Below are 65,949 nucleotides of genomic sequence, written 5' to 3'. Positions count from 1 at the left end.
ATAAGATACAAAGAATGGGCACACTGAAACATATCAAAGATGTAAGGTTTTAGCTAAGTCTTTTGTAAAGCTCAACTAAGTTCATTAGAGAGAAGGAGCTGAGAAAGCTAGTAAGAGCCGAGCAAATTTCTAGTTAATACCGAGTAAACTTTAGATGCTGAGTAAACTTCAGATACCGAGTACACTTCAGATGCCGAGTAAACTTCAGATGCCAAGTAAACTTCAGATGCCGAGCAAGTTCAGATGCCGAGTGACATAGAGTTTATCAAGTGTCGAGCAGAACCAAGTGTCGAGCAAGTATAGATGCCGAGTAACACAAAGGTGTCGAGCACCAGTAACTCAATAATGCCGAGTTGCTGCATTATTTTGGAAATCAAAGATTCGCCAGATCTAAGCCGACAAAGTTGTTATCTAGAAATTTGTGAATTAAAAAGAAGATAAGAATGATGAGCTGGTGGCACAGAACACCATGTAGAACATTTTTAAGGATACAACTGGCGAAGTTTCTAGAAGAGAACAAGATATGGGGTAGATACATTGTATCCTACCTAATCCATTTTGAAACTCTAAAATTGGAGAGGGAGAATTGAGCGGCAAAGGAAAATCAATTTTCTATTTAAGAAGACATAAGTTAATGAAAAAAGAGAGAGAAAGAGGTGGTCAAGCATAAAAGCATGAAGTACTGAAGAAGGTACTAAGGAGAAGAAAGAACAGGAACTCTGTTTGGATAGACGACCACAAGGATGATTGCATTGGCAGAATGAGTAAGAAGACTCAAGGAGACGAAGCTTGAGAGGAAGACAAGCAGTCAGAGCTGGAGTGATTGAAGCCAAGCATAAGTATTGAACTGAAAGTGTGATTTGAAATCTGCAAAGTATGTTGTAAGTTATATCAAATCAAAAGACCATTATCGTTACTTTCTAGCAATTGTAACAGTAAGTTTAAACCCTATGGACTTAGGTTGGTTTAATAGCCATAAGATAAATCCTTTAACAGGGTGACATTCCAAGTGAATGTTCTAAAGGCCTTTAACCAGGCCCATTCCTAACAGTTTGGTGAAATCCTCTAACAGGGTCACATTTAACAGTGTGTTGTAAGCCTTTAACAGGGCAGGCCTTTAACAGGGCATCACTTAAGAAGAGTGAGAATCAAGTAACATGTTAGTGGTGGTTTTTCTCAAATTGGGTTTCCACGTAAATCATTGTGTCATGTGTTGATCTTGCATGTTTTATCTTTGCATGTTGATTTACTGTAACTTGCTTATATGATTGATTTAAATTTGGATGGATGAAAAGTGTATGGATTCATTAAAAGTAGTAAAAAGGTATTAATAGGGCATTTGGACCTTGGATAACTGATTCACCCACCCCCCCCCCCCCCCCCCCTCTCAGTTATTCTAAAGAATTCTAAAAATTGGTATCAGAGTCTGACTGCTAAGTTAGGGTTAGGGTTAGGGTTAAGGTTTGAATCAAGGTTAAGGTTAGAGTTAGGGTTAGGGTTTGAGTCAAGATTAAAATTAAGGTTAGGGTTAGGGTTAAAGTCCAATTATGGTAGAGTCATATCTAGGGTTAGAGTTATGCTCATGGTTAAGGTTAGGGTTAGAGTTATGCTTATAGTTAGGGTTAGGGTTAGGGTTAGAGTCCAATTATGGTAGAGTTAGAATTAGGGTTAGAGTTAGGGGTAGAGTTATGTTTATGGTTAAGGTTAGGGTTAGAGTTATCATTATGGTTATGGTTAGGGTTATAGTGGGGATAGGGTTAGGGTTAGGGTTAGGGTTTGAGTCAAATATTTTTTTAAATTTAATATAAGGAGTTTAATTTAAATAAAAAATATTTTATTTTTGGGATATTGTAATTTAAAATGTTATAGTCATACTTAGATATATGGTTAGAGTTAGAATTAGGGTTACAAATATAGTTAGGATTAGAGTTAGAGTTAGGGTTAGGGTAAGGGTAAGAATTAGGGTGGGGGTTACAATTAGGGTTACAAATACATATAGGGTTAGGGCTAGGGTTAGAAAAATACTTAGGGTTAGAGTTAGTGTTAGAATTAGAGTTAAAGTTAGAGTTAGGGTTAGGGTTATATTTAGGGTAAGGTTAGGGTTAGAGTTAGGGTTCGAGTTAGGGTAAGGGTTAGTGTTAGGGTTATGGTTAGCATTAGGGTTAGGGTTACAATTAGAGTTAGAGTTAAAATTAGAGGTAGTGATAGTGTTAGTGTTAGTATAAGAGTTAGAGTTAGGGTTAGAATTGGGGATAGAATTAGGGTTAGGGTTAGGGTTAGAATTAGAGTAATACTTAGGGCTCAAGTTAGAGTTAAAGTTAGAGATAGAGTTGGGGTTAGGGTTAGATTTAGGGTTAGGGTTATATTTAGGGTTAGGGTTAGAGTTACCTAGTTAGATTTAGGGTTAAGGTTAGAGTTAGGGTTTGGATTAGGATTAAATTAGGGTTAGGGTTAGAGTTAGAGTTATATATAGTGTTAAGGTTAGGATTAGGGGTAGGTTTAGAGTTAGAGTCAGGGTTAGGGTTAATGTTAGGGTTAGGGGTACAATTATAGTTAGAGTTAGAGGTATAGTTAGGGTTAGAATTAAGGATAGGGTTAGAATTAGAGATAAAGTTAGAGTTAGAGTAAGGGTAAGAGATAGAGATAGATTTAGGGTTAGAATTAGTGTTAGGATTAGAATTAGCATTAGAATTAGAGATAGAGTTAGGGTTAGAAATAGTGTTAGGGTTAGGATTAGGGTTAGGGTGAGAATTAGAGTTATTGTTAGGGTTAGAGTTAGGATTACAGTTATAGATAGGGTTAAAATTAGGTTAAGGTTAGAGCTAGAATTGGGATTAGGGTTAGAATAAAGATTAGAGTTAGGGATATATAGGTTAGGGATAGGGGTAGAATTAGAGCTCTAATTAGAGTTAGAGTTAGGATTAGGGTTAGGGTTAGAATTAGGGTTACAAATATAATTAGGGTTAGAGATTGAGTTAAAGTTAGGGTTAGGGTAAGGGTAAGAATTAGAGTTAGGGCTAGAATTAAAGTTACAAATAAAGTTAGGGTTAGAATTAGGGTTAGGGTTAGGGTTAGATTTAGAGTAAGGGTTTGAGCTAGAGTTAGAGTTAGAGTTAGAAATAGAGTTAGAAGAAGGGTTGGAGATAGAGTTAGGGTAAGAATTAGTGTTAGGGTTAGCACAAGGGTTATAGTTAGAGTTAGGGTTGGAATTAGGGTTGGTTATAATTAGTGTTAGTGTTAGGGTTAGTGTTAGTGTTACAATTAGGGCTAGAATTGAGGCTAGAATTAGGGTTAGGGTTAGGGTTAGGGTTAGAATTAGAGTTAGAGTTAGGGATCAAGTTAGAGTTACAATTAACGTTGGAGATAGAGCTGGAGTTAGGGTAAGATTTAGGGTTAGAGTTAGGGTTAGATTTAGGGTTAGGATTAGGGTTGGGGTTAGGATTAGAATTAGTGTTAGGGTTAGAGTTAGAATTACATAGTGTTAGGGATAGTATTAGCTTTATATATAGTGTTAGGGTTAGGATGAGGGGTAGGGTTAGGGTTAGGGTTGGGGTTGGGGTTGGGGTTAGGGTCAGAGATGGAGTTAGAGTTAGGGTTAGAGTTGAAATATGGATTAAAATTAGGGTTAGATTTAGGGTTAGAATTAGCATTAGAGTTAGAATAATAGTTAGGATTAGGGTTATAGTAAGGCTAAGGGTTAGGGTTAGAATTAGGTATAGAGTTATGGTTATAAAGGGTTAAGGTTTGGGTTAGGGGTAGAATTAGAGTTAGAGTCAAGGTTAGGGTTAAGGTTAGGGTTAGAGTTAGAGTCAGAGTCAGAGTTAGAGTTAGGATTTGTGTTATTATTGTGGTTAAGGTTATTTCTAGGTTATTAATCATATTATAGCTTATGTTAGTGCTATTATTACAGTTTACCTTAGTGTTAGGGTAATTGTCAGGTTAATTTTTTGTGGGTTAGTTCTATTATAGTGCCCATGATTAATGATATTGTGATACAAGTTATTAACCTTTTTAATAATGTAATCTCTCTCTCTCTCTCTCTCTCTCTCTCTCTCTCTCCGTCCCTCCGTCCCTTCGTCCCTCTCTCTCAAGTTATTAACCTTTTTAATAATGTAATCTCTCCCTCCCTCCCTCCCTCCCTCTCTCTTTCTACTCTCTAACTACACCTAGTAATATCTCTCCCTATCTAAATGCACCCTCTAACCTCTCTCTATCTCTAGTATCTAGATACGCCCCCTAATCCCTCTCTCTAATCTCTAGATGCACCCCCTTATCTCTCTCATCTTGCTCTCTAGATACACCTCCTAATCTCTCTCTCTATCTCTCCCTCTCTCTCTCTCTCCCTGCTCTCTAGATACACATCCTACTCTCTCTCTCTCTCTCTCTCTCTCTCTCTCTCTCTCTCTCTCTATATATATATATATATATATATTTATTTATTTATTTATTTATATTTATTTATTTATTTTTATTTTTATTTATTTACTTTTCTAAATTTTCCACTTATAAAAAATATGATATTATTTCTAGTTTCTAGTACATATAGGGTTAGGTTAAGGTATATAATTTACTAAATGCTTAGTAAAATCATATATAGAGTAAGAGTTAGAGTTAGGATCCAAGGCTTACAATTTCATTTATAGGACACTCGATGTTATGGTTAGCGTTAATAAGTAGTTAAATGTTGCACTAAAATAAGGGACATGGTTAAGGGAAGTATGAGATTTAGGTGTAGCATTGCAGTATTTGGAGTACAACTATGGTCAAATTTGGGATATATGTTATACAAATGACTCAAATAGTGGAAAACTTTTAATTCATGAAAGGGAAATTATAAGTCCCAACACAACTATTTAGATGATGTAAAAAGTGTGAAAGAAAATATAAGAATCAATTTTATGGAAATCATTTCTCCATGATAATGTGAGAACATTATATATTGTTGATTTTTTAATAATGCTAATGCAATTTTTATTGCAATGATTAAGAATTGCAATCAATAACAATAAATATACTTTCATTAAGGACATTTATTTAGACTTATGATTTTCTTTCTTAATTAACATATTTAGTAGCTACATCCATTAAAGAAATATTTTGTATAATAATAAATTTATTTTTTCTTGTTCTCTTCTTCATGAAAGTTACATAGAACAATGGGAAAACAAAACTGCTAATACAACTAATTAGAAGTAAAATTCTGAAATTGGAGATGAGAATGAACCATATACAAAAAAATAAAAATCTTTGTAATGGTGTAAATACATGTCACATTCTTTAATGGTTAGGATTCTTTTGTGACCTTTGTTTGAACAATGATCATGAAAGACTTCTTTCATCATTGAGGGAAACCCATTCACTTATGTAGATGTGTCACACATGAATTTTTATGCATCTTTCATATGCATTACTTCCATTTCCTCAACATAATCAATTGGAAATATTGCGTTCTCCACAACTTTAATTATAGTTGTGCACATCTCTTAAATGATTTGTAGGCATTTGTCAAACTCGATCTCAAAGAAATCATTTGAGGTTATTGAAGTAGTCAAGCTAATATCAAATAATGTTTGATTCTCTGTTCGAGGCATCCATAACTCAAATAGTAACCTGCAAACTTATAAACAAAAATCAACATATAGAAATTATCAGAATAAAAAAGTATTCATAATTAACACAAATTCTTTCAAATGAATAATTTTTAAAATAACATAAATAAAAATCAAAACTATTTCAAATGAAATAGTTAGATTGTAATGCTTGAAATATGGTGGAATTGTCTTCCACTTTTCAAACATTACAAATATAAATATTAATAAAAATATTATATATACTATGAAAAATATTTAAATAAAACACATAATTAATCTAATTAAATAATAATAAAATATAAACTAAGTATATGATTTGTTTATTTTAAATTAATCATTAAATTTAATAAAATACAATTTTTTTTTATAAGGTGACCTTTCCATCCACATTAATGATAACATTTAATTATGAAACATGAAAAATATAAATATTTTGAAACATGCAAATATAAAACTATTATGAAACATACAAACCAAAAGCATTTTGAAATATGCAAATCTAAAACTAATATGAAACATGCAAATATTATTCTAAATTGAAACATGCACATTAAAAATGTGCAATTGAAATGTATTATCAAATATCTAAATCAAATAGATTTTGATTCAATTTGAATTCTAAATCTAAATAAAAAATGCATGGCTAAGCTATATGAAACTTATTGAAATTGAAATCTAAATCAAAGGAGAATATTATAACTAATTTTGAAATTAAATCTACATTTAAATCTAAATACATAACTAAATCTAAATCTAAATGCAAAACTAAATTAAAAATAAAAATCTTACATGCAAAAAATTACTCCAAAACTTTAATACACTCCTCTTCAAAAACTCTAATCCGCTCCAAAAATCTCCACCTCTTCCTCCCTGTAAAAACACAAAATGAAAATGAAATATGGAACATTTGTTTTATAACCTATGAGAGACTCCTCATATGCCCCAATAGATGTCTTTTGACATTCCACAAATTTGTTTCAAATTCCCCTACTCCCCACAAAAAAAAGCATGAGTATGCATGCAAAAATAAATTTAACAAAAAGAAAATATTTTATATTTAAAAATTTAATGAAATTATTTTGGCCCTATTTTTTTGGGTTCTATTTTTTCGGGTCCTATTTTTTGGCCCTATTATTTTAGCATTCATTTGGCTTCATATTATTTTGGCTAACTATTATTTTGAGAATTTTTTATATTTTATAATCTAATAATGATAAAATATATACTAAATATATAATTCATGTACTTTAAATAAATCATTAACTTTAATAAAATATAAATTGTATTGATATGGTGACATTGTCATCCACATAAATGATAAAATCATACTTAGAAACATGAAAATATAAATACTTTGAAACATGCAAATGCAAAACTATTATGAAACATTCAAACCTAAAAACATGCAAAATAAAACTATTTTGTAATATGCAAATCTAAAACTAATATTAAAAATGCAAATCTAAAACTAATTTGAAATATGCACTTTTGAAATATGAAATGAAAAGTATTATAAAATATATAACTCAAAAGATTTTGAATGCAAATCTAAATCTAAATCAAACATGCAAGACTAAACTATTAAATGCAAGCGCAAACAATTTCGAATATAATTCTAAATCTAAATGGAACTAATTAAAATTGAAATCTAAATCAAAGTAGAATATTATAACTAATTTTGAATCTAAATCTACATCTACATCTAAATCTAAATGAAAAATAGAAATCTCACCAGCAAAAAAATTACTCCAAAACTTCAATCTACTCCTGTTCAAAAACTCCAATCTAATCTTTCAATAATCTCCACCTCTTACTTCCTACAGAAACATAAAATGAAAATGAAATGAGGAGCCTTTGTTTTATAGCTTGTGAGAGACTCTTCATCTCCCCCAATAGACGTCTCTTCACATTCCACAAATCTATTTCAAATTCCCCCACTCCCCACAAAAAATAAGCATGAATCTACATGCAAAATTATATTTAATAAAAAAATAAATCATATTGAAATTGTTTCGCCACTATTTTTTCGGGCCCTATTTTTTATGGGCATATTTTTTGGACCCTCTTTTTTCAGCTCCTACTTTTTCAGGCCCTATTATTTCGGCCTCCATTTGGCATCCTATTATTTCGACCAGCTATTATTTTGGGAATATTTTTTATTTTATGATTTAATAATTTAATGTTTAATTTAGAAGTTTGTAACTCTTGCCTTTTCTTTTTTATTGACAAGGAATCTTGGCATATTCTGGTGCTAGACATTTGTGCTGCCATTGTATAGAATGCCTCTTGGCGTAAACATTTGTGCTGCCATTGTATAGAACGCCTCTTGGCGTAATAATAAAGTCACTCTAATATTATAAAGTGCAAACATAAAGTTACTTTATAATTTAAAGTCACTTTATGACATAAATAAGTTAAGTGACTAAAAGACGAAATAGTCTTTTATCCCACATTGCCAAGTTGTTCGTACCTCTCCTCATTCGAAATTATAAAGGAAAGAATTTGCATTGGGATTATTACAACAAATATATGTTATTTTACGAATCCTAAAGGTTGCTTAAATGTGACTGGATATTTCCTAAGGATGAAACCCCTTAAGGAAAATAGTGGGTCTGGACACAAACCTAGTACTCACATTGCATTTTCAAAGTTGAGAGTTGAATTGATACATTGGTGTACCAGCGGTTGGAGTCTCCATAGTAGGTAGAAGCAATAGAGATTCGAAGATCATACTAGATAGTGGTAACATACAGGTAGCAGATTCAAACAGGTTGGAGTTCACAGCAGAAAGAAGATTGGGCATGAGAAATCAGTCTAGAAAAGTGGCACGTACAGGACATGGTCTGGTCATTTGGAGTTTGAACATCAAATAGAGTGGACAGCCATTACATAGCTGAGATAGAGTTGGCGTGAGTCTAGTTCTAGGTCATACAAAGGTCTTTCACAGCCTACGTTCCTCCCAACAGTGAATCAACAGTAGTATATGTGTGTGACAGTGGGCAACAACTGACCGACACCTAGCTATTCTACAAGGTACACCTCACACAAGGTCACCTTTAGTGAAGCAATAATAGTTAAGAGTTAACGGTGAGATAGTAGGCAAATTGAAGAAGATTACTGTAATCACCTAAAATGGTCATCTAGACTATTAGCCCCCTTTTCAACATTTTGGCTAAATTAATTTAATCACTTACCTAAGCCAAATTGCTAATAATCAATTTATTTGATTATAACCTATAGTTTGACTATGCTATCCTAAGTTCATTATTTGATTAAAAGAACATGTCCCCTTTTAATTAAATAAAGCGCCCCATTCTTCAAACCCACTTAAAGTGCACACATAAAGTCCTTTTTCTATTTTACAATTAAAAGAAAACGCTTGTGAGACTTTTGTCTTATATGACAAGTCAACTTATATTCTATTGGTTGACTTGTGTGTGCACATGGATCACACCTATTTTCGAATTCCACTGTTGATCATCCACCATCTTCATCTTGATCTCTACCGTCCGTACAACTTTAAAAGGGAGAGAGTTTTCCCCCTCAAATGATCCATCCATCTTTTGAATATTGTTATGCTGCAGGTTTTCTAACAGGTTTCTTGGGCGCTTTGTGGAAACTTCTCACTCCTTGTCTACATTCTCTCATTCCATCATATTAGCATAAGATCATATGGCATTCTTAGCATAGTTGCATGTTAGTTTAGCTTTCATTCTTGTAATAATCTCACATAGTTTAAATAACGGTATTGTAACACTCTCATTCATATTCTAGCATAGCTGCATCTTGCATTTCCATTCTAGTTTAGTCTTCCATCTTGCATTGCATCTTTGAGGAACTCCTTGAGACATTTTCATTCTTGCATCTCGTTTTTGGAACCTCCCATTGCATGGTTTACTAGCAAGAAGAGTATCTCTAAGGCTCATCTAAGAACCTTCTTATTCTTGAAATATACTCTTTTGCACTCCGTGGATAGGGAGCTCTAAGTCGGCATTCGAATATTCCAAACTCATGGAATCGTTTGGATAGAAGGGTTTAGAGTGGGACACTTTTGAGTGTACAATTACGAGAGTCATATGTTGGTCTAACAGGGACTCCATACGGAAGCTGCAAGGATAGTCCATTCCCCAACTGTTGGTAAATCTGCATTCATTGAAATCGGGTTTGTAATTCCTCCTCCAAACCGCACTTGCAGTATTGTTTGTCTATGTAAATCCTCAAATATTGAAGCCTAGTCAATGGTGTCTTAAACAATAGATGATAATTTGTTGTTATTGTCATGAATTAGCATTTCAGATTGTTGTTATTATATCAACATTAATGTACGATCTAGAAGTCACTATTTCATTTATAATACAACTACTCCATGGCATTCGTTTTGAAAATCAATAAAGTGATGTTATAGTAGTGCTTGCTTAAGACTCCTTGATTGCACGCCAACTGTTTGACGAAATTTTGCCAGTCCAAGTTTGTCTTTCTGTGATTAGAACAAGTAGAGATTATTATAGTGGTAAATCAGTGAAGTCACTATTTCATGGATAATATAACTATTCTTTGGCACCTGGGTTGTAAATCAGTGAAGTGATATTAAAATAGTGCTTGTTTAAAATCCATTGATTACGCACCAACTATTTGACAAAAAGTCAATCAGTTCAAATTAGAGTTTTATTGATTGAACCAAGAAGGGGTCGTTACAAAATTTTTCCAAAATTCTCAAAAATTTTGACTTTTGACAATTTGGACATGGCAATTTCTTGTATTTTTCAAAAATTTCAATTTTCCCAAATTTTTTATTTTCCCATTTTTTCAAATTTTCCAAGTTTTCCAAGTTTTTCTCATTTGGATTCTGAAATTCTCACCATTCAAAATTTTCACAACGTTTTGGATATTTTTATACTACCCTTTCCATTATCCGAGATTTTTCTGAAATTTTTGACGTCTTATTTTCCAAAATTTTCCAATTCTTCCAAGTCCTTATTTTTCATATTTTGAAAAAAAATCCACATTTCTGATTTTTTTTTTTTTGAACTTCTCAACTTGGATTTCAAAGTTTTCTCACTTTTGGACTTTTCATGACATTTTGGATTTTCAATATTTTACTGCCATGCATTCTTGGGATTTTCCAAAAATTTCAAATTTGGGATTTTTTTCCAAATTTTTGAAATTTTCACAACTTTTCCCATTTGTAAATTTTCATCTTTCCTTCCTAAAGATTGGGCCTTTTCTCACCTTGACTTCCAAACCCAAAAATAAAATAAAAATTAATTTTTTACGCATTTGAAAAATTTGGGAGGATTGGGAGACTTTTAAAATTTCAAACAAAAAATTCTTTGCACGCTTCCTTTGGACCCAAAAAATTATTTTAGCGGGATTTATTCACACCGTTTGGAGGAATCCACAACACGTACAAAAGTGCGCTACAAAAAAGGTAGAGAGCAAGGTTTGGAAGTTGTGAAGGAATTTACCCACAATGAAGGACTCCACCATTTCACCAAATATGCAGTTGAGTTTTAAGGAGGGTTGGAGATTTTATCCATGAAGGACGAAATCCTTGGCGAGGGTAAACATGCGCTCCCAAAATCTTGGAGACTGCAATTTCAAGGCAGCTAGGGATTTTGTTTGAAACAAAGGCAATCCTTGACCATGTCAAAAGTGCGCTCCAAGTTTTGAGGAGAGCGGCATTTAGAGTATGTTGAGGATTTTATTTCCATTGACCAGTCCATAACCTTCGTTGAAATGCACTCCAAAAAGTGTGGGGATTCCAAGGTGGACTTCTATGTTTGGCATCCTTTGTTCTGTCGCACACAAACAAGTAGGGGTCCTAAGCAAGGGTGATGAGTGAGGATAGGTCATAGGCTCAAGAAACATTGGTTCAATGAAGGTTTCATCCCTTCATTGAGGAAAGAGAAGGCAATACCCTTATCCTTGTATGCCAATGCTTACAATCAAGTAATGGATATTAAAAGTGAAACTAAGACACTGTGAGAGTTAGTGATGATGACAGTATAGAGGACAATGGCAGCGACAATGAATCATAAACCGTACAAGCCCTTGAACAAGATTTGTTGCGCTTGATGAGGGAACTTAAGTTTGGGAAAGACAACTCTAAGGAAAACAAAGAAATATGATACACTTAATGTGAGGTAGGTAGCACAAATTTTTCTTAAATAAGTTATTTTGCAAGATCTATCAAGTATTATCACATTCCATCTATTGTCCTGTATTTTGTCACCACAAAATGGAGGTAATAGTACAAAAAAACATTAACTAAGTTTTGCATCTCTCTGAGATAATTTACTATTTAATTGGCCAACATTGATCAACCAATCATTCTCAATTCACATAATGAATCTTTTTACTGAAGGCTTTCGTCAAGTTTATTTTGTTTTTTTTTAAATTTTGTTAGCCTATGCTTGATGTTTGAGGCCTTCAACGTCCTTTTTTGTGTTTTTGAGCACTTGTTAAATTGGTTTAAGTCTATTTGTTCCTTCAATCTCTTGCTTTCGGTTTTGCCTTCGATTTGGTATATCTTAGGGTTTAATCAGACTTGTTAGTCAAAAGATATATACCATTTAAGTGCCCAAAAAGTGGACTCTCCAAGCTCAATTGCATATTTAAAAAATGGATGTTATATTCTAATGTTAAATTGCACTTTTTGAAAAATATAACATTAATTCACTTCATGTTATGTTCTTAAGTTACTTTATGACTTAAATTTATCACTTTAAGTCATTATAGTGCACTTCATGTTATATTTTGATGTTGAGTTGTTTTCTAATTTTTCAACTATAGTACACTATATAGTCTAATTTAATGTTGAGATATACTTTAATGTTTTGTTTAAAATATCCAAGTAAAATGTTACTTTTAAATAAATATTTACGCATAATATGTAAACTATATGGCGTAAATATTCTATTTGACCCCTTTAACTGATATTTTCTTAAAAATCAATTAGACATGCTAAATAGGAAATTTAAGTTAAGCAACTCAATAACATGTCTTTTTTGAAATATCTAACATGCAAATGCATCTAGAGAATGCAACTTTCTTCCTGCGTGCAAATGCAAATGACCAAAATATACAAATGCATCACTAGAGTGTGATTTTTGCTTGTCCAACCCAAATGCATGAAAGTCCAAGCATATTTTAAAACATGCAAAACACACCTGGAGAGTGCGACTTGCATTTGAAAGCAAAAATAAGATGTGCTATTGCACTTGGAGAGTGACTTTTCTCTTGAAGAGATATGTTTGACTTAGGCAAATGAAAAAGCATAAAATAAAACATGTGTTTACATGTGAAGAGTCTGATTTGCATGTAAAGGCCCTTCAAAAGCGCAATTTGCATGCCAAACTCACTTTGCATATGCATTTGATTCATGTGTTTGGCTTCCTAGAGTCTGATTTTGCTCATAAGTCAAAAGCGTTGGAGTTAGAAGACAAAATAAAACATGTAAATGCATCCCAAGAGTGTGATTTGCTTCTTGGATGCATATATACAGCATTTCAAAAGCATGTTTCACCGATACATGCAAAAACCTCACATGTTAAAGGGTTGGGAGAGTGCATTTTGCATCAAAATTCACAAATGCAAGCACTTCTAACTCGTGTTTGCATCTAAAGTGTGTTTTAGCTTTTGAATGCAAGTAAATATTCCTAGAGTCCACCTTTTTCTTCCTTAATGCCAAAAATGATTCATGAGTATGACTTTCTAGGGCGTGATTTGCATTCAAAATGTCCAAATACATGCATTCTCCAAAAACGTTTTGCATGTAGATGCCTTTGGCAATCATGTTTTGGCATTTTGAAGCAAAAATCCAATGCTATTGGGCCTTCTAAGTCTGATTCACACCGAGAACATTAAAAGGAAGAAGGTTGCAACAACATCTTGATTTTTCATGTTCATGCATTTTCCCCTGGAGACCGCAATTCGCATTGAAAACTTTGAATTTTTCAAAGGCTCTTGGTTGTTGCACTTGGAGAAACCAATTTTGGAGAAGACTTGTTCATCCAAACTTCTCTTTCCTCCATTTTTGGCTCATTGAGCTCCAAGTAAGTAGAAGGATTCAACTCTATTTGCATTTCTTACTTGTTTTGCTACAATATTGCATTTTTTGGCTCATTTTTGTCCATTTGTTCAAATGCAGCCCTTGTCTTTTGCATTTTTGTCTTTAAATAAATTTGAAATCCTATTATTGCAAATGGAAAAAAAAAACTTCCAAACTCCAAAAACGGAAATTGCATGTAGAAAGAGATTTTAAAGTTTGTCGTGTTTGAGTCAAAAGCAAGAGGTAAGTTTTGATTTAGTCTAAGCTTTTCTTTCTTGTTTGTTGCTTGTATTAATTTGTTTTTAAAAGAAACTTGAGGATTCTTACCCAAGAATGCAAGTGCATATACATGCTTTCAGCTTCCATGCCAATCCACACTATGTCCATTTTCGAAACTCTATTCTCCAACACATGCAATTACATCCTCTGAACCCAATTGCATGTTTTACATCATGTAAAATGAGGAGTTTTTACCACATGCAAATTTGGGTAAAAACTCATATTTTAAAGCACCCAAACTCTCGTCTTACACATATCCAAATGCTTCAAACTTGCATTCTTGGTCACCCAAAGCAAAAGCCTCATTTTGCCCCCATGCAATCCACCATCTTAAACCCAATTTTGGCCATTTTTGTCCAAAATATTAGCTGTTTCGTACATTCCCATCCTTCAAAAATGTTCAATAAGTATTTAATCCATGCTTCGAACACCTATCTCTCACGGAGCCTCATTGTAACTCGAATCCTAAAGTTTTCAAGGATCCGATCTCATTGGAAATGTTTTCATCTTCATGTAGCAACACACTCTTCAAGATATGTCAAAATTTCCTCAAAGAACAGAGAGATCCCATCAAGAAGACGTGCTTCGAATCCAAGGAAGCAATAATTCATTTGGTCTCCACTTTCCCAGTGGTTGGCCTAGAACCTGAGTTCGTGTGGGAATGCACTAAAGCACTTTGATTTGTAAAAAAAGAGAAAGTGATGAATCATTTGAAGATGTTGACGAAATAGTTGTTCTGGGTTTACATCTAGACATCATTGAGAAGGTTTTTCAAAGTGTCAAAAACTCTAGAATGTATGAATCTGACAAATAAGAATTCACAACTGTAGACTGAGGAAAAAATTGATTACATGGAGTTTTCAAATAATAAATGGCAATTCATCAAAGAGTGTAGTAGTGCAGAATACAAGGACTTCCAATCTGGTGATCATCCACGTTTCCGTCACCCAAGTACAAAGGCTTTTGTTGACAATCTACAAGATTGATTCAGCAGTGCCAACTTTTTCATCATATTGTTATAGTTGCAGAAGATGAATTGCATGTAATCCAATTGCATATCCTCATGACATGTAATTCAATAATTCTTCTAACCTAGTTTTACTGGGTCAAAGTAGTTGAGTTGCTCCACTTTTTCCTCATTTCTCTCACTTCTTTTCCTATATTAGAAGTGTGCCCTCATTGTAAATAATCATCTTTATTTAGGATGAAAGAAAACTCTAATAAAATTGTGCAAGCATAACTTTGATTATGTAGCACTATTTTGAAGAAAAGTGAATACAAAGAAACGATTGGAGCTGAAAGTTTGATTGGGAGCAACTGTGATAGTGCAAATTAAAAGCTTGGACTATAATTTGTATCTATTATATTTGATTCATGTTGTTATTGTGAGTTTAATAATAGAGCATAGCAAGTTAAGAAGCAATTGGAGTCAAAGCTCTGACTGGGAGTGATTGTGGTGATACATAGACTAGAAGCTTTGACTATAGCTTGTATTGCCGTCTCAATTCACAAAAAATAGTCAGAATTCCCTACTTCTGGGAGTCTTTGTACCCCAATGGTCAAGGTTTTTCTTTGAAAATAGATTAAAAAAGGACTTAGAGCCAAACTGATATGCTTTCAATCAGCCTTTGAGTTGGTGTTGGTTTATCAGTATCACTATTTCCAACTATTAGAGAGAAGTGTAGTTAGAAATTTCATCTTACCCGCTACTTGCTCTGCGAGTAAGCAAATTCTTTCCTGAAAGATAAGAGGAAAGACTATTGGTGACACCCCTTACAAAATCTCTCAACTTCTTGCTTACCTTGAGTTGATCCAAGGAATGGTGAGAAGGGGGAGCCTTCCCTTAAAGGTAGGAGAGACTTTGTCTCATACATTGTGGCTGGTCTACCTATGTTGCGATTGGATTTGAAAAAACTTTCAGTTGCAAGATATCCCCCCAACACCATCAAGGAATGCTCATACAATCAAGAAATAAGAAGCTCACAAATGTTGTTTGCAGAAGGGGAACATGTTGGCTGTGGAGGAACCAAATGAAGAAGTGTTGGCAAATACTAGGCTACAACAGAAAAAGGCAATATACCCAAAGCCCCATATAGAAAAAGAAAGACTCCAGGAGGCCAAAGTTTATGTGGAGTGCATAATGGTGAAGGAAAGGAGAGCCTCAAATGAATTTTCTAGTACTCTGCTACAGTTGGAGTCTAAAAATAATGTAGTGATGTAGGTGTTACAAACAACAATACCTATGAAGGTGATAGATCTTCTACAAACCATGTCATGATTAAAAATGGCAATTACAAATATAGTTGATGATACAATTATCCAAGAGCAATATCAGCAATAAAAGGAACCCAGTAAAGGAACCACTACATAAAAGGGCACAGCTAGTGACCCCATGTTGATGGCAATAAGCATTAGGAGGAAGCCATCCATCATTGAGATGGAGATCATTTGAAGAAAATTAACAAACACCATTGTTGATTAAGGCTTGAGAGTCAATGTGTTGCCTGAAGAAAAATTGGGAGCATTTCGAGAAGTTGACACTCTAGCTACCAATATTTCACCTAGTAAGTGTTGACCAACATGGCATTCAGCCATTGGCAACATTTTTAACACATAAGTTGACAAACAACACACAATAATTCTTCATCAACTTCATAGTCATCTACTGGAAAAAATGATGTATAATGCTCTCCTCAAGTGTGTGTGGATGATCTCCATCAAGGCAAATCAAAACTAGAAGCAAAAGACTTTTTCCATTCAAAGAGGACAGAATTACATCATCAACCTAAGAAATCAGGTAGTGCATGAGGAATTGGCATCCTCCAACTTGAAATGCAATAAGGGAGACTTTTGGGATGGATGAACAAAGGAAGAAAGATAAACCAAACCATGAAGGGGTGCTAGAATTGGAGGATTTCTCCGAAGATGGAATCAACTCCCTTAATGGCTTGTTTCACAAGCATATGGAACACTATGATGCCTTTCAGCAGAGATGTAACATATTGCAAATCAAGGAGAGATGAAGCCACTGAAGGGGATTTAGCACCATAAATATGAAGAGTATGACTAGTGGCATGAGTGGATGAGCCCCCTAAGCACCGTTTTGAACAAGAAAGACTATAAAATTAAAATACAAAGAGCTTGGTGTGGAGAAGCTAAATTTGGGGATGAAGACAATCCTAAGATAATTTTGGTAGGGGATGATTGCAGCCTCATACTCAAGCAACAACATTCAATTTTGAGTACAAAGTGATCTTTGTGTAGACCTATAAGGACCTGAAGGGGATACCACCAAAGTTGTGTGTACACACAATCCCCCTTGTACCAAAATTATACCCAATGATCCATCATCACAATGAGAGAGCTAAGAATATACATCCTTAGCTGTCTCATCATGATGATGGATCATTGAGTATGATCCAAAATATTGGTGCTAATAAATGCACACAATCTTACCCAAAAGCATGAATATAAGAACTACATTACAAAGGTACATGAGGAGATTGAGAAAATGTTCGAAGCTAGCATAATATTCAAAGTAGAAACAAGTAAGGGGCCATGCCCATTGCCATATTACCTATGGAGGCAAACTAGATAAGAATTTGTATAGGACTTTCAATGCCTCAACGTAATGATAATCAAAGATCTCTTTCCATTTACATTCAACAACAACACTAGAGGTTGCAAGCCATGAGATATACTCCTCCATGGATGGATTTTGGAGGTATAACTATATTAGTATTGTGAAAGAAGACAAACTAAAAACAACCTTTGTGTTGGAAGACAAAATGTACACCTACAACAAAATGCCATTTGGCTTGTGCAACACCTGGGCCACCTTCCAATGTAGAATACTACATAGTTTTGATAAGATGTTGGTGGGGGATTTCAAAGCATTCCTAGATGATTGGTCAATATACATCAGGTAGAAACCCACCTTATTGCAGTTCAAGAATGCAAGGAGAGGTATCAAAGGGAAAGGTTCGCATTGAACCCCAAGAACACATTCATGGTGCCAAAAGGAAGACTATTTGACCACATAGTCTATAAGAAGAGTTGAAGACGGACCCTGACAATGTAGGGGTCACCAAGCAAAGGCCCTAGATAACATAATAGGATTTAAGTCATTCCTCAAGCGTGTTGGCTTCTACTATAAGTTCATTAAGAGCTTCACCCGAATTTCCTACCACCTAGACATGCTAACAAGGACAACCTTTCATATGGGAAGATGAGAAACATAAAGCAGCTGAAGAATTAAAGTCAAGATTGGTGCATGTATCTATCCTCGCATATCCAAACTAGAACAAGGAAATTCATATGCATGTTGATGCATCTAATTATACATTAGAGTTATGCTAGCACAAGTGGGCATACAAGGGTTGGACCATCCAGTATTCTTTGTTAGATGCCTACTTTCAAAAGCGAAAAGGAATTATAGCATTACAGAGAGGGAGGCATTGGGGATAGTGTACTCAATGCACAAAATCTTCCATCACCTTTTGGCAACACCATTTACATTCTATGTGGACCACCAGGCCTCAAAGTACCTGGTGAACAAACTCATTATTTAATGGCAAGTGAACCGATGGTTACTCCTACAAGAATTAGCATTCAAAGTCATCATGAGACCAAGGAGAAACCATGTAACTTTTGATCAGTTATTCCAAATCATGTTGGAAGAGTTGCCTGAAGGGGGTGAATGAAGACTTTCTCAATGCACACTTCATCTAGATTGCAATACTCACACCATGGTATTTGGGCATTGGGAAATACTTTTCCACCTCAACCTTCCCAAGGGAGATGTCACCAAGTGAAAGGAGGAAGTTGGCACTAAAAATCAAAATTTTACAACTTGTCAATGAGTTCCTCTACAAGATGAACCTTGCCTCAATACTATACTGATATGTTATGCAAGAGGAAACATCGAACTTTCTTTAGCAATCCCACAAAGGCTTGGCTTGTAGCCACATAGGACCCAAAGCCACTGCACGCAAGGTGTTGCTAGGACTATGGCAGCCTACATTCGACATTGACACACATGAGTGGGTAGGAGGATGAAACCTACCAAAGAGTCAAGAAACCACTCAAGTTTGACTTCATGCCAGTCTTCCCCTCACAACCTCAAGAGTTATTTGAGAGGTGGGAGTGAGACTTTGTCAAACATTTGAAGGTGTAAGTCAAGCACACAAATATAGATATATTATGGCAGCAATGAAGCACCTCACCAAGTGGCTAGAGACAAGGGCATTACCAAACTATATTTTCATTGGTACAGCAAGACTTATCTACGAGTAGATTGTCACAAGGTAAAAAATCCCAAATTAGATCAGTAAACGTGTCATTTAATTGATAACAACAGAGATTAAAATCTCCAACACCCTTTCAATTTTGTACCCATGAGCGAATGGTCAAGCAAAATCTACAAAATACTTGTCTCTATAATATATAAATCTTGTTGGGTCAAAGACTAGTATTGGAGGAAAGACTAATGGTAGTACTCAGGGCATACCGTACAACATAAAAAGTAACAACTACACATAGCTCCTTCTAGCTAATGTAGGGGCAAAAAGCTATGGTACCTACCAACTACATTGTTCCCAATCTACGCATTGTCATTTAGAACTATCTAGTGATGTTGAAAGCTTGAATGAACACCCTCCTAACCTTAACTAATTGGACAAATAGAGAATAATGGATAGAGAATAATGGCACAATGGGCCATAGAAGTTATGCAATATCATTATTAAAATTTAAAAGTTATAGCACCACAAACACCTTCGATGAATGAACTTTTGGTCACGACAGTTGGATTTAGCTATAAGAGCCATAACAAGATCAAGCCTGGGAAGTTCAAAGTTCCTTGATAGGGGCACTATAAAGTGAGAGAAGTGGGTCACAATAAAGCAATCGAACTTGCAACAATTGACAAGAAACCAATCTAGGTACCTATAAATGGATCCAAATAAAAAAATCCTCTCTAAAGGGACCAACAACAGCAATACACATGTTGGGGTATGCCACTCAAGGAGGATGGACTGTCAAACAAGATGAAGTGCTTGAAGAGGACCCATTAATCCAAAGACAACCCTACAAGCCAAACAAAGATTGGGTTCCCTACAGTGAGGAAAGAAAGCTTGGAAAGGAAGCATGTGGAGGGCATTGCAGTCCCTTGCATTCACAAATACCTCACTAATGCATTATTTAATACACCTGCACTTTGGATAAGAATTGGTGGACATTGTGTATGGAAAAAATTGTACAAAGGTTGTGACTAGGATACATGGCCTATAATATCGATGAGGAAACAAAAAAGAAAAGGGAGGAAAATACCAAGGAACAAGTGGCAAAGGAAGAAGCATTGGATGAAGACTAGGAAGAAGAGATTGACTTGGAAGTGCACAAGAAGACATTGCGTCTCCAACTCAAAATGGTAATCAATGTGAACGACATGTTAATTGCAAAGTGGCCTTGGCACAATGAGGAACTCATCAAGAATTGTATTGAACAATACAAGGAATCTCTACCATTGCCAACCACCAACTCACTATGGAAGGTCATCCCAAACCTGACAATTCAGCTTGAAATCAATAGCAATGGGGAGGACGTGACTTGGTATGGTTAGTGTGATGGCCTTTTATAGAAGCTGCAACATTGATGGAAGATATAAAGGCATTAGGTCTGCACCCCTAATAGACAAAATATTTGACTTGGAATATCAGGACATGCTATGAAAATGATTGCTATAAAAAGTTGTTAGAAACGTGTTGTGGCAACATGCTTCTAAAAATAAGGTGAGAAGTCATGATGAACCCAAAGGAATAAAAAGAAAAATAGAGAATGAAGACAACGAATGAAGCAAAAAGCCAAAAAGTGAAGCAGCCAAGGTGGTAAATTAAAAATGTGAAAATTTTAAGATATTAAAAGTGAAGCATTATTTTATAAGGATGAGAGATGAAAAAATAAATATAAAAATTTAAATATGGGTAGAACAAAGAAAGATGGCACATTGGTAAAATATTGCAATTTAAAAATACTTTGAAAAAAACAAGGTAAAGTATTAATGCCAAAATTAAAAAAATAAATTCATTTTGCAAAAAAAATGAAGTTGGAAATAAAAACACCACCAAAAGCACAGTGACATGCTATAGAAGGGATCTGGCATCCATTTGAAAAGACCATTGGCAGAAATAATGCTGGAAATTTGAGAGTACTTAGAAGTTAGAACCACATACAGCTCCAAATGCATCCACAGTGGGATGCAGGGGCAGGGGGTGTGCATTAGCTAAGGTGGACAAATTCAGAAGTGGGTGTCGGTGCCTCTAGGAGGTTGGTGCCTGCAAACATTCTAAAACAAGAATTATATGAGAGCATTAATTTGTCATGCTTTTTCACATTAGGGTTTCCACGTAAGTAGTGTGTTATTGTGTTATAAATAAGAAAATTATGCTTGGCATGGTATTACAGAAAAAAAATAATAAACTTCACTAAAAGCTACACAAAATATTGCCTGTAAAAAATAAAATAAAAGATAACAACTTAGAAAACATGATTGCCTAGAATTATCTAGCAGATATGAAAAACATCCTACATAAACAGATCAACCTTTTGTAGGGTACAAGGAAATGTGGAAAATTGGAAAAATAGGTGCCTATAAGTACATTCAAAAACCTAGAAATGATATGAGAAAGAAAATAGCATGTGAGACTCAAATAGGATTTGAGGCAGATATAAGAACAGGGACAGAGATAGGAACCGGAACAAAGGATGGCAACATAAGGTGTGTAGCTTCCCCATAGAACAAAGTAACTAATTTTTAAGCCTTACGTCTCCTAGCAGCAAATAGAATAGATAAAATTTAGATTCTCTAATTCGCATTTCTTAATGCTAGGTATGCTTGAAATACATCTATAATGACAACAATTACTCATAAATTCCAATATCTGAGAAACCAGGTTTATCAAGTATATGAAAAAGCTTTCAGAAAGCAAAGGAAGCAATCTGTTCCATTGAAACCATTTTGAAAATAACTCACCTCTACTTCTGTTGAAGTATATGATGGATCAACATTTTCTATCAGTATCACTGATCCTTGTTCATAACCCCTTTGAAGATGCCCATCTCAGGGCTGAAACAAGAAATATTATTGATTCTTAATTGCAATGCACTTGCTTCCATCTAGCCATAAAATTTCATCTAATATGTTTCAAATCCAAGAGTGCCAATATTCGTAAGGGTGGACAATACTCAGATGTCTCTTAGAAAAATTGTTACTCTCCTGAAAAAACAGTCAATGCATATACATTGTCAGTGCATAACTTACATGGAAAACAAAAAAAACTAAAATTAATAATATTGAAGAGAAACTCACCAATTCTGGCACCTTTGTAACCTCAATTATCTTACATGCAGAAATATTTTCCTTCTTCACAATTGTGTTCTCAAATGACAAAGAAATCAAATCTTCAAAAGCCAAAGGAGAATCATCACCCAGCTTTGACATGATAGACATATGTTCTGAATTTAAAAATTATTTCTTGAAATTTGCCCACTTTGGTAGAGTTAATCATTTTCTTTATGAGACCCCTACCATCTCTTTTGTTCTGAGTTACTTTAAATGGTTCTTTGTCATGCATTGCACTGTCTGACTGCAATACCAGATTTGTTGATTTTTTAGAAGCTTCTGAAACATTTTCCATTGGACTGGTTTTCTTGTCATTTCCTTCAGTTTGTCCATTTTCTTTACCAAGTCTTCCACTTTCTTTACTAAGTCATCCATTTCCCTGACTGAGTCCTCACTTAGGTTAACTATCAGCTCCAAAGTCTTTGTGGATTTCTTTTCTATTTCAATTGATTCCTCTTTAGGTGAATCAATCTTATTAGATTTTCCTTCCTCTGTCTGCTGATTTTCTTTGATCTTTTGACATGTGTGTGAGATTTCAATTGTTGCAAGCCTGGTATTTAACTCTTGAAATTTTTGCCCTTCAGAAGCTCTTGGTGAACCATCAATAAATTTGACTTTACTTTAGGGTGTAGTTTCAGAATCTAAATTTTCATTTTCAACTGTGTCCTTGGCAACTGATGGTGCTCCCATAGAAAATCCATTCACTATATCGTAGCTGCCAACAATGTTGGGTGTGCATTTCAATCTTTTATAGGCTTTTGTTTCCTCATTGACATGGTCCATTTTGGGAGTTTCTGTCCAATTAGATACCATGTCATCAACTCTTGCATTCACTCTGACGCCATCTCCATCAATTATTATATCTTGGTTATTTGACAGCATCACTGCATCTGCTTTCTCATGAAAATCTTCTTTCAGAACATCTGCCATTGCAATGTCTTTATGTGCATCCAATACAGGAGCCCTATTGGATTGAGTATCAGTACAATAAATTCTTTCACCTTCACTTCTTTGATGTTCCTCAGATAGACCAGTAGCAGAATTACTTTTCTGTGAACCTTGAGAGTTAAAAATCGCCTCAACTGCAACAACAAAAAGTTGAATTATATTACAAGCAGGATTTTTGACTAACGTCAAGAATAGGCATTTTTTGAGCACATATGAATGAGAAATTCAGAACTTCACCTCCAAAGTCCTTTATTATAAGATCCATATCTTCTGAAATTGTATAATTGTCTACGTCAAATCTGCGATAGAAGTAGTAATGTGAAGCTTCTAACTCTTCCTCTGAAGGCTGTGGATTTCGCTTATCCGCAGATGTGCAAAGAACCTTGCATTTCCCTACAATGACATTCTTCAGTACATAAAATATTAGACATTATGAATTTCAGATTATTTATACTAAGTAAAGAAAAGAATCCATGACATGAAAAGCTAATTAGAATCCAGATAAGATCAGCAATACAATCAATTTCCAAGCACTGCTTATTGAAAACAAGAATAGAGCAAAAGAAGACAATTCCATTAGTGTAGACAACTACTTGTGTCCACAGTATTAGGTTCACTCAGATTATTCCTATAAATCATGGTTTCCTTTAATTCTCGACACTAGTATTTTCAAGAAGCGGCATGCATTATATTAATATATTAAGCATAACAGCTGGTAAGGACAAAACAAACTAAGCTTTTTGTACTAGTCTGGTACAGGTAAGGGAAGGTACGTATGAGAACATAATATAATGTACTAATGTTGTACAGGATGATGTTACAGCAATTCGTAAAGCATCCTTATACAGATATTAAAAAGGTATGTCTGATGGACCGCACCTTTTCTGTACCAGTTACAGTAGTTCGTTACATAATAAAGTGATTCATTAAAGATGTTGAAGTTCCCGAATCATTGGTTGAACATACCTAAACCAAGTCTATAGACCAATTTCAGAGACTTGGAAAGTTTGGCCAAGTCTAGCAAGAAGATTTTTAAAAACTAACATTTTTCAGAAAAAGAATTATGTGCACTTTTCTTGAAGTATCAATTCTGTGCTGAGATTCTGACAATCCAAATCTTAATCGAAATAAACAATCAGTTTGCTGAGTCCTAATCGATAACTATGACAAAAATAACCATAAAAGGAGTGATCATTCAACACCTATTGTCAAGATTTATCAATGTTATTCAAGTTGGGAGCTTTTTATTTCATATTGGCATTGGACTAGGGTGTTTCAGTAGTGTTTTCTCTAGGGTCAGCATTTACTTCAGCTTATTTGTCTTGCAAGCATTCTATGAGAACAATTGTTCAATCACAATGCTCTTTGCTTATGTACTAACAGTGTAAGCTTCAGATGGTTATACTGCTGAAAAGCTTTCTGTATCTAGCATTTACATTGTAACACGGTAACAATACTACTACTAAGTTGATTTTCTTTATTGCTAGCATGTACCCACTATATAAGTGATTTGTATACATTCAAGATATGTTCCTTATTCACAGTTTGAACACACCTCCAGCATATACAAAACATACACTGCTTTAAGTAGCTCACAGATAAAAATTGATCAAGCTCAGATCATATACAGAACAACTTTGTCACCTATGCAGTGCTCACTCCACAGATATAAGACATTCTCTAGTCACAGAAATTACAACTTCCTTAACACTGATGTCTCACACGATATTCTAGAATCATTACCATGTGATGCTTTACCAACCCACAGTATGGATCAACCATTGCCAATTGCTGGATATGAGATAATAGACACACAAAAATGATCATAAACTGATCATACACAGCATGCCTGACGAGATAAAACAAAATTGTAGATACCGTGAACTTGTGAAGCCTAAAGCCTGAAGCCGACACTGTAATAGCTCGCTCTGCTATGATAATGTCACACATGCTTTCTACTGCACACATTATATATCATCGATCACAATCTGAATTTAAAACAATAATAAGAAAAGATCATACGGTCTGTAGCAGACACCATGATGCCAAGAGATACAGCCATAAAAACATTCCAAAGGCCCAATTACTGTTCTCTTCCCTACACAATAATGATTTCATTTATTTTTCTTTATATGAACATAGAAACATAGTCTGCTCCATCTGAGCTTGAAACCGTCAGAAGACAATAGATCACTGCTCGGGGAACACCAAACACACTATGGCAGTTTTGCAACATGCCACTTAGAATTCCAAAAGATACAAAAGCCACACTATCCCCATCACACCCATCATCAATGACTGGGAAGAATGTGTCAGTTAAATAATCCATATTAATATCACCGCAGCCGTGAACATTACAAGGAAGAGCTGAATCAACCAAATGAAGGAAGAGGGTTGGGAGGAAAAGAAATGCCCCCGACAGTAGTAAGGAGTCACATTGACCCAAATCAGCAATCCCAAGGCATGAGAATAACCGCCACAAATAATAGAGCTTCTGCTAAAATCAACAATAGAAGGAAAAGATCATCATCGATGACCTCAACAGATACGAGGATACAGAACTGCAGAGGCTTGATAGATGACAGACATAGCAGCATAAACATTTCAGATAACATAGAATTGAAAGCACAGTTGACCATCAGTAAATTCAACCAGAAAGGTATGAATGATAGCTCCTGAACCTACCAACATTAACAACTTTGTCTTCTCTATCATGTTCTCGTACTGTGATGTGATGTTTACAAACATTAAATAATATTCCACGTGTGAATGAGGAAAATTTAGCTCAAATCAAGTGACTTGAATGATATGGTAAAGCACTATTGGGGTGAAATTCAAAACAATCACTTGCAGGATGGTTAATTCTTGAATATTTGAGAGCTACTGCCTTTAAAAGTGTAGAGCATTGTTGAGTACTTTAGAACTTATAGGGCGAGGTCATCAATATCTATAATTGATTTTGGTGAGTTTTTTTAAAGTATACTATTAGTAGCTTTGTTATACTATTATCATGAGAGATGGATTCATGTTGAATCACTACTCATGAAACATGGGTCATCGAGTTTGACTCAAAAATCACACAGTTAAATCCTGATATTCATATCACAATTTGTTATACTAGTTTATTTTTGCTCAGACAACCTTTATGAAGATTCTATTTTCTCATAAAGTGTATAATATTTTTGGTTTTTCTCATAACTAAATTGTTGTTGCTAAAGATATGAAGTTTAATAACCGTTCATATACTAGTTATGAAAAAACTGACTGTTTTGTATTTGACGGAGAAGCTGTAAAATTTACAACACATCGGAAAAGACAACATCAAGATGAGTTGCTTAAATCTTTGAGAATTAACAAATAAATGGAGCTCAGAAAACCACAAGAATAATGCACAAAAGCAGAGAATTGTTTTGTCAAACTTCTCTACACTACATACCAAAATGAAATTATTTAGTTGTTTTTAGCTTACCAGTGTATTTATTACATTGGTGACACATTTTCCTTTCCCAGATGCCAGGAATATTTCCTTATATGTAGGCTTACTTTCATCTTCCAGCCATTTTGGAATTTCAATTGGACGAAAGAACCATAGGACCTTCATTTTGTTTCTATTTTCCACTCGATCCTCCCAGACTTCTAATATCTTTCCAATATATGGTTCTGGATCTCCTTCTTTGTAAAGGTATATAGAGTCGTAGCAGGAATATTCTGTACCTCCAAACGAGAATGATTCATAGTATACTATATTATTCTCCTGTATGGCGCTAGCTTTTCGCCCCCAGCAAAATTCATCCTCAATTAGTTTAAGTTCCTGATCCTTGCAGTATACTGGTGCTGCCAATCCTCCTCTAGGAGAAGAAGCTCTATCTTGCATGTTTACTAAGAGGGTAGTATTTTTGTAAACTTGTAAGCTACAAGAAAACATAACAGAAATAAGTGCACAAAACAAAAGGGCAAGGTAATCCATATGAAAGAAATAGAATTTAAAAAAGAATACATAAATCATGCCAAATAAAAATTGATCTTAAAATTTGACAAAAGAGCTAAAGATGGAGATCAAATTGGTATAGTAATCTTCAGTTTCAAGAAATATGGTATAACAGAAGCTAAGGATAGAATTCCATTCTAGTATGCATTTATTTCAAAAGTCTGTATTGACTGTACTTTCTTCTCCTTTTACAATATTGAGATTCGAGAATACAAATACACTCAAATGGTTGCGCCTGCAATGTTTACAGGAAAGTCTTCAGATATATGATATATCCTTAATCAAGAGACTCGTGAAGTAAATTGTTAACTGCATTAAGCAGAATAAAAAATTAACAGGGTAACTTAAGGAACCAGTAGAGATCAAATAAATCAATAGAAAAGTGATAAACTTGGTACGCATGAGAAGGTTGTTTCGAACCCTCGTCTTCAAGGCTTCCTAAAACAAAATTTCATTGCAGCTGCTAGAAGGAACCCTAGTGAGGCTGAAGGCAGGGCAGTTCCTCAGAGTAACACATGGCAATCTCATTCAAGGAGCTCTTTCTTCTTGGACCACAATTCCAATAACAAAGCAGGATTGGAAGCAACAGTTTCTAGGCTTGATTTGGCTTTGGGCTTTGGATGTGAAAATCTTGTAACGTAAGGTGTTTCTTTGAGTGTGATTACTGGTCTCCAGAGAATTGTAAGTTGGACAATTATCTTCATTACATGGTCAATCTACGAAAGAAGTTTAGCAACATAACCTTCATCCATTGTTTTTATGAGGGAATTAAAGTAATCAATTTTTTCAAAGCCGTGATCTTGATTAAGCTCCTTTCTTGTTTTTTGTTACCATTTGCAGCAGCATGGAATCCAATTTGGAGATTTTTCTTCGTGATGATAATACCAACATTAGATTCTTATTATGTGCCCTCATTTTTTCCTAACCACAATTAAATTGTCCTTTCTACTCTGGCATCTCAGCACTTATTCAATGAAAATGTTGATAGTGTTTGCTTCTCCATAATCTTAATTTATTGGTTTTATTTAGCAACCTTGCAGTACTTGTGTGCACACATCATGTCATGCCATCTTAATGTAGAAATTTTTTTGAATAATTTAGTTACAAATGAATATAGCAGAAAACACCATTTTATATTGGAATTGTTACTTCTTTTTACAGACTGGAAGCTTTGCTTCAAGTCTAGAAGCAATATTAGGTTACAAAATAATTTATTTTGAAACTTCAACCTTGAATTCTACAGATGGTTCTACAAATGAATGAAATGCTGATAAGAAGCTGGCTAGAATTTTAGGACAGTCTTGCTGCTACAACCTGATGAAGATCTTTTTTTGACAAGGATTCTGCAGCCTGAAAATGTTTCTTTTGTGCTGTAGATTGCAGCCTCACCTTAAAATCCAAGAAGTCATTTTTGGTTGTATTGTTGCCTGGAAGGTGCTGAAACTAATTGTATCCAAAGTTCCAAACTACTATGCTGAGGTGCTGAAACTAACTGTAACTGAACTGCTGTACTGAAATAAAGTGTTGTTAAAGTTAATTGCTAAATAATTGCTATGCTGGGACTAGGTAAGTGCTGATGCTGACCTGCAAACTACGAAAACACCGAAACTGCTAAACTCGACTATTCAGAAATCTTTAAACTGTATACTTCTCAAAACTAGAACCACCAACTAGAAGGCCGAGGGTTTTGTCCAGTCTCTATACAAAATGAACAGGAGTTTCTATCCTTGTTACTATTGAAAAGGCATTATCAAACAAGTTAGCTTTTAGCTTAATTAGCAGAGTCCTATTCACACTACACGTAAATATCAATTGAAGAATATTTAGACTTTCATCTCACCTCATATAGATCCAACAAGTGTCCCGACTCCCAACACTTGTCCACAGAGTTCTCAATTTGTTTTATACTAGGGATAGACAGAGTTTGACTTCTACCTTCTCACATCTTCATCCTTGCCTTCACAAGAAAAGTTAATTTGTACAATTTATTAGAGTGCAATTATTATATTCGCATATTGCTCATTTGTGGATTGTTTCGAGTTTGCAAGTAGATTTTGGTTTCTCTACCATGGTATCAAAGCAAGTTGCAGCTATTCTCCATTTCTCTCTTGAATTTCTGAGGTTCATTTCCATCAAGATTCAAATGCTGTGTTGTCCCCTATCTAAGAGGTTGAATTCAATAAATAAATATAATATTAAAATGTAGAGTTAAATAAATGAATAATAATAGAATTACAAATTAGATATAATGTATAGATTAGAAAAATATAATTTTAAACAAATATCAACATAAAATGATAACTTTATAATGGATACATCAAATAGATATACAAATTAGAAATTTTACTAATATATATATATATATGTGCCATTAAAAGATTATAATAATAATAAATATTGAATATACCTTTTGATTAAATAAATATCATTTGACATATTATATATATGTACATTCATTATCTTAATATATTTATATACAGTTTATTTTACTTAACCATATAAGATATGATGAAAGGTCACATTCATTCATTTGAAGCGATACGAATAAGATGGCCATGGAAGGGGAGGACGTGAGATAAATAAAGACTCCATTGGAAGGAATACGAGCTATGGATAAATGATATCACCAGTGGAAGGAAAGTGTACGCAGGGGATGAATATGGATAGAGGAAGACATTTCCATTCAAGCAACCAAACATGGAGAATAGGAGAACATGGCGTCAGATATTACAGGACAGCAAGCAGCACTAATATGAATCAGAGGGAGTCTATTCAGTTCGTTGAATCACAATATCAAGCAGATTACTAGCATAAGTCATTCACACCTTCAGATGATCAGAAAATAAAATACCCGGTAGCCAACAGAACAGTGAGAAGTGAACAAAGACAATTACAAAGCAAAGAAATCACAGGATATACTCCGCATTCATAAACAACATGGAATACAAAGTCATTAACGATATTGACAACAGTTAATAAGGGACGATAACCACAAGGAGTGGTATTGCACAGCGAACGGAGAACAGTGTGGATGAAGAGCAAATCTCAATATACAACAAAGACATTGCCACGTGAGGCACAGATATAAGTAGTCAGTGCAAGTATTAGGCAAGATAGTAGCAGGAGACATCCACCCATGACAACGGTGGGAATGAATCATAGCCGATAATCAATGAATAAGATAAAACTTTAAAAGTGAATTTAGTTACAGATAAGCATAATTTATATTATATATCAATGTGGCATATACATTTGGAGTCTGCTCTAAAATCAGTAGTGAATAAGTAAGATAGAAAGATATTAAAGAGAGATTACGGGAGAAAGAAGAGATAGGAAGGGAATAATAAGAAATCAGGTGAAAATAAATCGATAAAATCTATAAGCTATCAGATCTTTACACACCACAGAAAACATTAAGTTCCTATCAGTTTCAGACCAGATTTGAATCATTCCATTCTAATTCCTCAAAATTGGGTGAAGTTGAAGACTCATTTATTTGATATCCAACATATGAATATAACAGATAACTATAAGAGGAAACCATTTTGAATATCCGAAGAGACCAAAATTATATTGAGTATAGAATTATCTATAAAAGCCAACTCATTAAGGTTAGCTTATTGACTTCATCTGAGATAGTAAGGAGCATAGATTTTAGTTAGTGACATATCCTTCGCATTAGATCATCAATTCAGGAGTTAGTAGTGAAACCAAGATTGTAAATAGTAATAAAAAGGAATTCTAGATAATTGTCCCTTAGTTCTAGGGTACATCTTGTAATGTCCCTTGGTATGATGGCTGAAAAATCTAAGAAGATTTGATTCACCCTCATATATCCTGTAAAAGATTATAGGATCTCTGATAAAGAAATACTGATACCTTCCTTTAATCTTCTAGTTAGTAACTTCAGTATACTGATATAGAATTATCAGTATAATACATGCTACTGAATCTGATTTAGATTACAGTTCTATAACAATGAAGATCTTGAATATATATACTTGAGATTCCAAGTACAATATATATTATTTACTGACAAACTGAACTGTATATGTATCAACTGTATTATACTCAGAAAATTGTTTGTATCACTGGTGGCGAAAAATGCATTGCTGTGTGATTGATGATTACTCAACCACCAGCGATTGGCAATATGTATAATGGTGGGGAGTCATGGCCCTACGGGCCCATGAACTCATATAATAGTGCCGACAGTTTGTTAAACCAAAAAGTAATACAATCGCTTGCAATACAATATTGCAATGTAATTTCATGACAATTTGTAAACACATAACCATAGTCAACTATGTGTGTGTGTGTGTGATGAAATCACAAATTTAAATACTTAAATATAAGGCACTTCACTTCTACTGAAGCTACACTTTAACACTCCCTCTTAGCGAGGGAGAAGTGAAATATCAAAAATTTCTTACGGACTCTAAAATGATATCAACATTAATGATATCCATCCAAAAAACAGATTATCTGACTTAACACTCTGAAATAGTGGATTGTCAAATAACTGTAACCACAATCTTATGAACTCTATCACAACAAGTACTATGATCTCCAACATACTGTATCAACAACTAAATTGATCATAATACATATTTTATCAATGACTTCTGGCTTATCTGGAACAACAACATAATCTATCATGATAATAGGCCTATCATTTGTAAGATCGTCACCTTACAATGATTACCTTCTGAATATATATGTCTATGAAAGATCATCACATTTCATTACATATCTGATGCTACTATTGAACTAGAAGCATAAACACACATAAAAATTGAAACTTAAGTTCAATATTCAAAATTACAATTTGATCATGCCAAGTTTTCCTCTGAAATATTCTAATTTGAACTTGGCAAGAGGTTTGGTAAGAACATTAGTTGTTTGCTCATTTGTACTTATGTAATCTAGTTTGATAACTTCTTGATCTACCATATCCCTAATGTAATGATAAGGTATCTCAATATGCTTAGATCAATTGTGGAAAATTGGATTCGCTGAGAGCTTTATACAGCTTTGATTATTGCAGTTGGCTTCAAAAGTTTCTTGAACAACCCAACTAGCAACGTTCGCAGCCATAATCTGCTCTGGCTCCCATGGATGAGGCTATATATTCTACTTCAATGGAGCTTAAGGCAACGGAAGATTGTTTTCTGTTGAACCAAGAAATCATTGCTGACCCAAGACTAAAACAACATCTTGTGGTACTCTTACGTTCAGTAGAGCTACCTGCCCAATCAAAATCTGAATATCCACGAAGATTGATTTCAACTTGATCATATTTGAGTCTCATACCAACTGAACTTCTTAAGTATCATAAGATGTGCTTAGCTTCCATAAGATGTATCTTCTTTGGTTCACACATGAATTGACTTAAAGTATTAGTTCCAATACAGATATTGGGGCGAGTATTAACCAAGTACATTAGTGATCCGATGATCTGCCTGTAGTAAGTAGGATCAGTAGGTTTAGATTCAAATCCGTCATTCTTCAGTTTATGTAGAGTAGCTTCCATAGGAATAGTTACTGGTTTAAAATCCATCATTCCAAACTTAGTTAAAATATCAACAATGTATTTTCCTTGATTTAAGAAAATGTATTTCTCCTTTTGCCAAACTTCTAGACCTAGGAAGTAATGAAGGAGTCCTAGGTCTTTCATGTCAAATTTCGTTGTTAGTTCTTGTTTTCATTTAGCTATAAGATGTTCTTCACCTGTTATTAGTAAATCATCAACATATAATACAAGAATAATAATATCATCTCCATTTATTTTGAAGTATATGTTAGGATCAGCTTCGTTCTTGGAATACCCTAATTTTGAGAGATAGTTGTCTATTATTTCATACCATGCCCTGGATGCTTGTTTAAGACCATACAGTGCTTCATTTAGTTTGCGTACGTGAGAATTTTTTGTTGAAGATGGTAGCTGCGATAGAGATCTTTATCTCTGGAAATATGAACATTATTACCATTATTGTTACGTTCAGCTAAAAAGGACACTTAAGTTTAATTTGTAATTATAAATGTAAATAACATGTGTCATTCTCATGCATTGAGGCATGAATATTCGAAGAGTCATAATTAATTATAGGAGTTATAGGAATCTCAAGAGACCTTTTCGGTTATCATGTGAAGAGTCTCCTATTGTTATATATTTGCATCATGCAAAGGATATTGTACACTTGAACATTTCATTATCAATAAAGATATTTTTGTATTGTGTGGCTGGGTTTTTTTCCCTTCATTCTCGAAGGGTCTTCCCAAGATAATTTTGATGTTCTTTGTTTTAGTTTTTCTCTTTCTATTTGCTGGTTATTATCTTTGATTTATGGGCTTTAGTTTCAACATGGTATCAGAGCTAGAGTTTTGTAGCTCCTCACTTCAAGTTACTGTAAAAGATTATTTTTATTATTTATTTATTTTTCTTCACTATTGGGTGAGGTTCTTGGCTTTTTGCTATCATGTCCATTTGATGATTCTGGTGAGATAGGTCAAGAGATTTATTTCTTTCATGCAGTCTATCTTTATCGTGAACATTGAAGGAATTCAGAGCCTTAGTAGTATTATAGGGAGCAACTCTGAATTTCACCACTTGAGTTGTCATCAAATTGCTTTAGTTAAGTTGGGTTGTTTCATTGCTATCTGTTTCTGTTTGGTCCATCTAGACATTCACTGTTGCAGGTTTGATTCAGAATTGATAATTTCTATCTGGATTTAATCGAAAATTGTTGTGGGACATTTATATTTTTTTTAGACCTTGAGTATACTGGTTGCATTTGCATGTCAATTCTCCAGGTGTCTTATTTTTCTCCATCGTGTTCTATCTCTTAATTCTTTCTGGGTCCCACATGTGTGCTGGCGACAGTTATCCTTTTGGGCTTCAAACATTCATTATCAATGATTTACACTCTCTTTTCTGCATTGAATATTTGTCTTGAGTTCATGTGATACCAATGATAGGAGTGTGATGTTTTCTTGAATCATGTTCTTTTCCGCTCGTTTTTACATATTTAGTGGCAGGAAAGCCAACAAATTTATCCCTATTCAGCCTAAAGTTTATCCCTCGACTAAGCCTCTAGGATCGGTCGATTCAAGCTACTGGAAATCCTTCCAAAAGAAAGATGTCTTGCAACAGTTTGCAGGTGTTACTTGCATTAATTTTTGTCACGGTTTTTCTTATATGCTGTTTCATACGGAAGTTTTCTTGAGATTTCTTTCTTTTGTATTCATGCTCATTTATTCCTTCATCGGAAGTCTTTGTGGTTTGACTGTTTTTATGGAGGATGATTTAGCATCGGGACTGTTATCCTTCTTCTTCGATAGGTCAATTTGATAGTGTCAGTCGCTTGGTCTTTCTTATCACCGCTTCAATATGTTATTGGTAGTGTCAGTCACTTGTATCTTCTCCTCCATTGTCTTATTTTACATTCCAACGACATCTTGTTTTTATTGATTACTTTGCATGAGTTTTACAAGAATTATAAAGGACGGTGAAGTGTCGTTAATAGAATATTGGTATAGTTCTGTTTTTATTATTGACTTCTTACGTGTCTTTATTCAATGACCTAGCATCACATGTGGTGGACTTTCAGTTAAAACAACTATTATTAATCGCATCATGTCTGTTTGGAATTGTCTTTTTCATCAGTCGTAAAAAAAAAAAAAGGGGGGAAATATTTGGTGAGAGTCCATATCGTGTGTATATTTTCTCATCAACAAAGCTATGATTTTCACAATTTATTTATTGAGTCTCATTTTTATTATTTCTAGTGTTGGGAAAGAAAATTTCAGAACTTGTTGGAGTTCTTTGTCAAGGGTGGATAACATTCTTAGCATCAAACAGTTCAAGATCAGTTCAGGTCCTTGGTTAGCCTCAAGGTCATCGGGATACATTATTTCTTGGTAGATATGTGCTTCAGTCTGCAGTTACAATTAGGAAGTTGTGACCATGACTTGTGATCTAGGATCTTGTTTCTAGGGCATACACCATTCTAGCTGAGATGCTTGTCATTTAGAGCAGGTCTCAGGTTACTGGTCTTCATAAATCACCTATGTGAGTTTGTAATGTGGACGCCAACATATTCAAAAGTGGTAGAACATCACTAATGCTCAATAAATCATAAGAAAAGGTTGGAATCGATGAGCAAACTAATAAGAGATTACACGAGAAAATAATGGATTACCTCTAACAAAGAGATAAGTATTCTATGGTCATTGTTCCTTGCAATTTTTAACTGGAAATAGTATGTTTTTAGCATTGATATTTATAATCAATTGATAGTTGATTGCAGGATGCAACAAGATAATGATTATACTCCAGAGGGAGATGCTGATCTTTAGAGGGAGATTTTAGCTTCAGAGGGAGGCTTCATAATTAAGAAGGGAGTGGTTATGGAATCCCCTTCACTCTTATATATGCTTGTGATGCTTATGGTATTTGTAAAATTTGAGACTTAAATGGAACCAGGTCTTGTTTTTATGCATTCTTGTGTGAATAAATGAGATTGTAAGATCAGCTATGCTAACTCTTTCACTATGCGATAGTGAACATCATATTGAGAGAGTCCATGATGTCATCACTTTGAGAGATTTCGTGATGGGAGTTGGATGTCATGTTGAGAGATTCCATGACAGTTCACGTTGAGAGAGTCCGTGAATAAAGGCTTAGTTGTGAGTCTTACAAATCTTTTCATGTTGAGTGATTCCATGAATGTGATTAATTGTTACAAGGTTTCATGTTGAACAATTCTATAAATATGATTGATTGTTATAGTTTTTCATGAATCTAATAAGATATATGGGATAAAATTTCATCATTAACATTTTGGTTGCAGTCTTGTGTGTTTGTTCAGCTAAAGATCTCTCTCTGGCTAAGAGGGAGTGTTGAAGATGGTAGCTGCAATAGAGATCTTTATCTCTAGAAATATGAACATTATTACCATTATTGTTACGTTCAGCTGAAAAGGACACTTAAGTTTAATTTGTAATTATAAATGTAAATGACATGTGTCATTCTCATGCATTGAGGCATGAATATTCGAAGAGTCATAATTAATTATAGGAGTTATAGGAATCTAAAGAGACCTTTTCGGTTATCATGTAAAGAGTCTCCTATTGTTATATATTTGCATCATGCAAAGGATATTGTACACTTGAACATTTCATTATCAATAAAGATATTTTTGTGTTGTGTGGCTGGATTTTTTTCCCTTCATTCTCGAAGGGTTTTCCCAGGATAATTCTAATGTTCTTTGTTTTAGTTTTTCTCTTTCTATTTGCTGGTTATTATCTGTGATTTATGGGCTCTAGTTTCAACATTTTTGTCATGGGTAATAAACCCTTTTAGTTGCTCAATATATACTTCTTCGATGTCACCATTTAGGAATATTGTTTTGACATCCATTTGATGTATCTTCCACCCTTTGGATGTTGCGATAGCTATGATGGATCTAACAGATGTGTATCAAGCAACTAGGGCAAATGTTTCTTCGTAATCTATTCCTTCCTTTTGAGAGAATCTATGAGCTACAAATCTGGCTTTGTACTTTTTAATACTACTGGCTAGTGTGTATTTGATTTTGTATAGCCATTTAGAAGAAACAACTAATTTATCTTTAGGTCTGGGTACAACATCACATACATCATTTTTCAATATGGATTGGTATTCTTCAATCATTGCATCTTTCTAGGATTTGCATGTTAATGCTTCTTCAACATTTTTAAGTTTTGATTTGATGAGTTATGAGAGTAGTGCTACATAGCATGAATGATTCTTTGTTCTTTTGTTTTCTCTAATTACTTCATCTGGTTCTATATGATTTTCCTCTATCATTTTTTTGGCCCAAAGTGGTCTCTTTTTATTATTTGGATTTTCAGTGTTCTCTGAATTTGAAATGGAAGGTGTAATATGATCAGTGTCATTCTCCCTCTCATTCTCTAGTGATTGATTCTCGTCCAATTCAATAGTGGGTTCTAAGCATGATTCATCAAAGTTCTTGGAAAGATTAAAAGCAATTTCTTCTTCAAATTTTACATCTCTACTAATTTCAATGGTTCTTTGTCCGAGAATATAGATCCTGTAACCTTGGTTGGCTCATTGTATCCGATGAATATGCCCTTCTTTCCAGATGGTTCTGGTTTGGTTCTTTTTTTTTTAGGAATATGAATATAAATAGGACACCTAAATATCCTTAGGTGACTTAAGTCTGGTTTGATGCGTGAAAATACTTCTTCAAGAGTTGTATTTTCCAGAATTGAGTGAGGACGTCTATTTTGTATATAAACTACAATATTGGAAGCTTCAGCCCAAAAAGAAGTATGAAGATTTTGATCATACATAATAGCTGGCTGATTCAATAAAGGATTTATTTTTTTGTTCTACAACTCCATTTTTTTGAGGATTAATGGTACAAAAAACTCCCTTTTAATCCCAACAGAAATGCAAAAGTCTTTAAAAATTTCTAAAATGTATTCACCTCCATTATTCGATCTTAGAGTTTTGATTTTTTGTCCAAACTGGTTTTCAACTAGGGCTTTGAATTCTTGGAATTTGGATAATACTTCGAAAGATTCTTTTTTGCTTAAGTAAATCCAAGTTCTCCTAGAAAAGTCATCTATGAAAATCACATAATAGAGACATCCACTTAGGGAAGGTACAGATATAGGACCACATAGATCAATATGAATAAGTTCAAGTACAGACTTAGATTTGTGTTCACTTTTGGGAAAGGACCCTTTTGTGTTTTTTACCTAGTGCACATCCTTTGGAAATGCCTAAGTGATCAAGTTTAAGAGTAGGTAACCCTATTACAATTTTTCTTATTGATGATAAGGCACGGAAATGAAGGTGATCTAGTCTTCTATGCCATATTTCATTTGTGTTTGATACTACATGATTTAGAGCTAAATTTTGTTGGTTACCAAGTTTATATAAACTTCCATCTCTAACTCCAATGGATATGGCTTTCTTGATATTTGAATTCTTTGGCCAAGATAGTACTTTGTCTTCTTGAAATGTGATTCGATATCCTTGATCAGCAAGACTGGAGATAGAGACCATATGTCTTTTTATGCCAAGTACAAATAAAACATTTTTAAGATGAAGAGTAATACCTGAATTTAGTTGAATTGAACATGATCCAATACCTTCAACCGGGTGTGTAGAATTGTCTCAAGTGGTTACTTCTTCAGAGGAGTATCCTTCAAAGCTTTCAAATTTATCTCTAAAGCTTGTGATATGACGTGATGCTCCACTATCAATAATCCATGTGTTTTTGTTGGAGTTTAATTCACTTGAAAGTGCTAGATAGAATCCAAAGTTTTCATCTTTTTCATCTTTGATTTCTACTAGAAGTTATGAGTGTGACCAAATTTGTCACATTTGAAGCATTGTACTTTTGACCAGTCTCGTTTCTTATATGACTTGTTGAATTCCTTTTTATTTTGTTTGAATTTACCTTTCTTTCCTTTATTATTATAATTTGTTTGAAGAGCTTGAATGTCTCCCTCTTGATTTAAATTGATTTCTCTACAAATTAATCTTGACTCTTCTTGAGTGCATTCATTTTTTAATAGTTCAAATTTAGGAAGATCAGGTCAAGAGCTTAGACCATGAATAAAAGTTTCCCAAGATAGAGGTAGCCCTTTTAAAGCAATAATGCTGAGTTCTTTGTCATCTACTTGATTTCCAATAGTTTCTATTTGATCTTTCAACTCAGAAATTCTTAGGAAATAAGATGTGATTGATTCTCCATTGTTCATTTTGATATATAGTGGATATTGCTTCAATGTTAGCAATCTACCAGTGTTGTTAATTTTGAAAGTATTCTTAATTGTGAAAAACATCTCAAAGGCAGACTTGATATAGAGGGCAGAATGTGATCCTTAACAAAATCTATGATAATCTTCATGGCTTTATTGTTGTGTCTTTTCCATGATGTTTTATCTGGATCATTTTCTTGTACAGGTTTATTTGTCTCTATATATTCTTCTAATTCCATTTCTCATAGAATAATCATTACTTGACTTTTCCACGATGCAAAGTTTGAAGCTCCTTCAAGTCTATATTCTAACCTTACGTGATTCACCATTTTGAATTGAAGATATTTAGAATCTGATAATTAACAATTCTGAGATTGAATTTCTCTATCAGGATGGCCCTGATACCATGTAAAAGAATTCAAGGTAAACTTTAAGAAAGCCACCTCCAAAAAAAGATATAAAATATTGGCAAATTTTTCATTATTTTGAAAAAACAAAATTATTTCTATTGGTGAATCTCTCAATTTTTAATTATAAATATGATTAATATTGGCGATTATTTTTTAATCATAATTTTTTTTTGTATAAAATATTGACGAATCTCAATAATAATAAGAAGTTCATTAATCACCATGGAATATTACAAATCAAAATTGAACATTTTTTTACCTTGTGGAATATGATGAGAATCGTTACATATACTTTAAATCAATAGTGAAAAATAAATATTGGTGATATATCCCTAAAGTAACTAATAATTATGATAATTATTGGTTAGTTCAAATTAATTTCTCTAATAAGATATTATATTTAGGTAACTCAAATCTATTCATGTAACAAATATTGTGGCGAATATTTGAGTTTAAATTTTTTAATAAAATAAATTATTGAGCGATTTTAAATATTCTAGAACTAAATTTTATATAACTATGGCGATTTAAGTTGTATCAAATCTTAAATTATTAGCCAAATTACTAGCCAAAAAATTCTAAAATTAGCCAATTTAAGAAAATTAGCCACTAAATTATACCCTATAAAAGATTATAGGATCTCTGATAAAGAAATAATGATACCTTCCTTTACTCTTCTAGTTAGTTATTTCAGTATACTGATATAGAATTATCAGTATAATATATATGCTACTGAATCTGATTTGGATTACAGTTCTATAACAATGAAGATCTCGAATATATATACTTGTGATTCCAAGTACAATATATATTATTTACTGACAAACTGAACTGTATATGTATCAGCTATATTATACTAAGAAAATTGTTTGTATCGCTGGTGGTAAATAATGTATTGCCGTGTGATTGATGATTACTCAACCACCAGTGATTGGCAATATGTATAATGGTGGGGAGTCATGTGCTTGTAGGGACATGACTCTATGTGGCCGGGCCCATGAACTTATATAATAGTGCCGACAGTTTGCTAAACCGATAAGTAATACAATCACTTGCAATACAATATTCAAATATTGCAATGTAATTTCATGACAATTTGTAAACACATAACCGTAGTCAACTATATGTGTGTGTGTGTGTGTGTGGTGAAATCACAGATTTAAAAACTTTAATATAGTGTGCTTCACTTCTACTGAAGCTACACTTTAACATATTCATGCCTAATATTGATGTATTTTCCCTTGAATATTTCTTTTAATTCTTATAGTCTTATAATCAGACAATTTGATGATTCTTTATATGCTCATAATCTCTGACCAGTATGCCAAGCTAAATCCAAAGATTGGATATAACTAGAGGAAATGATTATTCTAGGAATAAGCTGTTTACTTTCGGTCTCTATACTTCAACTGCCAGATATGAATAGGTGATATATGTGCACTTAGGAATAAGCTAATTATAATATTTGGAAATAAAGTTTGATTGAAATTACATAGAGAGATGATTAGCAATAACTGAGATCATTAATCTGGGGTTCACTGTGTTACTGCCTCTGATTCTATCACTCTACTAGGATGCGTAGATGTTTACTAGATATGTTTGTTTTACTCTATTTATGAATCACCCCTGAATGAAATTGATGACGCTGAAATACACAACAGTATGTTTTGTTTACAATCGGTCCCAGGCAATGGTTTGACAAGTAGGATGTATCTTCCAACGTCTCCAAAATAAATGGTACAAGACTGAAATCTGTATATTGTCCAGCATAGTGTAATCGAGTCCCTTACTAAAAAAAATTGATTTGATACAATCCAAATTGTATGGGTAAGAAGGGATGATATATAGTGGTTATTTGAAGGGGTGATGATAGTGCTTTGTTTTTTTTTATTTTTCTTGTTTCCCTTTGAAACTAACCTATCAGCTGCTTCTTGTTATTTTAACATTGTTGTTATTTGAGAAGGTGGCAACCCCTTCTTTTTTGGCTTTGAGCCCTCCCACAAATTGATCCCTTTATCCTCAGTGCCTAGAAAATGAAGTATTACTTGGTATATAAGAGCTTCTATATTGGGTATTGCAAAAATTATATTTCCATTTAGCCCTGCCCCCCACTTCCCCCCTACTCCAGGATATTGTTGAAGTCTTCTTGTATACTTCCACAAAGGAGAACCTTTTTCAATTATATTTTTGGGACCCCTCCCTACCCACTAAGCTCTAACTAGTCATTATTTTTTATTAAGTAAAACAAGTTTTACAAAGATCCTGAAACCTGAAAGTATTACAGCATATCAAAAATAGAAATATTCAGAAATGTCCAGCATAAACGAAGCAGCTTAACAAAAGCCAACCATAAAACTCACCTGCGGCTAGGGACAAAAAACCAGCAAGACTAGAACAAAAAAGAACCAGCTACACTAGGAAAGAACAACCACCTAACTATCAATTCTCTTTATCGAGAACCTGCAGGGATTCTGCAGCTTCTATGGTCTTCCCGTTGTCGGCGTCCTCCTGGTCTTGGTTCTAAGCATCCGCCTGGTCCCTAGTTTCTTTCGGAGAATCCTTAGCCTGCCCACTTTCCAGGTTAGACTTCTCCTATATTTCCCCGCCAAATCCAGCACTAATCAATGATTCACCCACGTTGTTAATATTTTTGTTCAGGGTATTCAATGTGGCAATCACCTAATTTGCCAGGTTTTGGTGGAAGAACTCCATCCTTTGGACTCTTTGTTCAACCTTGGTGATTCTGTCCTCCTGGTCGGCCCTGTGATCCTGGACGTTGAAATGTTGTTGGCTTCCATCCTGGCTTTTGTCCTCTTCATTGTGCCCCTGGTCGCTGCCTCTTTTTTGGTCACGTTCCTGGCCTTTTCTCCCCTTGAGTTCTTCAATTTCATGGAACAACCATTTGATAGACTGGAAATTGTCTATCATGCTATTCCTAGCGTTGTTCAAAAGGTTAAGCCCAATTTCCCTTGCGTTATTTGAGATCACAACCAGACCAGAATCAATGAGATCATCATAATGGGTTTTGCCATCAATGTCCTCCATCACTTGAATATTCAAAGACTCCCTGACAATCCCCAATTTGGCTTTATTCAAATTAAAATTCCTCCAAGACCTCCTCCTATTTTTCGTTATCACCTCCCTACTCTCTTTTCCCAGAATGTCTACAGTCGGGGAGGAAGTGGGGCCAGGGCCAGGAATCTCAAGAATCTGGTCTTTGGTGTCAAAGGCCTCATCTGCTTTCCTTTTCTTAGGATTCCCCGACACGTCGGCAAATTCCTCCTCCTCCTTCTCACTATCCCTCCCCTTCTTCTCACCATCCTCTTCCTTCTCCTCTTCCTCCAAATCAATGTCCTCATCATCCTCATTATCCTCCTCCTCCTCTTGAGGCTCAAGCTTAGGGAGAATGAGGGGTAAACCTCTCGGGCTCTTTCTGCAAGAAATGCGAGCAAAGGGTTTCCTTTCTTCTTTGGATTTAGACTCCTCTTCTTCCAATTTTATACTCTACACATCTTTGGAATCTGAGCTCCCAGTTTCCTCGGAAGCACACCCAGCATCTCCAAGGGATTTTCCCCTAGTTTGAGCCTTCAGATACTCATAAACCAGGAGGAGTAATCCCTCATGAAGAGCTAGATTAGTGGTGGGTTTCCTCTTGAAACCCTCGATACCCTTGCTCATGGAGGTAAAGAGGTAAAAAGGAAAAGAAATTTTGATTCTATGCCTAAAGTGATTAAGCAAGACAAAATGATGCATTCTTATCCTATCAAATCTGAGGTCTAGGGAAATATACTCAATGATGATCCTGAGAACATACCTCCATAGCTTTTTGATTGACTCCATCTCGTAGTATGACTCCACCTTGACGAGCTTATTTAGCTCCTTTTCATCCTTCGCAAAAGCTTTGACAGCGTTTGTCGATATTTTCTTATCTCTGAAAAAATTAGTCCCTTCCAGAGGGATTTCGGCAACCTTGGGCTATCAATTCCGCATTGACATGGTGGGTGACCCCATCAATTTTGACTCTCCCATTTTCCAAGAATCCACCATAACCTTGGTTATCCTCACATCAAAACCATGGAGCTTCTCCAAGAATCGAGAAATTCCACCCTTTTCCAGTTTGCGCCAAACCTTCGGTTTCTCCTTCCAGTTCCCCGCATCTCCCGACAGCTCCCTCCTGTTTCTCTCTCCCACCATGGTTTTCTCTGATACTAAAAGCCCCCACCTGCTCACAGATTTCTTACAGACCTCGGCCTTCTTCAAACTGCGAAACTCTAAGATGTTTTTGAAAATACCAGTATTAATGGTAGTATTCAAAACAACCCTTAAAACATGTCGTATGTACACGCTATTATGTTTTGAAAAGAGTTTCGCATGATTTTTAATAACTCCCCCTCCTACATGCAATCTTGCAAATCTTTCCATCATTTATTTTGGATTTTTCTAGTACTTCCCTAGATGCGATCTTGCAATAGTAAATTATTTATTGCCATCGGAAAGATGTCGCCGACATGCCACATCATCTCCGCATTATTGGCAACCGCTTCATTAGCAAACCAGTCAGTAGCCAAATTGGCCTCCGAGCACACATGGCTGATATAGGTCTTGTTGAACTTGCTCAAGTCAGACTTTAATTCCTCTATTATATTCACAATGGTCCACAAGGGCTTAGCGTAACCATTGAGACAATTAATGATGTTTAGTGAGCCCCTCCAACCATAGGTTCTCAATCCCAGAAGCCAGGGCCAGCTTAACAATGTGACTAGCACCACTGGCTTCAGCGAAATGGTTCGTCTGATGTCTGAGCGGGCAGGAGAAAGCTGCAACTCCTCCCCCATGGTTGTTTCTGATGATGCCTCCACTGCCCACGAGTCCTAGGTTCCCTTTAGCAGCCCCATTGAAATTGGCCTTGAACCAATTTTCAAGGGGAAAAGCCCACATGACCTCCTGTCTTTTCCTATCCCTTTCCATTTTCCTTTGTCTGTTGTTCCCTCCTTCAATATTTCCTTCCTTAGTGGTGGCGAAGTTCTCCTTCATTAAACCTTCAATTTTCTCAGCAAAGACAAACTCAGGGGATTCCCTATCTCTGAAGATTCGATTATTCCGCTCTTTCCAAATACCCCAACAGAAATGCAGAAGGGACCAAGAGCCAATTAGTTGGGAGATTAAACCATTATGTGAACTCCTCCATTGGCTAAAGAAATCTCAAATGTTGGCCGAAGGGCACCAGCTGACCCCAAAGTCCCCGGTAAGGAGGTTCCAAACATTAGAGGAATAGGGGCAATGAATAAATAAATGATTGACTGTTTCCAAAGCATGCTTGCATAAACTGCATTTGTTGGGGATAAGCTGACCTTGTTTAGCTAGATTGTCCAGAGTAAGGATTTTGTCTTGGAGCAAAAGCCAGAAAAATATATTAGTTTTTGGGGTAAGACCAAGGGTCCATGCCTTAGCCCAAATGGGTTTCTCCATTCTATCCCACAAAGAAAAGTATCCAGAGGCGACAGAGTAATGGCCATTCGAGTTACCTCCCCAAATGACTTCATCCTCCTTATTATTTATTGGAATAGCATTCAGGCTAATCATCAAAGAATTAAGAACCGGGGATATCAAAGACAAGTCCTGCCATCCATTACCTGTTCTGTAATCACTGACTTTCAGACCATATCTTCTTATGCATGGCTCTGCCCATCTACCATAATTAGGGTGGTCAATAAGAGGTCCCTAGCTAGTCCAATCGTCCTGCCAAAATAAGATATTCTCGCCTTTGCCAACTTTCCATTTCGCTTTGGACTTAGCCAAAGTCATAGCCTTTAGGATCCCATTCCATATGTAAGATCCTTGAGGGATATCAGCCTCATGAAGCAAAAGGCTAAGTGACTACCTTCTCAGATACTTTTCAATCATGATTTCCTTCCATTCCCCTGTACTCTGAAAGATGCGCTAGATTTGTTTGGCTAGAAGGGCATTGATAAGATGTCTAATTTTTCTAATACCAAGGCCTCCATAACATTTGGGAAGGCAAACATGGTCCCAGGCAACTAAATGATATCTTTTATGCTCTTCAACCCCTGTCCAGAGAAAGTCACTCTAAATCTTCTCCATTTTGTCAGCTTGCTTAGTCGGGATCCCAAAGAGGCTTAAGGCATAAGTGGGGAGGTTTTGGAATATTGATTTCACCAAAGTGCATTTACCTGCCTGGCTGAGAGACGCACCTTTCCAGCCCGCAAGTTTCTTGTTGAATCTATCTATGATGCTATTACAAAAAGATTTAGGGGCTTTGGAACCCAAAGGCATACCAAGATAACTTGCTGGAAGAGTGCCAATACCACTTCCCAATATACGAGCAATTTTCCTTTGTCTCTCTAGCGGAGTATTGATGAAGTAGACAGAACTCTTGTCCCAATTGATAGCCTAGCCAAAACCCCTGGTATAAGTATTTAGCAAGCCCTTGAACTCTTTGGCCTCCTGGACCGTGGCCTCGCCCCCCAGGATAGTATCGTCCACAAATTGTTGGTGGGTGAAAGAAAGATGACTAGACGAAGGCTTGAGACCTTGCAAACTTCGGTCCTATCTTTTTCTTAAAATAAGTCTTCCCAAATAGTCAGCCAAAATGATGAAGAGAATAGGGGATAGGGGATCACCCTGTCTCAACCCTCTTGACGGGAAATTGAAATTTGAAGGGGAGCCATTAACCAGAATAGATAAAGAAGGGGAAGAACTCTAACTAGTCAGTGTTGCAACCTATAATAAAAATGAAAAAAAAAAACCAAAACTTATAGAAAAACTTGAAAAAAATTAGAACTTTTCAAAAACATAAAACAAGTTATCAAAGAACTAAAAAAAAGGATCGAATGCATACCTAGAACACTCAAATATGATTCTTGGAAGGATTTGTGACTCCACAATCAAACTCTAGCACCTTCTCTTCAAGATTACAAAATGGACACGCCAAAATGAGAGAGCAAATGAGAAATAAAATGAGTGTGGTGTATTCTAATAGGCTCCTTGTAGGGTTAGAAGAAAAAAACATGTTACTAAATGTTTTTTTATGGTTTTTTTTATGAGAAATAAAATGAGTGTGGTGTATTCTAATAGGCTCCTTGTAGGGTTAGAAGAAAAAAACATGTTACTAAATGGTTTTTTATGATTTTTTTTACTTTTTGGCCTCATGGGTCGTGGGTTCGCATGAGTCCCTAGGGTTCGCTCGAGTTCGTCTGAGGGCCTACCAAAACCCCTGAGTTCGTAGCGAGTCTGCACAAGGTCCGCAACATGGTTTGTAAAGCATAGGATCTGCACACAAAGTCCACACCATGGACTGTGGATCCATGCAGGTCCACGTAGCGTAGGGTCCGCAAACTGGTGTGTATGCACAATTCATGGTGCGGACCCTACGTGCACCCGCCATAGACCTAGCATAAATCCAAACCCATCAAGAACTTGAACCCAGATGGAAGGGTTCGAACCCTACAACCTCGTTTGTTAGTTTAAATATTAGAATATTATGTGTGAAGAGTTATTCAATTTATTAGAGCAACTTGTCAGTTGTTGTATCAACAGATTAATATATCAATGCTTAATACAATCACTAGACCTATAGAATGCATGAGAGGCAATTAAGCGATGTTACAAACCAAGCGTCACATTGCACATCACAAGGAGGCCAAGGATGCACACTTTGCAACAACCCCCCTCTAGCGCAAGTACAGGGTTCGCACCCCTAACCTAGGCTTTGCTACCAATTGTCAGTTGTCGTTTCACCAAAAGACCGACCTGTTAATGCCCAATACAAACCACTACACTTATAGGATCAACGATAAGTAGTTTAGTTGTGTCACAAACCAACCGTCGTGCTACACATCACAAGTAGACCAAGGGTGCACACCTTGTAACACAACTTTCCTATAGAAATAAATGATTAAATGAGGTCATACTAGCTCTCCAACAATTTAGGAGATAATGCATCTCTAAAAATGTAATGTGATATTGGATGAAATAGAGAATAGAAGCATATCATGGTATCAAGTATTGAAGCTGAATGAATATTTGGAGGTGGAATTAGTAGAATATTTGGCAAATGCATGTTCTAGAAACTGACTCCTCACCAGTAAAAATGCATATGAGAGTTACATCATGGTGGCTATTGGAACTTATTTGACTCCTTGGTTTTTATCCACACTGCTATCCCTAATCAGCAACTGTTTTACGAGAATCATAAAACCCACTCATTTTGGCATATCCTGTGGTCATCCTATAACATGTTTTAGCACACGATCACCTGGATGGTATTCATGTTACTGAAGTTGGATTTTTGCATTCTAATTGACATGCTATGTATTTGTCTTTCTAAGCTCACCTTATTTTAGTAGGGTTTGGAGCTTGTAATAAAAGAGGAAGAGACTGCATGTAGATTTTATCCAGCTTTGCAAACTTACTATTGAAGCTAATGCCAATAATGAACTCTTTTCAGCACCGCATACACTCAAACAATTTTTTCTACTTCAGACCTGCATGGGTGCGTGAGAGAACAGTGATGTGGACAGCAAGATCCAAACTTAAATGGATAGTGGCAAGAAATCCATCACCATCAGTGCATAAAAGAAAACCAAAGATAATTCTCAGACACGTGTTCTTAAGCTTGCAGTTGATGATATTACAGACCTTAAGGTGTGATCCCAAGATCCCAACATTAGTTTGTTGTTTGCCAATAAAACTGAGCCAGACCACTTATATTGAAAAAGCTCACATATTGAAGTATGATACGTAGAATGTAGTATTTGATGCCCAATTTGATACTGTTATACAATTACTGCTTGTTGTACATTCAAGAAGAAGAGATCTTATTGCAGAAATCCCATACTCAAACAAAAGTGATTTCCTTGGATTATAAAACCTTTGTAAGGCCACATGACTATACTGGCTGAAGTTGTGGGAGTCACACACTATGAATGGCTTTAATCAACATTTAGAAATAAATGACAAGATCTTAGTAAAAGGCATTTCTCCACTTATTGTGATTTAAATGAAGTGAAGAAGCGACAATTATGTAAGAAGCATAAGAAATCACCTGTAGAAATGTGCACACTAATGGCTGGGATTTACAGATGGAGATGATGAAGAATGCTATTTTTGTTGTTTAAGAGTACTGGATGGCCAACACTACTGCCAACAAACAAGAAAGAATCATTTATTCTTTAGGCTTCGGGATCTTGATTGTGTACAAATTTTTAAGTCAATGTTTCAAGTCACACTCTATGAACCATCGTCAGGACATTGGAGACCTCAAGGAGATGAAATAGAGCACCAAAAGCATTCTTCTTTGGAAGAATATGTTATGTCGTGCGACTCAGAGATCAACTTATCATCGATACATAAGCGATAAGTTGTCTTACCGTGATAAATTAGAACAGGCCATAAATTAACCCAAGATATCACCCCTAAATATCACCTATAAATTGGCAATTTATCGCCAAGTAATGCCTATATATCTGCAAAATATTGGCAATATTATATGAGCTTATTGCGGATTCTGCCAAAATATCACTCACACCAGTAAATTGGTCTGTGACAGCCCAGCAAGCACCCATTATTGTTGTTTTCATTCATAGAGCGATTTTTGAGAGGGCAGAAAACTTTTGGAGAAAGACCATCATTTGCAGCCATCTACATCAATTTGTTGGATTTGGAGCAGATTCGAAGAGTTCTTTCAAGTGAATTCAGATTCACGAGTAATTTTTCAGGATTTTTTCTCTTTTGTTTTAAAACCATTTTGTCTTGAATTAAATGCATCCAAGTTTACACAAACTCTCTCATACCATTTCCAATCGAGTCTAACTCTAGAAGTTATTGAATAAGATCTACCACCAAGTTTAGCAAATTTTGCAAATTTTAATAGTTTTCTAGAAAAATTCATAATCTAACACTTTTTTCTTGTTATTTTCTTTCAAGTTTCAGCTATGTTTAAACTTATCTAAAGTTTTAAACTAACTTAGTTTGTTTCTAAATTTTTTTATTCTAAATGTGTGCCCTCATTTTGTATGGGACATGTGTAGGTTGATTCTTCATCAAAATGGCAAATATGGATGCCTCTATAACTAGGTCTATCAATGCCCCAGTAGATGCATGTCCATCAAGATATGTAGGAATTCGCCCTAAAGGGGTAGAGACAAGGAATGGAAATATGTTTTTGAAGGACCCAACTAAAATAGTGTGATATGCATAAAATGTAAAAAAGTTGCTAGTGGAGACATATCTCATTTGAAATACCACCTTGGAGGGATCACAAAGCGTAACACAAGGATTTGTGACAACACCACGTCTGAAATAAAGAGAGATGAATGCCTTACTATGTGCCCAAGAAGAGAAAAAGTTGCAAAGGGAAAGGGAAAATTGACCATGAGGGCAGCAATTTCTGAATCACAAGGTATCTCAAGACTCACAGTATCTCCTTTTTAAAAATCATTTATTATTCTACAATCACCGTCAATTGTTTACAATCTAATTTTTTCTAAAACAATGATCATTTTATAATTAAATCATCTTAATTGTGACTAGGTATTGTAGCAAACCTTGAGGAAGAGAAGAAGCACTTGAGGGCAATGCTCCATGAGGATGCATCCCCTGCTATATTTCCCCTGCACCCATCCCAAGGATCGTACAAGGACGCGGGGACAGGAATTTCCCATTCCAAAAATTTGTTTCATTTTTTCCAGAAAAAGGGGACTCTTTTGAAATGGCAGTTTCAAAGGCAACAGGGTACAGGGGTACGGCTAGAAGTCCCCTACCTCTCCCAAGTAGCTCTAGCCATCCCCTATGGCTCAAGCCATTTTTGGACTACTAGTGTTAAAAAAAAAGATATTTTAAATTTGGTAAAAAGGTTGGCTAGTCCCCAAAGACACCCAAACCATATTTAACAATATCAATACCTAATCTAAGCATAAATAACCAAAAAATGAAAAAGAAATTCATTTTCACATTCACAAAGGAGAAGCATGGAAAGAGGAGTAGCTGATCAAGGAGAGAAAAATAGTTGGAAGAGGAGGTTATGGCATCAATTTTACTTGATTTAGACTCTTAGACATACCATCTACCAATTATGGATAGTTATCTATTATTGCGAACTTCAATATTTACAGTTTAGTAGTTTAGTTATAGTATTTAAACTTTAATATTATTATGGACAACTAATTATGGAGTTGGACTTCTATGTTATTGTTTACTATTAAGTATTTAGCTATAATGGAATGTCTATTGTTACGTTTCAATATTTTATGTCATTTCATGCATGAAACTTGGAGCCTTTGGGCTTTTTTTCTATATGGATACCATATTTTTACAATGAAAGTATTTGAACTCTATTAATTTGCTATGTATTGAGCTTCTAAAGTGTCTATAGTGAATGGTTTATCAATGTTATGATATGCATTATTTGAATTATCTCTATATATATATAGAAATTCTCCTTTTTTTTTAATAGTCGATTTTGGTTGTGAGTCATACCCGTACTAGAAACACATCCTCATGCCCTAAAATGTACGTGTCCAGGAAACTCTGTGGAACATAGCTTGAGGGCATAGTGACCTCTCAATGTGGCACACGGATCTGCAAATCTACCATTCCCATGACTTTCATTTCTGCTGATTTCAGTAGACCACCGCTACACACATCTTCTATAGATGGTTTTTTTGTGGACGGAAACACTCCTAAAGTACAACCATCACTGGAGAGTACTAGGTGGATCAACAAAGTGCATCGGCAAGTTGACATTCAATGTGTTGATTTTTGGTAATTAATAACATCCTGTTCAATGTTGCGCCTAGTCCCTATTGGCTGAATATTGTGACAGAAATTACTATGGTGGGAAAAGGCTACAAGGCGCCTACTCCTAAAGACTTGAAAGGAAGGTTAGTTCACTTGTTTTATTTTTTAAATGTTTTACATTTTAACGATTTACTTGTTTTTGTTCAATATAAGTTTTTTTTATCAAAGTTGTGTACTTAATGTCAACTTAATTTCGTGCTTGTAGCTTGCTCAAAGATGTTTTTTCTAGGGCTAAAGATGTGGTTGATGATCAAAAATTACAATGAAAACAGTTTGGTTGTGCCATACTTTCAGACAGGTGGATGGATGCAAGAAACCATAGCATCATTTTTTTCATTTCTTGCAAAGATTAAGTGATATTTTTGAAATCCTTGAATGCCTTGAACAAAATAAAGACAACTGAAACTCTTTGGATCTAATGTTAAAGCAAGTTGTGATAGAAGTGGGGGTTGCAAATGTGGTGCAAATAATAACCAACAATGCAACAGCATTTGTGGCAGCGAGTAGGATCCTCCAAGATAATTATAGCACACTTTATTCATCTCCTTGTGATGTGCATGTCCTTGACCTTCTTTTGGAGGATATAGGAAAATTGGATTGGGTGAGATTGGTGGTAGAGGATGCAAGATAGAAAAAAATACATCTACAACCACCCTTGGGTTGTCCGTTTGATGAGAGAATTCACCCATGGGAAGGAGTTGGTTAGACCTACTACTGCAAGATCTGTAACAATTTTCTCAACATTGAAAGGTGTAATTAGTTCTTTGAGTCCAAAATGGGAAGGAGTTGGTTTGAAGCAATTGTTTGTGAGTCCAAAATGGCTAAACTGAAGCTATTCCAAAAATCCTGATGGACAGAGTGTCGCATACATAGTCTTTGACAAGAAGGTAACTTGGAAGCTTCAAAAGTTGAATATTTAATTTTGTTGTATTCAATAATCAAGTCTTTCATTATTAATTTCTAGCTCTAGTCTCTGATTAATGATAATCTTTTCTACTTTTCAATTGTAGGTGACAAAGTCCTTGGTTAAAGTTCTCCACGTAGTAGATGGGGAGGAAACCCCAATTGGGTATCTTTATGAAGCCATGGATAGGGAAAAAGAGTCTGTAAAACATTAGTGCAAGGGGGACAGCCTCAAATTTGACCCCATATGGAAAATTATTGATAGGAGGTGGAACAAAAAGCTCCACCAACCCATCCATGTGGCGGGGTACTTCTTTTTCACTTCTCTCCATCTTATGTGGATCCCAATAGAGAGTTCATAGAGGGCTTCATTGATTGAATGTAGAGGATGGTACCTAATGTTGGGGTGAGAGACCTCATTGTGATCGAGATGGAGGTGTATCAGAATGCAATGGAAAAGCTATTCTCCTCAAACTTGGCAAGAAGAGGAACGAACACTCAAACCCCGGGTACAATATTTGGATTTTTAGTGTCATTTGCATGCATGACAAGTAGATAAAAACCAAGTTACTAAAATGAACAAAGGAACACCTACAGCTGACAAGTCAATGAACATATATAGAAAAATAAATTTCTCCATCCAGCCATAAAAAGGAACACATGATGCCAGAAGTTGATGAGGAGGTGGAAAATACATAGTTAGAAAACTTATGGAGCCAAAACACCAAGCTTATATGCAGACCAAATAGGCAACGAGCCAAAGGAGACATCCGGTAAGAACAGAGCAGCAAGAGCAGAGATTCACGGACAATTTTGAAGCTTTTGAGGTGTGAACATAACTTGCATAAGTTTGAAAGAGCAGAAAACTAAATGGAAGAAGATATATCTTGCAGCTATTAATTCTCAACACTTGCCAATAACAAAGACAAACATTTGGACATCGTGAAACTTAAAAAATCCCAAAACATCCTATCCTGGTTCTGGACGACCTGCTCTGATACCATGTTAATATTTTGTCCAGAAATAAAGATAAACAGCAGTAATCAATATGAAGAACAAAAAGACACAAAGAGACACACCAAATTTATCCTGGGAAAAACCCAGCCACACCAGAAAAACATCTCTTTTATTGATAATAAAATGTCCAAGTACAATGCTTTTAACTTGATACAATCACTAATCACATAAAGCAATCATATATTTTTATTGAATTGAGAATCCCTTCATATCACAACCAAAGGTCTCTTCATATTTCCAAACACATGACTCTTTGCATGACACATGTCTTCATACAATATTATCATAAATATCTTCTCCAGCTGTTAACACAATATAGAGGTATTATCTCAATAGAAAAATCAGAAATAGAGATCTCTAATGCAGCAAGAACCTTTAACAGTATGTATGCATGTATAATTCATGCTTCTAGGCTGCATATGTGTGTGTATATGTACATATATAATTCATACTTGTTTTTACTAAGAAGTCTAAATCCCATTTCAAAATTTTGTAGTACAAGCCAATTTCTCGAACCCATATTTGAATCTGAACCCAAACCAGCAACTTGGACTATCCCTAGCCCTTTGCCCCACCTTTGCCTTGTTTCATTATAAGTTAACTTTTTACCATTGTTAGCACCAGATGGAGCAGTCTGTCCAATTCTAGAAAAGTGGAGCATAGAACCACGTTACCAAGTCTTCAGAGATCCTAGTATCAAGGCCATCACCTGTACCTCCAAGAACACGTCGCCACAGAAAATTGCAAAATAATTGCTTGGACTAAAAATGTAAGAAAATAAAATATGCACAAGCATCGAAATTTAAGTATCATGAGGCCCCAAGTGTTTGTAAAACTTGCCATCTGCAAGTCTAAGTTCTGAGCAGCCCAAAACAGGTCCCAACAGACACACCAAAACTTAACGAGACTTGGCCAAGGTCAAAATGTACTAAAAAGTTATAGAACTCATAATTATTTTTACTCCAGCAAATCAACAAATGAGCAGACAAGTGATTTTATGAATAATATTCAAAATCTTATGGTTTTTTTTACAAGTTTGCAAGGATATTTCAACTATGGGCAAGAGTTTATAGTGCAATTGGACTACACTTGTTTTGGGGAAAAATGCAACTTTTATTTACTCTAAAGAACAGTAGATTTACATGGAAGATCTCCCCCACATGAGTTAAAAAAAAGCACCTAGAACTGTGGTTCTAATGGGTGAAAGACTTCATATCCTTCAAATATCACTCAAACTCAACTGTGCACAATTGAAGCCAATTGTCCAAGACTCTAAACATTTACGGCTTCCTATACATTTTGATATTTTGTACACTATTCCCATTAAATTTTTAATGATTAGATGTCTAAGAAGTTAAATTCTTGTTAAATGAAGATGAGGGGAGATTATTTTCTCTATTTTTTGATTTTCTCTACCATACATGGCTTTTGTACATTGACCTACTGGCTCAAAGTCCAACTGATGTGTTTGAAAGTTGAAACCAACATGCTATAAACCAATATAACGATTACCGATTGGACCTCTCAAATTAAAATTGATTGGTACGTGTTAGATTATGACAACAAGAAAAACAGAACAATATTCACAATCTTTCTCTTATTTTAGAGAAAATAGTGTTTTACTTTTGGAAGGAAATTATGAAGTTCTTCGAAAAAATAAATAGGGTTATGTTCTATGTTGGGAGATTGTTGTTATTTTCAAGAGGTTATAAATCTTCATTCTCTGTAAGGCATTATATAATATTTTTAAGAGAAATATTGCAGCAGCTGTGAAATTTGCAAATGTAACTGTTTTTCCTCTAAGCAATAAGATTACCAATACTTGCCTAGTGGATATTCCCTTGGCCTATTGTCAAGGTTTTACCACGTAAATCTATGTACTTTCATTTGTTCTGTTATTCTTCTTGTTTTTTCTCACTACTTCTTTGCATCTAATTTATGCAATAAATTTATTGTTTTTAGGTTAATGCTTCCGCTTCCATAACAAGTGGTATCAAATCGTTTTGTTTTGCAGTGACTGTGTTAGATTTTAGTGTTGATTTTGCAGCATCAAAGAAGGTTTCTAATAGAAGATTCAAGGTGGAGAAACTTAGTGGAAAGAATAATTTTAAACTTTGGAAACTTAGAATGTGTGATTTATTAGTGCAGCAAGGTTTGCACAAGGTATTGGTTGGAAAATTAAAGAAACCCACAAATATGTCTAATGAAGACTGGGAAGATCTGGATATAAGAGCTCTTAGCACAACTTGGTTTGCTTTGGTGGATGAGGTTCTTTTCAATATTGCTGAAGAGGAAACAACAGCAGACTTGTGGAGCCAAATGGAGAGTCTCTACATGACAGAATCCTTGGCAAACCAAAACAACTTGAAAAGGCAACTGTATAGTCTACGAATGGAGGAAGGTATAAAAATTGTTGATGATTTAAATGTTTTCAATACTCTAATTTATCAATTGGGTAGTAGGGTGCTTTAAATCAGAGATGAAGACATGATAGTAACATCGTCGTGTTCTTTGCCTGAATCTTGGAATCACTTAATTGCTTCTATTAGCTTTAGCACAACTAACACCCTTGAACATGATTTTGTTGTGCAAGCTTTGTTGTCTAAAGAGGTGCATATGAAGTCTAGTATAAAAATTTCCATGCCGGAAGCAATGGTGGCTAGAGGTCGATCCATAGAAAAAGGGAAATTTTTGAAAGGTAAATCTAGATCCAAGTCTAGAGGCAAAAAGGATAAAGGAAAATTTGGTATTGTTGTAAATCAGGGCATCTCAAGAAAGCTTGTTGGAAGAGGAAAGAGAATGATGATGGATCCAAAAAAGAAGAAGAATATATTGAGACGGGTTTAGGTATGGTTAGTGAAGTATTATCTATTTGTAATATCTTACAATATCAAGATTATTGGATATTAGTTTCTAGTGCTTTTGATCACATGTACCCACATAAGACTTAGTTTTCTCCTTACCAATCTATTGATGGTGGTGTTGCTTGTAAGACTATTGTGATTAGAAGTATTAGAATTAAGATGTTTTATGGTGTTGCAAAGATGTTAACAAAGAGGTAAGACATATACCAAAACTATTTTAAAAAAAATCCTTGGGTGTTTTGGATTCTAGTGGTTATAAATTCTCTTGTCGAGATGGAGTACTTAAAGTGTCAAAGGGCATCTCAATGGTCATGAAGGCTACAAAAGTTGAAAAACTTTATAGGCTAAAAGGGGCTACTGAGATAAATGAGGCAACGGCGGTATCGAGGAAGCAGATAAATCTATTTGTTTATGGCATCAACAATTGGGTCATCTGAGTGAGAAAGGGCTAAAGGTTCTAATAAACAGTATGTTACTTCTAGATTTAAAAACTTTGAATTTGAATGTTTGCAGGCATTGTGTCTTTGGAAAGCAATGTAGATAGAATTTTAAATCGGGTAATCACAATGCACATAAGTAAAGGTGTTTTAGGCTACATCCATTCAGATGTTTGGGTCCATTTCCTATTTTTTCTTTTGGAGGAGCATCATATTTTGTGACATTTATACATGACTACTCTAGGAAGGTGTGAGTTTATTTTCTTAAAAGTAAAGTTGATGTCTTTACTGTATTTAAGCAATTTATTGTTTGGTCAAAAAGAAAATTCGCAGATCAATCAAATGTTTAAGAACAAATAATGGAGGTGAGTTCACATCTTCGGAATTTTAAAATTATTGCAAGAAAGTGGGGATTGTGGCCCGTGGCTATACAGCCACGAAAATGCACTTCCTTTACATTGCTTTTTCTAACTTTTAAAAAAATTAACTAAGTCCTCTCCTTCGTATGGAAGTGCATTTTCGTGGCTGTATAGACGTTGCCATGATTGTGAGGCATAAAACCACGGTTTACACTCATTGGCAAAATGGTGTCGTTGAACGCATGAATAGAACTCTTCTAGAGAGAGCAAGGCACATGCTCAATAATACCAAATTGCAGCAAGAGTTGTCAGCAGAAGCAGTTAATACAACATGCTATTTGGTAATCTGTTGCAATAGATTCTAAGAGTCCTAAAGAGGTATGGACAAGTTGTTCTTGTGATTATTCAAATCTCAAAAATTTTGGTTGTTGTGCTTATGCTCTTGTTTCTAAGGATCAACGTCCAAAATTAGACCCCAAACCTAAGAAATGTTCCTTGGTTATGGCGATATAGTTGATATAGATTGTGGTATCCTACTACCCATAAATTCATCATTAGCAGAGATGCAGTATTTGATGAATCTTCTCTAACAAAATCAGATATTGTAGAAGTTGATTTGGAACAAGAACAAGTACCACATCATCAAGAAGTTCAAATGAAAATTCAATCCTCTGCAGATAAGAGAGGACTAGAAGAACTCTCCAAAGGTGAAGGTGCAGATTTGGAAGACACACAAGAAAGTGTGGAAAAACCACAACCATCTCTAAGGAGATCTACACAAGTCAGAGATGCTCCTAAAAGATATGATGACTTCGTTTCATTTGTTACTTTGATTTCTAATGATGGGGGACCAAGTTGTTATCAAGACGCAATAAATGGCATTGAAAATGCTAAATTGAAAACAACAACAAAAGAAGAAATGGAAGCCTTAGAGAAGAATAAGACATGGGACCTAGTAGAATTTCCAAAGAGGAGAAAAGTTGTAGGTTGCAAGGGTGCCTACAACTTGAAGAAGGGTGTTGATGATAAAGCTTTAAGGTACAAGGCAAAGCAGGTAACAAAGGGATATTCTCATGAAAAAGGTATTGACTTTCATGGAGTTTTTTCATCAGTTGTTAAGATAGTTTCTATTCGAGTTATTTTAGCATTAGTTGCATTAGTTAACCTTGAGTTAAAGCAACTAGATGTTAAAACAACATTTTTGCATAAAGATTTGGATGAGGAGATGTAGTGGAACAATCAAAAGAGTTTGTTCAAGATTGCAATAGGAAATTTGTTTGCAAGCTCAATAATTCATTGTATGGCCTGAAACAGTAGCCTAAGCAATGGTACAAGAAGTTTAATTCCTTCATGCTGAGCCAAGACTTTCTAAGAAGTGGGTATGACCATTGTGTTTACCTAAGTTGCCGGTTCGGGTTCTAGTACGGGTTTGGGTTCGCGATTTGGGCTCGAAATTCGTCCAAATATTTTTTTGGGTTGGGTTCGGCTTCGTTTTGGGTTCGTCCATACCAAAACATATCTTTTTTTAAAATATATATGTGTGTGTGTGTGTGTGTACAACAACAAATAAATCCACACACCACTCTGCTAATAGTAAAGCAACATAGGAAAATACACAACCATATCTATATTTCAATATAATAGGATATTAATTACATCATTTAGCCATACATACAACATCATAGACTTGCTTGGTTGCATGCATAGGACATATTTCCATATCAAGGGACAGTTTGAGAATGAAAGGAATCATCAAAAGATAAGTGCAGTTATCTGATTTTTTTATATTGGTTAGAGGATTTCTAACCAAGCTAGATAAAAAGTTGAGATTCAGATTTGAAGCCCTGGATTCAAAGAATATATCATAGTTTTCTAAAAGATATTCCTCTATAATCGTCAATTTGGACTTCACCAATTGTCAATTTGGATTTCCTCTATAAGAAAACTTTCATTTTCACTCACAAATGCATAAATAACATATAAACCATATTGTTTGGCCTTTTTGGTGGTCACATTTAGGGTTGGGAGGATCAAATAAACCAAATTAGGCAAAAAAACACTTTAAAAGAGTAAAAACAATTTGTTTTGAGACCAAATTCAGCTTGGGTTCAGCTGCTGGTCAGCAAATTCTTCAAAATTCACTCCGAATTCTGCCCAGATTCCTCTGACAGAATTTGCAGCAAATCTATGGCTCTCTAGGAGAATTTGGGCAGAATTTGACAAGGACCAGACATTGGACAGAATTAAACCAGACTTTGAGGGTTGCTGGAGAGAATCTGGTAACTTAGCTGTTTACCTTAGAAGTTTGGAAAATGGTTTATTCATTATCTTAGTGTTAGATGTTGATGATGAGATTGTAACAATAAAAGCGCGTCTGAAATTAATAAGTTAAAGGGTTAGATGGCTAGGACATTTGATATGAATGATACAAGAGTGGCAAAACACATTTTGGGCATTGAGACATATAGAGACAGGGAACATGCTAAGCTTTGGTTATCACGGCAGAGATATGTGGAGAAGATCCTCTAAGATTTGGTATGCAAAAAGTGAAACCTGTAAATATCCCTTTAGCTTCCTAGTTTAAACTTTCTTCAAGTCTATATCCTAGTACTACAGAAACAAAAGAATTATATGTCTCCAATACCATATGGTATGTAAAGACTAGATAGTTCACATGCAGTTGGTGTTGTCAAGAGATACATGGCGAATCCAGGTAAAGAGCTTTGGGCAGCAGTGAAAGGGGTACTTTGATATCTTAGAGGCACAAGTAATTATTGTATCACCTATAATGGTTGTAGTGATTCAATGTGTGGTTATGTGCAAGCGATTTGGACAAAAAGAGATTTGCATCAGATTATGTCTTTACTCTTGCAGGTGGAGCAATTACTTGGATGTCAAAGCTTCAAAATACAGTTGTTTTGTCCACAACTCGAGCAGAATATATGGCTGTCTCACATGCATGTAAAGAGACAATTTGGTTGAAGGGTTATTTGGGTGAATTTGGAAAATGCAGAACAATGTGATTGTATTTTGTGACAATCAATGTGATATCCATTTGGTTATAAATCCATCTTATCATAGTAGAACCAAGCATATTGAAATTAAGTACTATTTTGTAACACAGGTTATTGATGGAGGTTAAATAACCCTCGAAAAAATTTATACACCTAAAAACAATTGCAGATATGTTACTAAACCAGTGCAGGTAGAGAAGTTGAAGTGGAGTGGGGCTTCTCTTGGTTTGCAAAAAGGGTGAAGCATAGGCTTGGGCAAGTATTAGGTAAATTGTTGTCAAGGTGGAAATTGTTAGATTATGACACCAAAAAAACAGGAAAAACAAGACTGTCAAAGCAACTTTTCTTTGGTTTTAGAAAATAACTGTTTTTTTTTTTTTTTTTCACTTTTGAAAGGAAATTTCTAATATCTTCGAAGGAATAAATCTGGTTTATTCTATGTTGAAAGATTGTTGTTATCTTCAAGAGGTTATAAATCTTTGTTCTCTTGAAGGCATAATCTAATGTTTTTAGAAAAATATTGCAGCAGCTGTGAAGTTTGAAGATGTAATTGTGTTTCCTCTAAACAATAAGATTACCAGTACTTGTCCGATGGATGTTTTCTTGGCATATTGGCAAGGTTTTACCACGTAAATCTATGCATTCTTCTTGTTTTTCCTCACTGTTTTGCATCTAATTTGTATTGTAAATTTATTGTTTCTGGGTTAATGCTTCTGCATCCATAACAGTATGTGGCATTTAATTGGGCACTATCTACTTCAACCAGCAAGGCCAACATAATCCAGCTTGACTGAATAGATATCCCTCTGGCTGCAGCACACCTCAATTGACACAGTCAAGTGCAAATCCTGGGTGAACTAAACAGAATATTCATCACGCAATTGAGGAAAATATAATTTCTCAATTGTAAAAATGTACCTCAAATTTGGTGAATTTGATCAACTATATGCCCCTCAATTGGATGCGTCCTACCTTAACTGTTGAGATCAAGTGTAAGTCATTGGCGACTTTATTCAAACAGATAACCCTTAAAGGAATGCAACCTAACTCCATTATCAGCAAACTTCACGCCTCAGCTTAAAATCAAACAAGTAACAATCTCTCAGTCCGGTGTAACTTAAACAAATCCCAGATGAAATTTGACCGGGACAAATGCACATCCATTGTGGCATCTAAGCTGAGGGTTATTCTAAGATGAATTTTTTTATTAGAAAAAAAAAACTTAAAAGTGCTAAGATCTGATTTGTAATTTTCCTATGAATGAGAAGGAAGGTACGACACTTAAGGTTGACTGTATGTAAAATTAAGATCAAGAGGAAAACTAGTTTTCATTAAGGACACAAAATTGAACTTCGGTTTGTCATCGAAAATAAAGTCGTAGAGTGCGTCAACTGCAAAAAGTTAGTAATAGAGAAGGTCTTGCGTGAGACAAGAGATAACTCACCTGAAGCAAATTGAAGTAGGCTCCTGTCAAACAATGGGTTGCACCCTGTTGGAAGGTTTCTGCGCCTATTGCTACGGTTTATTTGCGTTTTTTTCTTTATCAAGTTCAGTTTTCCTCTGTCGATTTAGTTTTTTAATGCCAATCTTCGAATCAAAATTCCTTGCGTACGTTCGATCAGGGGTAACTTTGGTCTCCCGGTGTTTAGTGGTAGCTTAAAAAAGCTTTCATTTTTAATTTTATTACATTAAATTACATTAATCATATTATAAGATTAAATGTTATTTTCTAATTTATTATTGGCAATTTTATTTTGTTAGATTAGGAAGAAAAAAATAAAATTTAAGGTCAGTTTCAAATGTTTCGAGTGGATGAATAGTTGTTATCTAGTATCAATTAAATTTAAGAATGGAGAGCATGAGTAGAATCTTAATGTTATCTTCTTAAATAGTAAGGTATTTGAACGTTATGTGACTTTGATAGCTATGTACTTCTTGTGAATCATCCAACTTCACTAGTAAGCAATGAAACATTTGACATTTTAATTGGTTCTTAATTTACGTGTTCTTTAAAAATATTCACCTTGCAAACAATTGTTGTAATATTATGATCAATAATAATAACAAAGTGAAGCTATACAAACGTGGTTGAAAATTTTAGTAGATCCATGTATAATAATGCTAACTCATTGTGATAATTTATGGGTATTAAATTATTGAGAAATAAGGTGAAGAAAGCTTGTAATATTAACCATTAGAGTAGTTCTATAATTTGAATGATAAGATTATTGAGTTTATGTTGTAATTATGTACAGTTCTAGATAGTTTGAAAGATGTGTCTTCCTCTCTCCCCTCTCCCTTTTTCACTTCCCTTTCTCCCTCTTCACCCTTGTCCTTCCCCTCTCCATCTCTCTCCCTTGTCCTTCCCCTCTCCCTCTCTCTCCCTCTCACTTCCTCTCACTTTCTTAGTTTCAAAGAGAGCTCAAAAAAGCATGGGTAGAGCAAGTCGCTTAAAACCTTCTATATATGACAAAGCTTTCACAATTAGGATTTTTATTCTTTCATTTCCTAAATACAAATGTGTCATCTTCAAAAGGTTCATTTTGCATATTGCAAGTAACACAATTGTAGACATCAACATAAGCCCTAACAAACAATTTGAATGTTTTCTCTACAAAAATAGAGTGGATTCACCATACTACTCTTAGAGAAACCATAAGAGTAGTTCTATTACATTATTGTTAGGATTATTGATCTGATGTTACAAGTGTCTAGTTTTGTTCATTTCTTTATCTTCTCATCTATATAATTTTAACTCTCTCTCTCTCTCTCTCTCTCTCTCTCTCTCTCTCTCTCTCTCTCTCTCTCTCTCACACACACACACACACACACACACACACATTAAAAAAAAAAAACTTTATATTGGATACACTACACTTCTTTAACATAAACCATAAAAGGAGTAATTATATTTCTAGAATGGTTAGATTGGGGTGTCAACAAGAAGTTGAGTCTACTTTTTGGCCAAAAAGCGGAACTATTTTTTTTAGTTCAACCAGGTTGGGGAAGATGAATTTCTCTCATAACCAGGTTATCTCATAACCAGGTTTTTGAAAACCCGGTTATGCATTTTAGGAAGATAGTTGGACCGTTTGGTTGACACGGAAGATAAATATACAAATCCATATTCTGTGTTTGGTTGCCAATTTAGAAATTGGAATTGGAACGGAATATGATTGGGAATATCTTTTTCTTGCGTTTGGTTGTTCATTTTCGAATTGGAATTGGAATTTGATGTAAATTTTTTTAATCTTATTTTATTAGTAAAATACAAGGATCATAATGAGTAAAGTATTAATATTTATGATTTAATTTATTTATAATTAGACTACATTATTATTATTTTTTATTCTTGAATATTCACAGTTTTATTTTGTTGGTCAAGAATAAATAAAATGATTATTATTATTTATTTCAATTCTATTTATTAGCAAAGAAAATTAAAAAAAATCATACTTGCAATCATTTGTACAAAGTTATTTTTTGTCCCATTGTTGGAAATTGTGATCATATATATTGTATATTTTTGAAAAATTATATAAGACAAATTTATCGTCGAATTGAATTTATTGTCAAGTTCATTTGAACTTCATAATTGTCGAACTTGAACTCAAACTCAAACCTTGTGACTTAGCCACTAAATATGTTTGTGTTTGTGTCCTTTGTGTCCTCCCTCTGTCCCTCCTTGTGTTTGTGTTCATCCACGTGATTTGGCAGAAGGATTGGACACAATAAATGTTGTTTATGCAGTGAATTATTGCCTACATTAAATGAGAATTCTCGCATCTCTCAGGACCAGTTGCCGACACAGAGAGGGATTGTGAGGCGTGCTATGGCTCTTGGTCGGTATCTTCAGAATCCATTGGCCATGGTTGCAACATTATGTAGTCCTGACAAAGAAATATTATCATTGAAGCTTCATTCACTGGAACATTTCCTTACTCCAGACGAAAAGTATGAAGCTGTTGAGCAGGTAATGGTTACAGCAACCAACTATAGAGGCTATGAAGCGACTTGTTTTTATAAATGCTACTGGTTTTTTTAAGGGTTAGAGGGACTGGACAAGCAACTTTCAGAAACCATGTTATGGATCCATTGGATGATACTAGAATTCATCCAGAGTCATATGAACTTGCCAAGAAAATGGCTAATGACATATATTGCGAAGAAGCTAGACATGATATAGATGATATGGATGAGGAAACACAAGAAATGGTTGTTGAGCATGTCAAAAAATATCCTGATTTGTTAAATGCCCTTGATATTGATGAATATGCTAGAAGTGTGGAGCAACGGACATCCAATAAAAAGCGGGAAACCCTTGCTGACATAAAGAGTGAATTGTTACATGGATTTAAGGATTTGAGATCGCCATATAAAGAGCCATCCTAGGATGAGGAATTGTATCTGGTGACTGGAGAAAATGAAGAGACCCTGTCAATGGGAAAAATTGTCCAAGCAACAGCCCGCAGAGTCCAAAATCATCATATAATTTGTGATTTGGAATCAAGCTTGACAGGAATAATATTGAAAGAGGAGCTTTCTGATGATCTAGATATAGATCCTATAGAAAAAATTGCAGAAGGTAGCATCCTTACCTGTTGGGTGAAAACTATGACAAAAGAGAAGTACCCAATTGAGTTAACCTACAAAGAGAGTTCACTGAAGAATGATAACTATCAGGGTGAACAGGATAAGAATAAGGAGGTTAAGGATCCATATTGTGCAGAAGAGGATTCCATTTCACGAAGTGAACAAGAGAATGAAACCATTAAGTTCCTAGAAGATAAAGAGCCAAGGGAGAGTATTATCCATCCAACCTTGAAAGGGCCTACTCACTTGATTCTAACACTGAAAATATTCAATGGAGTTTATGCACACAAGGATATTGTGGAGGGAGGAAAAGACCAAAGGATTTTGCTAGCTATCTTCGACTTGGAAAATGCTTTCAATTGGGGAGGAGACATTTGAAGATCTTGATTGGGTCATAGATAGATATATATTCAAGAGAGGATAAGATATTTCAGTATTTTGGTCTACTGTTTGGTGAGTCATAAAACACACATCAACAGACACCTTTCTACAAATGCAGGAACACACAAGCTCCTCTCTCTCTCACTCTCTCCCTCCCTTCCTCCCTCCCCCCTTCCTATCCCGCACTCTCTACCCCTCTATGTATCTCTCCCTTTTAATAAATTTATTAAGTTAGTTAATTATTTAACAAAATATGGAACTAAAAATTTACGTGAAATATTATGTAGGAAAAAATATGCCATTTTACATTCACATACATTAAACATTTGATGATAACTTTAACAAGAAAAATGATGCTTTGTCAATAATTGCTCTTAAAAAATGTGGAATTTTGGCTACATAGATTTTACATGCAATTTAAAAAAAAAGATCATGAAAATCATTAATCATATAAATCACATTTTAACATCATGAAATTTTGATAATGAATTTCACATAATTACTACAATATGAAAACTTGCTAACTTGATAGAACAATATCCATGATCTGAATGGTGGTGTGAAAACACACCGTTAAATACGAAAAACACTGAAAAATCCACGATGTATGCCCTTATGCCCCACATTCGACGGCAACCCTCTCATGCTGCTCAAGCTTCCCATTACTATCTATATTGTTAGATGGTCAATCCTGCATATATGAACTAAACATGCTTGAAAAATTAAAACCTAATTATTTTTTAATGGAATACACCAAGGAGTGGCATCAGAAATATTGACCATTTACAAACACAGTAAACAATCATTAGATAGCTTATTTTTTATCAGCATGTGTGGTCTTGCAATATCAGCAAATCAAGAGCAATAAAAAAATACAAAAGAAAGACACTTTATCAATACTGTTGACAATCTTGTCAAGAAGCACGTACATAGGAAACCAAATTGTGGAAAAAAAAAACAAGAAATTTAAAAAATATCCAAGCGAATTAGGAATATACATATAACATGGGACAAAATGATGACTATACAATCATCTACCAGAAATCCTCAATACTTTTGATAATCTTGTCAACGAGAACATACATAGGAAATCAAATAGGGACAAAAAGACAAGAAATA

At 34.9% G+C, this 65,949-nt stretch overlaps 1 pseudogene across 1 annotated transcript; it reads right to left on the bottom strand.

The window, feature by feature from the left end:
• Positions 1 to 5,228: 5,228 nt before the first annotated feature.
• Positions 5,229 to 61,491, bottom strand: LOC149540943 (uncharacterized; annotated as a pseudogene). The gene is made up of 9 exons (XR_016356538.1): positions 61,301 to 61,491; positions 26,739 to 27,180; positions 23,507 to 23,675; positions 22,466 to 23,403; positions 22,289 to 22,434; positions 22,192 to 22,195; positions 21,953 to 22,038; positions 6,381 to 6,461; positions 5,229 to 5,617 (listed from the first exon to the last, which is right to left on the bottom strand). The product of XR_016356538.1 is annotated as an uncharacterized LOC149540943 (transcript).
• Positions 61,492 to 65,949: the final 4,458 nt, after the last annotated feature.

Source organism: Cupressus sempervirens, chromosome 9 (genome assembly GCF_028749045.1).
Source record: "Cupressus sempervirens isolate cs-2001-9-10 chromosome 9, ASM2874904v1, whole genome shotgun sequence".
Taxonomy (NCBI): Eukaryota; Viridiplantae; Streptophyta; class Pinopsida; order Cupressales; family Cupressaceae; genus Cupressus; species Cupressus sempervirens.
This window is presented reverse-complemented; position numbering and strand designations above follow the sequence as displayed.